The sequence below is a fragment of the Lissotriton vulgaris genome, chromosome 9, assembly GCF_964263255.1.
Source record: "Lissotriton vulgaris chromosome 9, aLisVul1.2, whole genome shotgun sequence".
NCBI classification, from domain to species: Eukaryota; Metazoa; Chordata; class Amphibia; order Caudata; family Salamandridae; genus Lissotriton; species Lissotriton vulgaris.
This window is the reverse complement of record NC_141697.1, coordinates 892,398,822-892,470,910: the sequence shown is the minus strand read 5'-3', so window position 1 is coordinate 892,470,910 and position 72,089 is coordinate 892,398,822.

Sequence of the window (72,089 nt, the reverse complement as noted above, 5' to 3'; positions counted from 1 at the left end):
TTGCCCGTTCGTTTGGGACACGTAGCTGTTTTTATTCGCAAATCGGCGGCCTGAACGCTTTTCCTAGCAACAATGGGGTGGAAGTCCTCCAAGGACATACTAGTACATGATGAGATGTTCAGTGTCGGTATGTCAACTCCCCATTCTAGCGATTTCTCTTTATCTGTTGATCGTTCCTGTGGACTAGGGCTAGGGCTAAGCGTGATTAGCCCCAGCGGATCATCATGATCTGGTGTAACAGCTTTTTTCAAATTGCCCAACGAGGATCGCTTTTCACTCGTGAGTTCAAGGGATCGACGTTTTTCCGTGAGGGCGATTTCTCGCTAAAGGACCCCAGCAGCTCTCGTGAAGAAGTCGTCCAGTGTCCCGGTTGTGTTTCCCCCAGGTATACATGTGCCACGTTTCCTCCCCTTTCCAGCGCTGCGGACCATAGCCGGGTAAAAATTACCTTTGATAGAGTACGGATGAATAGAATTGTTAAAGAGTCTTACCAGGCTGTTGGGGCTTTAGAGGGGTAGCCCAGTCCAGTCTTGTGCAGCCTTGGACGGCCGTAGACAGCCCGCCCTTTGCCTGGGCTTAGCCCAGCGCGTCCCACGCACGACCTCGCAAGGCGAGGGACCAGGCGTGGTTATATGCGCCTCCAGGCGCGCGATGAAGGATCGTCCTGGCCCAAAGTATCCTGGGAGAAGAAGTCCTCAGCGGGGCCGGCGGAACCAAGCCCGGCCGGACACCAGCTGGAAGTGCAAGGTAGGATGCGGGTGGGGGGCGGAGCAAAGCTCAGCCACGCAGACAGCAGTGGGAGATTCGCACAAGCTCAGCACAAATGCCCAGCCACAGGTGCAAAGGCCCAAACAGCATTCCCCACTGGGCTCAGCACCAGGCGTGGTTATATGCGCCTCCTGGCGCGCGATGAAGGGTCGTCCTGGCCCAAAGTATCCTGGGAGATGAAGTCCTCAGCGGGGCCGGCGGAGCCAAGCCTGGCTGGACATCAGCTTGAAGTGCAAGGTAGGATGCGGGTGGGGGGGCGGAGCAAAGCCCAGTTGCGGAGACAGCAGCGGGAGATTTGCACAAGCTCAGCACAAGCCCCAGCCACAGGTGCAAAGGTCCAAACAGCGTTCGTATATATATATACGAAAATATATACACACATATATTTATATATATATGTGTATCAGGCCCGGACTAAGCATGGGCGAATTTTGCGAATCTCGCGTTCGCGAATTTTGCGGATTTGCGAACTCGCAATCCGCAAAATCTGCGCATTCCCGCGAATTTGCGGGGGTTTTTTTTGTGTGTTCGCGCGGGTTTCTGCCAGTTCGCGAGGGTTTTGTACAATTTCGCAAACGCGAACTTACCTGTCGGGTCGCACGTTTTGCGAACTTGTTGTTTCTACGTGTTTAGCCTGTTTGGGACACTCTTCGTCATCACTGCCACTCTCTGTCACCACTGCCACTCTCTGACTACTCATGCCACCCTCTGGCCCACCCATGCCACCCTCTGTTTCATCACAGCACCCTCTGGTTGTCCAGTGTACAATATTGTGGCAAAGCAAAGCACACCTTCCCTGCCTCAAGTGACCTGAATTAATTTGGGGCTGATTAATGTGTCACAGAATATTTTTTTAGCTGGCACCTGCTTCCTTAGTGCTTCCTGATTAGTGATCTTTTGCACTTGCTAAGTGCTCTCATTGTTGCAAAATTAGTTACAACACCTGCCCTGCCCCAACTGACAATAATGAATTAGGGGCTGATTAATGTGTCACTGGATTTGAACTTCCAGCCTGGCTCCTGCTTGTCTGCCTTAGCTGTAATTCAGGACCTTTGTGTAACTATTCTGAGGGTCAGAGCAGGGTCACATAATAGTTGCAAGTAGGCAACTGAACTCTGGAGGGGCCCCTCAGAAAGCACTACAGGAAATGGCTACTAATGATGAGCTTGAACTTTTGAACCTGGTAAGTAGTTTCAGTTTTGCTAAGATCGTATTTCTGCAATTTAGCGCTTATTCGCGGGGCGCGAAGTTGAACTGGGAAGCCGCGAACTCACGCGAACAGTGCGAGCAAGCCATAAAATCCGCTGCTCGCGGATTTGCGGATTTTGCAGGAAATTTGCGAATCTCGCGGATTGCGAATTTACCGAAAATCCGCAAAATCCGCGAGCGGAACGGATTTTCCGCCCATGCTTAGCCCGGACTAGCTATAGCGGGCACCGGGCAATCCCCTGGTGCGCCGCAAGGGTTGGGGCCGGTTTTGAGCCCCTGGGGGCCGAAGTTGTTACAGGGCTGTTTTTGCAGCATAGCTGCAAAGCGGGCCTGCAACAAAATCGGCTGTAAACCGGCCCTAGCAAAGCGCTCGGCCGGGAACAGCAGGGAAAGGGACCTGAAACAACACAAATACAATGTTATAAACAAAGCAGTCAATAAATAGCTACTCTCAAATGTTCTCACTAGAATAAGTAATACATGTTGTGTATTAATTAGATCTCTTAAAATACCAGAGTATCCAACACCTTCCTCCTCCTGGGACAAATCTGTAATCATATGAAAAGGCACATGTAATCCAATAGATAACTTTTCTGCAAAATGTTTCCCCCACCAACTTGTTCACAACGTTCACATACCATAATTACTTTTGTAGTCTGCAAGAAAATGATATCCTAAATAACCAGTCTAAAATCAGGGAACCTCCCTATCACAGATAGTTTGAATCATATTCAAATGTAGTCTTTGAAGTAGAGAAGGAAGAACAATGAGCCTTAATCATGGAAAAAGTACATAATAGGAAGTTCTAGACCTGAGCTCATTTGTAGTTCCAATATATATATCAAGCCTCGGCTGAGGCGAAACGCGTCATGACGACTGGTGGGCTGCATATTCACAATAAATTGCACTGAAACTGGAAACGCGCTTATCTGGTGGCTTTATTCTCCTTTTCCGAGTTGCTTCGTATGCAGTGTTTGAACTCTGGAAACTCGAAGAAATATATATATATATATATATATATATATATATATATATATATATATATATATATATATATATATATATATATATATATATATATATATATATATATATATATATATATATATATATATATATATTCGTTTCCACTTACTCCAAAGAACACCAGGACACCGTGACAGTGGTGCATCACAGGGTTAGAGGTTGCCCTGTTTCTGTATACAGTTTTCACCCAGCACAACAAAAGTTGCGCCAATGCACTCCAGTCCAAACAAAAATCGCCAATTCAATCCAATTGTGTGTTCCAAGGGTTATTTATTTAATTCAATTCCAGCATGTTAAATCAGGTATGGAACAACAGCCCCAACGCGTTTCAGCGAAAACTCGCCTTGATCACGGGTGGGTTGTATGACAAATTGAAAACAATAAATAAAGTTTCAGTAACAGCAAATCTTGTGTGCTTTCCCATATGTGAAAATAGATAAAGGACTCAGACTAGATATATGGGGGCCATCTTGTAGTGGTGTAGGTAGTGCGAGGTGAGGTGCCGGGTTTTTAGGAACCCGGTGGTTCCAGGGGATAACACCCGAAGACCTCTGAGTTCTCCCTGTTCCGGACCACAGAAACCAAGAGTCTTCTAGGTGAAGTCAGAGACCAAGTTTTATTGGCTGCAACCAAGTAACATGTGTCCTAGAAGTACAACAGCACGGGCCGTAAGTTCTCAGGAGACTGTTCGTTTTTACAGAACCAGCCTTCTCCTTTTATATACGATATTACACTTCAGGCAAGAATTCTTGAGTTTATGATATGGTCATAGACATATTTACACAATAAAGCAAAGAGCGAAGTCATGACGGCCAACCCATATTTTAGATGTCCAGTTTGTGATAGATGACCCAGCCCAGCCCGGAATTACAATCAGATATCGATGAAACCCCAATAGAACAGGGCACCTCCTTGTCATAAAACTGGCCATAAACAAGGAACATGGACAGGTGTATGTGTGCAGAAAACATGGTCTGTAGGTGGTGAATGGTTTATGGCATGTTGTGCTTTGATGATATCTTACTCGGCGACTGGGCGAGGAGCTGCCCAAACAGGTTTGGCTGGAGGCGGTAGAGTCAGTTCGGCCAGGTCATGGGGAAGTCAGCTAAGGTGGACGTGTCCTTTCAGATCAAGCTCGACCTTAATCAATTGATTTATATGAGGGCAAGGCATAAGATGGATGCCGTTCACAAAATGGAGTCCGAGGGTTTGGAATGGAAACCATGATTTAAGGGTGTTAGCATCGCCCAATCATGACGCAAATACACAGGGATAATGTCCTAATCATTACCGGTCTGCCGATACCAAATTCGTCATGGTACGATGATATTTTGTGACACGAGTGTCGGACCTCGGTACCATATTACAGCAAGGTCCGGAATTTCAGAACCACAGACCCTCCTTTTGCCCTCATATTAGGCAATAACTCATGCTCATCTGAGTCCAAATCTGTATTGATGAATTCATGGAGATGTTGCTGTAGCATCATTCTGTTGCTCAATTCGTCCCTCGACACAGGCTTCCTTGCACATGAAGTAGCACAGAGGCCCCATATTGCAGGAGCGCACTGCACAAACAGGCAGAACATAAACAGAATGGCTAAGATCATCCCAATGAAGATCAGAGTTTTCCATCCCCAGGCAGATATCAGTTCCCAGAACCACCCGAGCAAGGACCAATCCCCTTTTTCCAAGTGAAGGGAATCCGAGATTTTGTGTAGTTTGGAGATGGCTTGGTACACCGTCGGAGCATTATCAGGGATGAAAATGCAGCAACTGGATTGGATCACTCTACATACACCACCACGGTCTGCGAGTATGACATCTAGGGCTACCCGATTTTGAAGGGTCATAAGTCGGTCCGATTGAAGCTCGGCAGTCAGGTTACTAAGGGCACCGGCCGTCTCAGTCACGGCGGATTCAACTACCCTTGTTAACTGGCGAATGTTCCTGCTGTTCACCATAGGCCCCCAAAACGGCAGAAAACCCTTTGCGAAGTCCCCAAACTCTTGACTCGCAGTGTCGTCTTGACTCACGACACCCCTAACTGTCCTTGTCCGATGGTAATCTGTCCCGGCCGTGTAGGTGGGTGGCAGCAGAAACTAGATAAAACATGTGCCCGAGAAGTCAGAGGGCAACCATGTGTATGCTTTGTCATGGCAGACGAAGTATGTACCCTTAGCCGCTAAGAATGGAGGGGAAGTTCGGGATGCGAACACATACGTTTCCGTGCATACGCTCTTCCCCAACTGTGCTTTCGGATCCCTACCAATACCTTGCAGACATAGGTGACCTCGGTGGGGAACTACCCAAACTGGGGAGGATTTCTTCGATTTCTGGCTCTCACTTACGAAATCCCATATTTGGTGATGTTCCACCTACTGTACGGGGCAAACTCATCTTTGGGAATCGTTCGATATGTGTCGATATCCCTGCTCATATTCCTTACTCCTGCCACTAGTGCCTTGTTGCTGGAACTGCTCCCTATGGGATGCGGTGGATATGGTTCTATGGCGAACAGAAACATTGTCTGGAAAGCCCACAGAGAACCATAATAACTGAATGGCAGGACGAAGTACGGGATGCCCTTATCAGTCGTGTGTGGCATAAGACCACATATCCAACAGTTCGATGTGTTCATTATAGACTGGTGCTGGTGTAGGAGCTGGATGAATGAGTTATTTACAAATTCTAGTCTTCTGGCGGACTCGTGTTCAGGCAGAGAGTGAAAGGAGTGTGTGGGAACAGTAGGAGGAGGTGTGGGCTGAGTGTTATTTACAAGGGTAACTTGGAACGCGGATAGAGTAAAGCTAATCAAGAACATCGTTATGCTGCACAACAGTAGAATACATATTATCAAGAATCTCTTTTTGGCCATCACGGTGTATATTTGCCTTTTAAAGTTCATGAGTCTAGCAGGTCTCTCTACCCTCGGGAGCTCCATCCTCTAGTTGCTGCCCGCGGTGGGAGTTTGATTCTGCCAAGAAGTGCGCTCTGTCCAGTCCGAGGTAATTCCCTCAGACCGACCAGAACCGTTGACCTAGGCATCCCCAGCTGCACTCCTCAGACTTCAACCGCGGCCCTAGCAGCTGAACCGGATGGCGGTTCGAAAATCAAAAATTAGCAAGTTCCCTGGGCGAGAGAGCTGTAAAATTAAAAATAGTTCTTAGGGGAAAGAAAGTCACATAAGTTCACTTTTATTAGTCCCTTTTTCTCGACCTCAGATTATATCGTTGCTTCCCAGGTACGGTGTGGTCTTTAAACAATGTTTCAGGTTCTGTAGTGTCCAACTGTATTGACGGTGGCACAAATCCTTGCAAAATACGATCACTCTCCTTTTCTGTACCAGTTCCTTTCAGTCGTGCATCGCTGAAGAGTGCAAAGCGAGGTACAGCTTCGGTTTCAGAGTCAGCGATTCCGTCCTGGACCCATCGGTCATATGGAAGAGGCAGAGGGACCCGCTTACAATGGGTCCCGTGGATCCAGTTCTTCTTTCCTTCCACCAGAACGGCTGATCTTGTGGAAAGAAGGACGAGGTACGGTACGGTCCACCTGGGCTGCTCGTTATTTGTGCGTTGAAAATTCCGCACCAAAACCCAGGTGCCGGGTTCAATGGAGTGACCTGGATCGTCAGAGGCTGGCGGAGAGGAACAGTGAACCTGTTGGTATAAAACACGTAATTTAGTTGTCAGTTCGTTTAAATAGTCAAGCAGTACAGGGTGCTCTATTTCACTGAGCCTCCTGGGCCTCGGTACCCCCCATATATTTGCTGGGCGCCCGAACACGATTTCGTGTGGGCTAAGTCCCAGTCTAGAATGGACAATCATTCTGGTAGATAGGAGTGCTAAAGGCAAGGCGTCAGGCCACTTAAGACCTGTGCTGGCTTGGATCTTGGCTAGTTTGAGGTTTAGGGTGCCGTTATAGCACTCTACTAGACCTGCTGATTGGGGGTGGTTTGCAGCGCGAAATTTCTGGTGGATTCCTAGACATTCGCACACTCTCTTCATCACCCGTCCCACGAATTCACTTCCATTATCACTCCAGACCATTCTAGGCATCCCAAACCTAGGGAAGAATTCCTTGACAAGGGCTTTGGCAGTTGACAAGGCAGTGTTGTCCTTGAGGGGGTACGCTTCCACCCACCTGGAGAAAGCGCAAACAACAACAAGCAGTATTTCAGATTGTTGCACCTCTCCATGTGGATGAAGTCGAGCTGCAATACCTCGAACGGGTAAGTTGGAGGCGCAAAATGACCAGCAGGGGTTGGGGTTCCCCTACCGGGATTGTACTTCAAACACACCATACAGTTCCTGACCAAATTCTCTGCGCATTTCGGGATACCACTATTCTGCCATACTGGGGCCAACAGTTTACAGATTCCTTTCGCACTGATGTGTGCCATTCCATGGGCCATTGTCACCACTACGAGTACATATGCGTCGGGTAACAGCCATCGTTGGTGCTCTGACAATTCGACCCAACAACCATTCGCATCCAATCTTCCCTTGCTTTCTCTCCATTCATTCACCTCTTCTCCGGTGGCATCAGCTTGTATGGACTTCACACTTTCAATAGTGTCCTCACACATACCCACATCAGGGATCCATCTAGCAGGACCTACAACATACATCCGACTCATTGTCTTCCTTGCAGTCTCTTTCGCAACCTCGTCGGCAAATGCATTCCCACGACCAACATCATCTTGAATCTTTCTATGTGCACTGCACTTTACAATCGCAACTTGTAGCGGCAAGGTCAGTGACTCGAGGAGCTCGTTAACTAGCTGACCATGTTGGATTTTTGCACCATGTGACGTCAGGAACCCACGTTCACGCCACAATCGTCCAAAACTATGGGCCACGCCAAAGGCGTATTGGCTATCAGTATACACATTCACTCGCTTTCCTTTTGCCAACACACATGCTCTTGTAAGTGCTATTAACTCGGCTGCTTGCGCGGAATTCTGGGGGATGCGTGCGGTCTCTACAATGGTGTGCAATGTTGTTACAGCATATGCTGCAGTCGTATCACCATTTGGCAACTTGAAGCATGAACCATCAACCCATAAATTATCATTACATTCAGGAAGGGGTGTGTCCTGCAAGTCTACTCTCCCTTTTGTCTCTTCTTCCGTCCTGAAGCAGCAATCGTGTTTTTCAACCTCATCTGTCTCTGCCGGAATAGGTAATAACGTGGCGGGGTTAAGTGTATCACACCTCTTTATGTGTATGTGGCTGGCTAACAGTGTCAGCTCATAGCTGGACAGTCGAGCACTAGTTAAATACTGTGTCTTCGTTCTGTTTAGTAAAATTTCTACTGCATGTGGGACCATAACGATCAGAGTATTATTCATGACTAACCCAGCAGACTGTCGAATACAGACAGCTGCTGCAGCAGTGGCCCTCAAGCAACTTGGTAATGCCTTAGCTACAGGATCTAGAGTCGCGGAGAAATACGCGCATGGGCGCTGTTTATCTCCAAAGTATTGTGTCAAGACTGATAATGCGCAACCTTCCTTCTCATGGACATATAATGTAAAAGGCTTACTGTAGTCGGGGTTGCCCAACACAGGAGCCGAACACAATGCTTCGCGCAACTCATGGAAACTTGTCTGACAATCTTCAGACCAAGGCATAGGATTGGGTGTGTCTTTGCAGAGTAGTGCCAGCAAAGGTTTGGCCAATAGGGAGAAATTCGGTATCCATTGTCTACAGTACGATGTAATGCCCAAGAAAGCCCGAACTTCTCTCTGTGTTGTTGGGGCACTCAATCTTGCGATTACCTGTATTCTTTCTGGGGTCAGTCTCCTTCCTTCCTTCGATAAGATGTGACCTAGGTAGGTCACTTCTTGTCGGCAAAATTGTAATTTTGGAAGGGAGACTTTATGCTTCATGTCACATAAATGACGCAACAACGACAGTGTGGCTTGCTTGCAAATTTCTTCAGTATCTGCAGCGATCAGTAGATTGTCTACATACTGAATCAGAGTCGCACCATCAGACAGAACAATTGTATCAAGTTGTGTTTTCAGAGCCTGACTGAATATGGATGGACTCTCACAGTAGCCCTGAGGAGCGCGTTTGAAGCGGAAGCTTCGTCCTCCTAAATTGAAGCCAAAAATGTCTCTGCTCTCCTCGGCGATCGGGATGCTGAAGAAGGCATTCTTCAGGTCAATCACCGAAAACCAAGTGGCTGAAGCTGGAACCATTGTCAATAAGGCAGTAATGTCGGGGACGACTGGAAACTGCGGGACAACGATCTTATTTACTTCTCTAAGATCAATCACGAATCTGTATACAGGAGGCTGTGAAGGATCAGTACGCTTTAAGACAGGCAAAATAGGACTGTTACAAATGTTGCCTGTTGTTTCCTCAATGACATCTTTCTCAATCAGATCATAAATGATCGCTAACAACGCCTTTTCACATTCGCTAGAGATCTTGTATGGGGGATACGTGGCAACCTAACATTGGCTTTCAACGTTATGACATATGGTGCTATCTCTAAACAACCTACATCATTAGAACCAGTAGCCCAAAGTATATCCGGGAGGGATGACAATTCAGTCGGAATATCTTCCTTTGACAAATACATTGGGGTAATCACTTTCTTACCAAGGGTAAGTTGTACTCCCGAAGGAGAACAGTACAAAGTCGCATATAATCTCTTTAACAAATCCAAACCTAACAAATTTTCGCCACAACCTGTTGTAAGGATGAGGGGTGCTTCTAATTCGCATGGGCCAACAGAAAGGGCCATAGGAATAGAGATCGGGTTTCTAACAGGGGCGCCAGAGAAACCTACTGAAATATTCATTTCGCCAGCCAAAGGTGTGCTAGGAAGTTTTGAGTGCATAATAGAACTTTTCTTAGCACCAGTATCCAGCAGAAATGGCTCTGACACTCCTGATGTAATCACCTCGACATAAGGTCCATTCTGATCTACTGGAACTGAAACAACTCCCTCTCTTTGTCCATGGCTGTCCTAGCGATTATTACCCTCATTCTCGTTTTCTGCGTAATAGTCATCAGCATAGTACTGAGCTGATCTAGAGGACGCATTATTTTGTTGATCAAAGCTATTCATGGAATTCTGAGGCGGGAAGGAAGTGTTATTCTGGGGGAAATTTCCACGACCCCTACCCCTAGGAGTCTGTTGAACACCTCTACCTCGTGCACCAGAAGCTCCAGAGGCAACTTTCAGACGTTGTGCCAGAGCTGGACAATTATTCTTGAAATGACCCTCTTCTTTGCAATAGGCACACTGATTCGGGCCGTATGGTAAACGCTGATGGGAAAACTCGTTTCCTTGCGCGTTTCTCGAATACTGCTGTGGTCGTTGATAATTGGGCTAACTAGGTGTGCGAGGCGGATAGGCTTGCTGGAGAAGAGCTTTGGTCTTTAAATCTTTAGTCTTTTTGCCTGCCTTATCTAGCTCGTCCTTGCGCCTATTTTCGTAGTACCGGGCTGTGGCTAAAATCTGTGCTGACGTGGAAACAGCCCAAGCACTCTCTGAATCTTTCAATTTATTGCACAGTTCGGGAAGCAAATTATGTACGAATTTGTCTACGAACAATCTTTGGCCACCTTCGGTAGCCATATCCTGACCACTATGATCGACGAAAGTCTCTTCAAATCTCGTGAAAAAGTCAGACACATTCTCATCTTTCTTCTGTTTGCACGCAGATAACTTATCCCAATTGACCCGCAAAACAGGCATTAAGGTCTTCATGTACGTGATAATTCTACCAGGAAGTTCAGCTATTAAAGGCTCAGGTTTAAAACCACCAATTTGTCTAGCATCCGTAGCAGCAATATTAGCCCAAGAGTCACCTAGTTCTTGATCATGATCTGTATGGCGGATCTTACTCCATAAAGGCTGTGGAACGACGTTCCCAAACAGCATGTCTACATCTGCTAAATTCATTATACATGAGCTGGCAGTCTGTGATAACTCCTTATAATACCCTGCGGGATTTTTACGTGGATCGGGTAATGTCTGCTTGAGTGCTAGCACTTCAGATCTTTTCCAGGGGACATGTACCCATACACGCTGGAAATGCGGTGGAACAGGTGGATGCGGATTGGCATCATCTTCCCTCCAAACTGGAGGAACCTCTCTCATGGGGTACTGTCGTGCCTTTTTCCTACCTGACAAGTCATCCTCATACAGTGATCTAGACACATTTCCCTTACTCCTATAGGATAATAAGAGGTCTATTGCTTTTTCAACATCGGCACCCACAATCATGCCTTCATAGAATTTGAAACGCATACGAAATAATTCCTGCATTTTGCGTTTGGGATCATTTGTTTCCAAATCTTCGCAAAGATATACACACATCTCTTCGAATACGTATCTCTGAGTGGGTGCATCCCATTGTCGGAAAACTTCCATAACAGACTGAACATCGTATTTAACTGTGTCAGTAACCCATTTACGTGCTAACTCATCCAGCACTATTCTCTCCTCATAATCAGGTAGTTGACTACGCAACTGTCTACGTCCTGTTTTGGGGGTCGTTTTAGGTGACCCAAAGAAAGGTGAGAACAGACCAGTGACAGTACTTGCCACTCTCTGTCAAACGGAAGGAGAAGCTTGCGGAGAGGCAGATGCGCCGGAAAAGACAGGCTGATGTAAAGAGGAAGTTGAAGCAACAGCAGAAGAAGTCGAGGCAGTGGCAGAAGTAGTATCAGGATAAATAGTTGGAGCAGTAGGCAAGGTTGTATAAGAAGTAGACGGAGTATGTAGCAAAGGCGGCGACCCTTGAGAAGGCTGCGCCGGAGAAGTAGGAACCAGCTGAAGAGGAGCTGGTGCTTGTGCAAGAGCTGCTTTTCGTGCGCCAGGGCGCGGTATAACGAAACGCTTCGGGGGTCCAGTAATACTCGATGTATATGGGGGTGGTGAATTCAATAAATGGGACATTAATGGATCTTTCTCGGATGTTCCCTTTGAATCTTGTCCTTCATGGGGCAACATCGGGTAACATTTATCTACTGCTAGTTTCTTGCTTCTGAGCATTTGTTCATTTTCCTGCTCTTCCTCATTATCCCTGTATGCGATGGCGGCTTGCACCATCGACATACCTCTTTTATTCTTCTTAGCTAATTTTATTTCTTTCTGTTTGGGTTCTTTGCGCCATAAGCGAAAAGAGTCAAACATCGCCGGCCGGGCTTTCTTCTTAAACAGTTTGACCTCGAGGTTATCTAAAACTTCTGAGTCAAAACTACCATATTGGGGCCATTTTAAGACACCATCCTTGCGGGTGTATTTTATCCATACCTCATTATATGTGACTAGCAGCCCGCCCCGACGTTGTCCGGGGTCAATGAGGCTTCAGGGCCAACCGCCCGCCTAGGCCCCCGCCCGCCCCGACATTGTCCGTGTCCCGGAGCCAACTCCCGCCCCGACATTTTACGTGTCCCTTTGCCTTACCTGAGCCGCCGCTCCTCCCCGCGCTCCTGACTTCACCGCCGCTCCTCGCCGCTCGTCACCGCTCCTCCCCGCCTGTCTGCTGCTCCTCTCCCCTCCCCGCCTTCCGCCGCTCCTCCCCGCGCTCATGTCCACCGCTCCTCCTCGTCATCACGCACGTTGCGGCCAGTTCTACGTCGCAGCCAGCGCTACGTCGGGGCCAGCGCTACTTCCAGGGGACTACTTTAAATTTTTAAATTTACGTTTAATTTTTATTTTATATAGCCTATGTCCATCTGCACACCTTGACATTTTTAACGATGTATCGGGTGTGTGGATTGGCGCTGTGGTTCCCGAGTTTACCTGGCTCAAAGGTTTGTGTTCTCTCTTTATAATAGTAAGTATAGAAGTATAGATATAGATATAGATATAGATATAGATATAGATATAGATAGGTGGCTGGTAGTGGCAGAGGTTCCAAATAGAAAAATGTGACCTGTTTAATAAATGTATTTATTTTTTGAAGGCTCTTGAAGTGTGTTTCCTCGTTTTAATAATGTGTCTGTTTATTTTTTTCAATTTTCTGGCCAATCCCTTGCACTGTTAAATTGATTAATTCGAGGCTCTTGAAGGGTTTTTCCTTGTTGTATGTTTGGTATGCCTTTAAGAAATTGTCGTTCCGTTTTGTTAATTGTCTCTGCAAGCCCTTGCACTGTTGAATTGATTTTGTTCTGGCTCTGTAAGGCTGTTTCGTTGGTCTTCGCTTTAATAAACTGTCTGTGTTTTTTTTGTGAATTGTGTGCAAGCTCTTTGTGTAGTCTAAACTTTCCTAATCCTTTTTATTTAATTCGGTGTGCAAGTCTTGGCCCTGCTCGTGTGAATATGCATAGTTGTGTTTTTATTTTAATTGCTAAGTATTCTTTTCAGAGTGGTGGTTCGTCAGGTTATTTTTCACCCGATCGCGTTTCACTTTCCGAATCGTTTCCTCTCTTCTGTGTGCAAGTCCTGGCCCTGCTCGTGTGAATTTTCGCAGTTGTTTGTTTATATTTATTTCGTAAGTATTATTTTCTTCGTTGAGGATAGTATGCAGATTTCGCCCAAGTTCGCGTTTGTCCGTGAATAAAATGCGCCTTCGTTTGTTCCTGTTTAGTGTTTACCCCCCTGTGACGTCGTTGTCCAATGGTTGAAGACTTGTGATGTGTTTTTGCAGAAGTCGTGTGTTTATTCCTTTTTTAGCGTTGCCATTGGTGTTCTGTCCGTTTAACCCCACCCCATGTGTGACGTCTTTTGCATGTCAATGGAAGACAGTCATCAATCAATCAATCAATCTGGAGTTTGTTAAAGCGCGACTACTCACTCGTAAGGGTCTCAAGGCGCTAGGGGTGGGGGGGGTGGGGGGGTGCAGGTCCCATTCCATCAAGGAGGGGGTCTGTCGAAGAGCCAGGTTTTGAGGTTTCTTGCGAAGATGGGGAGCGATGTTGTCTGTCTGAGTTGGAGCGGAAGGGCGTTCCATGCTTTGGCCGCGAGGAAGGAGAAGGAGCGGCCTCCCGATCTGGTCTTTCTAGTGTGGGGGACCACGGCGTAGGAAAGCTGGGCTGATCGCAGGGTCCTTTGGGGTGCGTGGAATTTGAGTCACGCCGCTGTTGAATGTTGTCTGGGTAACTCCTTGCAATTTGTGTATATTTCTTATTGTTATAGTGCGCACGTCGTGAGTTTTCGCACACCTCGTGAGTTTTAAGGCCATTTCTGCTGTATGTTTTTTGTTTAGAAATGTGCGTCCTAAATTCTATTTCCGCTTTTTTTTTTTTAAAGTGCGTCCTAAATTACGTTTCCGCTCTATTTCTGCATATTAAGCGCATTTCCTCTCTATCTGGGAATATGTATCTGTGTTGTTCTTTACCTTGGACGCTGTTTGTTATTAGCATTTGGCATTGCTTTGTAAACGGCCACATTTGTTCTTTGACACGACCACGGCTATGTTCTTACACTCGACCACGCCCCCAAGGGACTACTTTTCCACTTTTAGCGTTTTTGCTTTTTTAAATGTATATTGTTTTTCATCTATAGCCTATGTCCTTCTGCTACATCCCCTCTTTCAAATGGTGTATTGTGTGTAGTGATTGGTGCATTACTTTTGTAGTTTACCTGGCTCAAAGGTTTGTGTTCTCTCTTTATAATAGTAGTATAGATAGGGCCTACTCCGTGCTTGATATATAATTCATATGTTGGAGTTCCAATTGGAGGAACCGGACACGAATCCTCTAATCGGGAGTCCTTACTACAACCAAGACAAAACAAGTTTCCAAGTCTGCTAAGACCAGGCATCTTTGCTCACTAGTCTAGCTTCAAACTTCAAGGGATTATCTAACTAAGATATTTTCATGAATACATGAATCCCTCGGTTTTGGCGCTTGCAAGTTCCAAACAAAGTGTACCTCAAGGATACCAAAGACTAAGAACCAAACTAAGGACTAGGAGACGCTCCACTTATACTTAACTGAAGTATTGAAGATCGGTGACGTCACTTAGAAGACTCGTCTATCGTTTCGCTCTACCAAGGATCACTGGTCCAAAACAGGGCGATAGTCAGAGCAGCAGTCCTTCGTAGCCGTCGGGACGCGGGGAACCTCGCAGCAAAGACCTTCGGAACCACGTCGACATACAGGGGTCGCTGAAGTGGCTGGCCGTCCTCTGGAATTTTCACATGAAGCTCCTCACGAACATCTGGCTTGGACCGTCCCCGCTTGATACCGCCCCGAGTTGGGCGCCAACTGAGGTGCCGGGTTTTTAGGAACCCGGTGGTGCCAGGGGATAACACCCGAAGACCTCTGAGTTCTCCCTGTTCCGGACCACAGAAACCAAGAGTCTTCTGGGTGAAGTCAGAGACCAAGTTTTATTGGCTGCAACCAAGTAACATGTGTCCTAGAAGTACGACAGCACGGGCCGTAAGTTCTCAGGAGACTGTTCGTTTTTACAGAACCAGCCTTCTCCTTTTATATACGATATTACACTTCAGGCAAGAATTCTTGAGTTTATGATATGGTCATAGACATATTTACACAATAAAGCAAAGAGCGAAGTCATGACGGCCAACCCATATTTTAGATGTCCAGTTTGTGATAGATGACCCAGCCCAGCCCGGAATTACAATCAGATATCGATGAAACCCCAATAGAACAGGGCACCTCCTTGTCATAAAACTGGCCATAAACAAGGAACATGGACAGGTGTATGTGTGCAGAAAACATGGTCTGTAGGTGGTGAATGGTTTATGGCATGTTGTGCTTTGATGATATCTTACTCGGCCACTGGGCGAGGAGCTGCCCAAACAGGTTTGGCTGGAGGCGGTAGAGTCAGTTCGGCCAGGTCATGGGGAAGTCAGCTAAGGTGGACGTGTCCTTTCAGATCAAGCTCGACCTTAATCAATTGACTTATATGAGGGCAAGGCATAAGATGGATGCCGTTCACAAAATGGAGCCCGAGGGTTTGGAACGGAAACCATGATTTAAGGGTGTTAGCATCGCCCAATCATGACGCAAATGCACAGGGATAATGTCCTAATCATTACCGGTCTGCCGATACCAAATTCGTCATGGTACGATGATATTTTGTGACACGAGTGTCGGACCTCGGTACCATATTACAGCAAGGTCCGGAATTTCAGAACCACAGAGGTTATTATAGATTAACAGTTACTGATCAATTCTAGCTGGCGAATCATATATTGCCCTCCAAAATAACAGGATGTCACATAATAGGAAGTTCTAGACCTGAGCTCATTTATAGTTCCAATATATATATATATATATATATATATATATATATATATCTATATATATATATATATATATATATCCAGGAATAACACGGCAGCATGTGGTTAACCTCACCACCATGTTCCGTATTTAATGACTCAGCAAAGGAAAGGAAATGTTTAGTGTATCCAAGTGAAAAATACCATAGAGAACAGTAGAAAATGTGAATACTGTAACGCGTGGTTAAGAATCACCACGGCGCTCCGCTTCATAATTTGTCCCAAAACAAAGGGCACCAGCTATTGCATACGGCAGCGAGTGGTTTGAATGACACCACAGCGCTCCGCATTGTTTTCCCACCAGTGTGTAAAGAACGGAAAATACGGCAGCGCGTGGTTAGCAAAGACATCACCGCACTCCGCTTCCTCCAGAAACACCAATCCTGAAATAAGGATAACGTGTGGGTAAACCCTCACCACCACGCTCCTCTCAGTTACTCCAAGAACGTTGGAAACAAAATGATAGCCATGAACACGGTAGCGCGTGGCGGAATACTCACTGAGCTCCGCTCAGAAGATGACTCCCATCTCACATCGACAAGAAGTCGGAACCTCACCAGAACCAGCAGGACGAAGCTCACAGAGTGCAGACTGCACTCGACAACAAACAGGAAACAGGAATCAAAATTACGCGCGTCATCTTCAGCACGACTTCCCCTAAAGTACCTCCTCCGAGGAAGGCATCATGGGATTTGTAGTTCTTTTTTCAACTAGGCAGGCGCGGCTAAATCCAACTCCTGACATTTTCATTGTAAAGGCATGCATGATAAAGGAATATGCATGTTAAAGGCATGTGTGGAAAAGGCATATGCGGGGTAACGGACGCATTGTAAAGGCCTGCGTGGTAATGGCATGCGTGGTTCCATCATACATCTAGTCTATTCAATAGTAGCATTTTTAGAGAGTCTCATAATGTTATTGATGCACCAAGTGCTTCAGGGTGGTTGAGTATGAGCTTCTTAGTTAGTTGTGCATGGTGGGTAGCACAAGGGTTTACAATAGTGGCACATGTGGGAAGAGTTTGCGTGTTGCACATGAGGTTCGAAGCAGTGTTCCAAATGTGTGATTGCAATCTTGACATATTGCATAGACCTGGTGGGAAGTAGAGAGCTGTGAGGCGGAAAGAGTTTACTTATACCTACCAGCTTGCAGTAATAAACTACTCAGTTTATTTTGAATGGTTGACAGGTGTAGGATAATAGAGAATTCTGAGTGGGAAGCATTTCAGTGCTGTGCAGGTGGATCGCAGGGATTGTCTTTTAGTGTTTGGGCAAACCTGTTACTTAGCCTAAGCATGGAATGAAGCAGAAAAATGTGAGAGGGGCAGTCATGGACGCAAATAGTACCATACCTGCCATCTTTAGGATTGGGTTATGAGTTATCCTGTTGGTTGTTTTTGACTGACAGGGTGTGTGTGCATTTGCAACCTGGTGTAATTGGGCAGTGTTGGATGTCCTTCCTGATTTGTAGAGGGCAAATAAAGGAAGAATTTGAATGAGGATGTTCTGCACAAGCTTTAAAGGAGCGCTCCAAATATGCTGCGCAGAACACAAAATCAATACACAAAAAACACAACAAAGCAGATATGCCACTTTTCACATGCACATCCATCCCTTCTGTCCGTCGGAAACTAATTATCCCAGATGTAAGTAACTGTAGTGCTCTCCAGGCATAAAGCCTCCCTCTGCTCATAGGGGGCCAAATCAACTCCCAAGATGGAAAATCCCTCTTGAGGTTTAACAATGAGCTACACACATGCCGAGGCACAAAAAGAAGTCCATTCCAGTGCAATTGTCTTTAGCCACTCAAGTAAGCAAGAAGTCCATAAAGTAGTCTTGGTGTTTCTTCCTATATCCTTTATTCCAAATCAAGTATAATATTCATATCATCCGAAACAGGCAGCCGACACGTGTTTCGTCCGAATGGACTTTCTCAAGGCTAAACAAGATTGTAGACCAAAATCTAAATTAGAGTTCTTTGTCCATGTAGCAAACGTGTTCCACCTGCGTTGAAGGTGTGACACCTGTGGACTACAGAGTCGGAAGTATCCTCTCACACTCCACTTCCGTATACAGTTGTTAGTCTTGATAAACCTTATAGCAGAAGCAGTCTCGTTGCGCGGGTTCAATTCCGAAGTAAATGAAAAACAGAACAGCTGGGTAGGCATAAGTTGGGGAAATCAGAAAGATGGATTCAGCTGTGATCCCATTCAACATTATTGGCAAAGACAACTATTGTTTAACATGGATGCAGCTTTTTTCTTGCAGGTGTATCACTTGCTTCCAAATAGACAGCGAGGGATTCTTTAATGAGGCATTCGGTTTTATAAATTCTTTCTTTTTACAAAAACAAGGATAAGGGTGGTGTCCCGTGATAAACCTCAGGAACCTGAGCATTATTCTGTCATACAACTGTTACATAATGAAAAGTATCTTCCTACTAAGACGTATCTCGTTACAGGATGATGGGTTGACATACCCTCAAGAGCGGACATCTTTCGAGCACAATCTGTGAGAACCACAGCTACTAGCTCAGCTTATATGGAATGGAGAGCAAAGGGAACTCACATGCCTCACATCAGGCCAAACAGAAGAACAAAGGGTTAAAATCTAGAGGCCTACTAATTAAAAAAAAATCTCCTGTACACAAAAGCCTTTCAAAGATGTGTTGAGTTGAACGAAAATGCCATATGTTAATGCAGGTTGGACGCATTCATGTTTCCTTTCTTGTCAGACCTTTGTCTGGCACAGTGCTGTGATACAGGGATTCCATTGTACCACACCGCAAAATGCAAACCCACAATGTTTGCAGTGAAGGCTGCCTTCTACATTCTTCCCTGGTGTTTGATTAGGATTAGTTTATGGATTTCGATTTCTGAAGCCTTTGTCTCAGGTTCATGATTCCCTCTCGGATTCTGATGTGTTGTTTTCCCTTGACATTGTGAAGAGCTTAGGGGGCCAGAACCGACTTAGTAGCAAGAGCTGCGTTAGAAAAACAAAATGCCTGCCACTTTGGGCTACATGGCTGCCAAGGAGGGAGAGTGAGTGTAAAGCGTGTCTTTTGACCCTTTAAAGGAGGGTCCCCAGGAGTGGTTTTCCCAAATAAAGTCTCATTTCTTCCTTCTTACTTTCTTACTTTCTTTCTCCTTTCCCTTTTTCTTTTCTTCTTTCTATTTTTCTTTTTGTTTCTGACAACCTTCTTCCCCTCCTGTTTGCGTGTTTCTTTTCATCTTACGTTCCTTCTCTGCATTCTTCTAAACTCCTTTCTTTTGCGCTCCCACTCTATTTGTCTTGCACAATTTCCTTGCGATTTTGATCATTCCTCTTTTTCTCTACAACCATGTTTGGTACTTTTGTGGCTTCACACCACAATGGTGTCATTGCGTCTTTTTTCTGTTATTTATGTGTGCCTTCCTCTGCCTTGATTGCAGAGAGTTACAGTTTAAAGTTAAGAACAGCTATAAAAGTCCATGACGCCTCCCTATCAAGCTGGTATATTGGGTTCTTCACTACACCCTTGCCTAGGGCTCTGCTCTTAGAGCAGGATGGGCTGCCATGGCTCAACCATGATTTCACAGCCCACTCTAGTTGTAGCCTTCTAAAGCGCAGGGCCGATTTCCACACTTGCCAGGGATGGCTTTGGTTTCCAGTCCGGCCCTGGCTGTTTGGATCATGGTGATGGAGTTTCCAAAGCTTCAGGCTTACAAAAGGCATTCCAGACCTAAGTGGATGCCTGATTTACCGGTTCTGCAAACAAGAGGTGGATACTTGAAATGGTTGTCTTTTATGAAGAAAGAAGGTTACAGGTTACAACACATCATCATGGAATGTGTAGTTTGGCCCTTTCGAACAATGTTCTCTTTGTGTTGCTGCCTCGGTAATGCGGTAACCGGCAGGAGACCTTCCAGTGACCTGTTGCTAATTACTACAGCAAAGAGAAAAAAATTGTACCATAGGTTGAAATAGAAGAGAGGTTTTAATTTTATCACCAAAGTGAGATTAACCCACCTGAATTTTGGATAGTACTTAAAATTAACCATACCTGATACCAGTATTAGCTATGTGTGTGAGATTAATTATGATCCACTCCACAATGGCTAATATGGACTTCTTATCCAATTTTGTCAGAAAATCTTCATCACCTACTCGAAGCTTATATTGACAGATCCACTCTGCTTGTGCAAATACGCTCCTTTTTGCTTCTTTGTTGCAATGCCTTCCAGGCTGCTAACTCTAGTCAAGCTCCTGAACCATCCACCTTCCAAAGTGGTAAAACACTGTTACCATTTTTCCCATGTCGGGGCGGATTTGCAAACACTTGCGGCACTTTTGCGCCACTGTTGCTTTACTTTTTGTGACTCAGCAGCGGCATAAACAATGCACCACGTTCCGGCTCATTTACAAAGTGACTCATCTAGGGAGATGCGTCATATTGTAAAGTCCTTCCCCACATTATACCTGCATCACGAATAATGTATGCAGAATGGGCGTTCCCATGCAGGAAAGCCTCGCAGAAGTGACGCAGAGAAACCTACAAGATTCCATTGCGCTACTTCTAGGACGCCACTGCGTCAAAACCATAGGCCTGCTTGGAGTAGGCGTAAATAGTAAATCAGTGTATTGAGTATAGGCTTCCCACACGCATTGCTGGAGTTATCATGCTTGCTACACAACTCCAGCAATGCGTGACTTTTGCACCGTCAAAAGCGTCAACATCTCTGATGCATCTGTCAATCCTTGCACCGTGGTGCGCTGTATTGTAAATACGACGCATCCATGGTGGCCTAAGGGTTTCTTTGCCCAGCACAAGGAAACTGACGCATCTCCGCTCTAACGTAGAGATGCGTCAGTTTCTTGTAAATAAGATCAGACGCTTCCATGGTGGCGCAGGGATTTCTTTGCCCAGCGCAAGGAATATGACACATCTCTGCTCTAATGCAGAGATGCGTCAGTTTCTTGTAAATAAGAAATGCCATTATCTATAGTCCAGTAGGACAGCTGTTGTTTTAAACTAACATTACTTGACATGTTTGTAACCCATTAGACTGAGCAAATGCCAAGATGGATTCCGTATGTGGCTACATTTGTCCATAAGAACAGCTGTTCAAGAATGAATTAACAGGATATTTTCCAGAAAACCTATTGTTGGGTAGAGATGCTACTTGAGAGGTGTAATGTATTTCAACATATCAACTGGATGGTAGCAGGCTGAGAACCACATTCTATCAGACTGAATTCTGCCTAGCCACAATTGAGGAATAAACTAATTTCTACAACAACAGTGGATGGCTTTGGTGTTTTACAATAAAAAATATGTACACCTGGTTAAATGATCTGTGATGTTAGGAATCTCCTTCTAGTCCATTTACAAGAGTGGGCAATTATTGAAAAATAGATACATGGTCTTGGATGCTCAAAATGGTTTATTGGTGTAGCTAGCATGAATAAGATCCTTCAAGCAAAGCACTGAGTATACTTCTTGCATTATGCTTCTACAACATGTCTCAGACAAGGAAAGTGATATTGTCTATTACAAAGTCTAGAGTTGTATCTGTTTGTTAACGTTTATTCTGTTGACTAAGTGCATACGGTACTTGCTTTCTGAATTTCACAGATAACACAAGTTTATTAATGACATGTATGATGGTTGTTAGTTATTAGCTCTTTGTTCAAACGTCTCCTTTTGACAACCGGTCAAGTTCAGTCTGGCAGCAAGATATAGTGTTCTGGGTTGTTACACCTCACTTTGTTTGGTTTGTCCTATGCTTTTTGGCCTTTAGCACTTCAGTTGTTCGTGGATTAGGTGTCAAGACTGACGTAAGAGAGAGTATCTGGATTTCCACCACATCCAAACTGAGTTGTCACGGCAAAATTACCCGTCTTGCCACCACAAACTCTACACTCCACCTGGAAAACCAGGGAAGAGGTTATGAGTTTTGTCAGTAGAGGAAGCAATCTATGAAAGAAGGGTGACAATAAATGAATTGAACATTATATATGTAAGATGCATGTCCGTGTTTCTTTAGTATTTGATGTATGAGGACAGTTGCCTAAACACGTGTAATAGCCACTTTATACCAGTCATTGTCTTATCAAGTTTCTTTTACTGCTTGGCATGATGAGTCCTCAGATTTATTTTCTTGACTCCAAAGCAAGAAGTGAAACGCTGTACTCCTTTTAACTAAAGAAACTCACTAACACTTATGTCTATTCAGTGAAAAGTGGAAAATATACGGTGATATACACAGTAACATTGTTATTGGGACAACAACTGATAGTCCTCAGGTTTCTACAGATTGGCTTGTCTTGTGTGCTGGAGAGCAAACACTGCTCGAGACAGGATGTATGACGTTAGAATGCATACATTGACAACGCGTACCTTTACAACGCGTTCGTAACAACGAAAGTTGTTACCACGCATTGCGCTGGGGGGCGCAAAATTGATTAATTTAATTTACTATTCCAACACCAGTCCCCATGGATAGTAGGGAAGGTGTTGGGATAGTAAATTAAATCATTTACGATCCTTGAGCACCCCCCAGTGCAATGCGTGGTAACAACTTTCGTTGTTACGCCCGCGTTGTAAAGGTATTCCGTGGTAATGCTTGCGTTCTAAACGCTGCATACCCTTGAGACAACATCTCCTAGCCTTCAAAAACGTACTCATTGTAAACGTTGTTGGAAAGCAATGTGATGTTTCCGGATGTGGGGGCATACAAGCAATAACCTCTTTAAAATGATCGCCGTTTTAGCAGCAGGAAACTGCCGCTAAAACGGCAATAATGGGCGTGCTAATATGTGTTATAGAATTCAAATAGAAGCCCAGGTTAGATGTGCAGGGTAATATGCCCCGTGCTCTGCATGCACTTCAGTAAAACACTAGACTGCTTTCTGCAGTGTGAGTGATTTTCTCCATCTAAGATGGCCTCTGAGTCATTTGTCTCTAGTAGTATGGTGGCACAAACTCTACGTTGTGGCATTTGTCATCATGAGCTGTGCCTCTACCCAACTACCGGTGGCAAGGATTCCACAATGTCACTTTGGCTGTTTGAATACCTGCAGCTCCTGCCAATATCTGTGGTGACCAATTAAGAAGCATACCAATAATGTTCCATAAAACAGAAGAACCTAGCTTATCCCCCTCCCAACTGTATGTCTAATTTTACATACCCCCAATGTGCAACTCTCGTTCTCTTTCCTCGTCCTATACCCTTTTATTTGGCATCCTCCTTGGTTAATCTGAGTAACTGAAATGATCAGGTTCAGGTGATTACAATGTACAACTGGAGATGCTTTGGATATTACACCCCGACAGTCTTTTAGTCCGAGATGCTTTTGGTTCTCAGATTCAACTTGATCACCGATCATTCCGGTCTCTGATTCCTTAGTTAATTTCTCTTTCTATGATGGAAGACAAATGGGTTAAGTTTGAAACATTTTGATATTGAAGAGAAGGGGTCCATGTTGAATCTTGGATATCTTGTTTATCTCTCAGTAGAAAAATAGGTGGTGATAAAAAACTTAGGCCATAGAGTTCTTCTAACTTCTGAACATACCGTAGGAGAACTTGGCCTAAGTAACAGTTGAACCTTTGACTGTAGTTATGGGACATCTCAAAGGCATTTGAGCAGGGGAACCTTGGAGGACTCACAGAAAATAGCACTTTTTACAGTGTTAGTGATGAAAGACTCATGGCTTATATATTCCCAGTGAGAACAGAAGCTGGACTCTTTTGTCTCAACTGATACATGAATTCTCTTTTACCATGCTGTGCCTACTACAGAGGTATAAGGCATGAAGCCACCGGATTTAATGATCTTGCTTTAATTGTAGCTCACAGGTATATCTGTTGATTGGAAAAATTCCGGGGAGCCTGATATCAGGAAATTGGTAAGCACATTAAATATGTAGGCGGAATGTGAAGGCCACGTACTTTGGATAGAGGTAAAAAGAGGTATATACCCACCTGAATTCATTTCATACAAGCCTGGGATGTAAGTGTAGTGGCTTGTCCCATGCTATATGGCGATGGCCATGTAGTACATACACACGAAGATAAAGGTTGTTGCTAGCTACATTTTACAGTTGTATAGCATACACTCATGCATTGTAATGGCTGGAAAGCTCTGTAAGCATACCTAGATTGGTGCTGGCTCACCCCCTTATGGTTCAGCATATTATTTACTAGTGCTAGTCAATTATTATGCTCTATAAGCTACCATAGTTCAATGATTTGTAGTTGAAGCACTGTTGAATTTTGCAATTGGGTCAATGGGTAGCACAAACATTGAAACTCGTGATTATAGTTTGAGAACAAGATTTGCAAGCAGAGGCCTCCGTGATCCAATGATTTGTTGATTATGTTGCTCTATACATTGCTGTAATGGCAAAGTACCTTGATGAGACATGTTGGAGTGCACATTTCAATATCATACATGTAATGCAACAGTTAATATAAACCAGTGGTCTTCAGACTTCTTAATGCTGCCCCCCGTGTAAAGAAAACCAATCTCCGGGACCTCCCTAGAATTTTTCACTATTACTCTAATAATTGCCAATGATTAAGTATGTCTAAACATATTTAACAAATGCAGTTAAATTCTGTTACCCCTTTTAAAAATGTAATTCAATACACAATTGCCAAACACTGTGCTGGTCAGCCATGCCCTACTACAGTGTAAAAGTAACCACAGTGTGATTATCAGCAATGGGGGTTGGGGGCAGGAGGATTGAGGAATATTATTGTAAGTCTCATCCCCTTTGACACCTACTCCCAGCCAGGATATAAATGACAAAAGATGTTAAGGATGGCCCACTGCAGATTGGCTTACTGCTGCTCATATTTTTACGCTTCAAACAAGGCATTGTTGATCCAGCGAAAGGCCAGGGATAGACACACCACAGTCAACAAAAATTTCAAATGGGCCCATATACACATTCGAGTTTCCTGGCTGTTTCACTGGGGGTCAAGTTTTGTTATTCACTTTGATCTTGATTAGTTAACTCATGGTAGACTCAAAATCATTACTGAGAATTTTTATTCAATGTCAAACTAATCTTCACAGATCAACATTCTTCCTTTGGTCGATGGACCATTAGTTGAGCAGTTGATGGTGATATTAACAATTAACTAACTAACTTACAGATTTTAGTGAAAGAACCCCAGACTCTAGGTAAGATTCAATGAATTTTCTCTAAATCTCAGTCATAAGTAAACGCTCATCAGTACAAATTCACAGTGTAAACTCCATCACTTTTATGGTAGAGAAAATTCTGTTATCAATACATTCAATTCACAGAATCATTCAACAAATAAATGCATTAAGAGGGGATAGATGAAGAGGCAAAAGGCATAATAATCATTCATTTTGAAAGATATGCAAATTTAAAGACAGAATAATAGTTACCCAAGATGATTATGTTAAACTCAGCCCCTGGCCAAAGGACAGGTGGAGGTCCCCTGATTAAGAATCAGGCGACAAAGACTATAGGATAGGTTCAGGACAGGGCAACACTTACTAAACTTCTCTACAGACTGGACGCACCAGGGCACAACCCTGTCTTACACTCTCTCCCTCCTCGATATTCTTCCGGAACCTTCAATCTAATCAGGTTGTCACTCAGGTATGAATCTTCCCAATCTGCTTTCTCCTTCCTCACCAGAAGTAGTTCTCGCCTCTCTCTTGCACTCGGGCTTGCCTCGCCTCGCCTACATGCATGACGACTATTTACATTTTAAGTCACTATAGTAATAGTCTTCATTTCTGCATGTCCCACCCTCAAAAGTTACAAATCTTGATGAATTACTGACTGTAATTGGGCAGGGACCGGGTGTTGTCATAACCTCATGCTGACATGTTTAACTTCGTAATAAACTTTTGTCTAACAAACCCATCTCCTTTAGCTCATTTAATATTCTGTTTCCTTTCCTTTCTCATATATTTAATGTTACAAATCAAAACATATTTCTTTTTATTTTTTTAATTTTATTTCTTTATTAGATAGAGACCACAGGTACAAAAATAACCAAACAATCGATTATAGTGGGTTATACAATGCAGGATCGGATAATAGAGATTACAGATATATACAAGATGTTTGAGACTAGAGGACAACTTATGCTACTGAAAAATAAACCGTTCCCTTATATCATTCATTGCTTGCATTGACAAGATCAAGTCAAAATACCAGCGTCAAGTCACCTACATTAAATCCTACTGAGTCACAAGCAAATATATGAATGATCAATTTATATTAAATTGTCCTTAGATGATAATAAAGGAAAAAGAAAAAACAGAAAACAAAAAGAAGAACAAACGCCATGTAGGTACACTATATAGCTTAACCTCACAATCTTATATGTCCATATATACCCTAACAGCGCCCCAAATTGCCTGCCCCAGTGCCTTTTTCCGCCTCCCCTTCAAAATATACAGATTGTATTCCATATTATACATAAAGAGAAAGCGAGTTCTCCACACATCAAATGAAGGGGCATTAGTTTGTAGCCACGCTGAGGCAATGCACATCCTTAGCACTGCTGATGCAATGAATATCAAATAACAAACTTCATTACCGTGATCTGTACGCAATCCACCTGTATCTATACCCAACAAAATCTGACTTGTTGAGAGTTGTATAGGAACACCCAGAATCTCGGATAGAAACCCGTGTATATGTCTGAACAATTCTAATAATTTCGTGCAAGTACCAAAGATATGCACTACATCAGCGTGTAAAGTATTACATCTAAAACACTTTCCATCTGGGTCTCCCCCCCACTTTGCAATTTTATCAGACTACGATAAAGATAAAACAAAGTCTTATAATGTTGTGTCTTCAAGTTGGCCGACATAAATAACCGGCCAGCCAGTTCAATCGAGAGCTCCAACGGTATTTCAGGGTTCCTTAATCTTTCTTCCCATTTTATTCGGTGTGATTCCAAATCATTGGGCATTGCCTCTATAATTATTTTATACAGTGCCCCGATGCGTGCGCGTTTTTTATTTGCCTCAATAAGAGGATTAGCCACGTTCACTATGTTCAATTTAGTAAGATATTCACGCAGCTGCAGATACTTATTTCAATACAGTTCCACAGTCGAGAAGAGGTCTCACACAGTGGTTGCCCTTGGCCCTTGGCAGCCTGTTAGTGACACGGTTTGCGGGTCACATCACTATTACACTACGCATGTCTAGCTCGCCTCCATTATCGTCGCCATCTTTTTTTTTTGTATGCCACATAAGGCCCAAACGTACACTATTAATAAAGGAATCATAAACAGATGTTACTTTCTCAAATATGTGATTTTCACTGTTTACCACCCACTTCTACTCTATTCCATGTTATTTTCTCTTTCTTTATGCGAAAACATTTGCAGCAACAGCTCTCTTTGAATTCAAGCAAGCATAGGCCAGGCATACGGTGCCTCACGACCTAATGTTAGTAATTCCTGGGCTTTCGTGATAGTTTTTCCCTCTCAAATGGGTTAGTCAAGTTCTTGTCTATGTCATTCTGGTTTGCACATGCATAAAAGCAATTTCCAGTTTAAAACGGGTTTTAGTTGCATTGCATTTTATTCTCCATTAATTAAGCATGCATTAAGCTTTTTTCCCCATATGTAAATGTTGTGCGCATGTTAATTTAGTTTTCTATACTATTTTTACCGATTAGTACTATTAATGGGAGATTGCTCTGAGCAAGTTTCGCTTTCTTGAATCCTTGCTCCATCACTCTCATCAGCCTGATGTTTCTTTTGACCAAAGCCTAGTGCCCCAGTATCACTTAAAGCCACCTCCCCCCCAGTGGGGTTAGCCCCCCAGTTAGGATATCTCTCCTAAAACAATAAAAACTATGTTTAAGAAAAAGTGAAAGCTCCTTAATCATAGTCGAGACAAAGGGCCTGATTACGATCTTGGCAAATGGGATGCTCAGTCGCAAACGTGACTAACATCCCGTCCGCCAAATTACAAGTTCCATTGGATATAATGGAATTTTTATTTGGTGGACGGGATATCCGTCACATGATGGAGTAACCCTGTGCTCCAAGATCCTAAACAGGCCCAGAGTGTTCAGTTTCTCTCCTTAAGAGAGAAAGATGCTTTGATGTTAAAAGGTGCTGTTCACTGCCAACTCTGACTACCTTGCAGTATCGCAATGAATTCAAAGGTTGTGGAAAGTTGGATCATGCCATACTCGATGTCGCTAGTGACTTCCTCTCTCAATGACTATCCATAAATGATTGCCTGTCCCTGCCGCATGGGGCTCAGCCATTCCCTGGTGCCAGATTGCAGCTTACTTCTGCTTCCAAGCAGTTCCTGCGCCCTCTTGCTCTGCATCTCTCCGGAAGATGAGGCTGGACCCATGCTACACCCCTGACTCTGAATCAAGAGTTGGGAATCGAGGTTTCCACCAATGTTTGGCAGATGGTCTGGTTCGGCTCACCTCTGACCCAGCCTATCAACTACCAAATCTGACTTTTTAATCTCAGCTCGCCCAATTTATGGGATCTAGGGGTGAAAATGTTTTCTGCTATGCCCCAGTTGAACACATTTTTAAGAGTGTCAAAGACATTCAACATTGTCAGTGCTCGCAAAAAAAATGTTAGTTTATGGCAAAGTAAAGCTTGTAATTCTCCAGTCTCCCTCTTTAAAAGAAATAAATTCCAATGCTCCCAAAGTGCAGAATTTGTGTCGAAATTCTTAGCATATGAAAATCCTACAACATCAAAGAGTGTGGTGGTGAAATGTACAATAAAAGTTATGACCCTTTAGTACAGGGGTATCCATCGTAGATCCAGGACACTCAAGTCCATGGCAGCACAAAAGATGTATTTGCATACAATTATAAATTGAATTAGTTTACCAAGGGGTTAAATGGATACAATTGCGTGACCTCCACCTCTTTTTGGACCTACACAGGACATCCCTGCTTTAGACATTCCTGCTTTAGAAGAGGGACCATCCTTTATCTGCAGGAAGGCCCCCCTTCCTGCACATAAACAATCTTTAAATGACACTTTATAACTGCAATGTGTACTGCTTAACACAGCACACACAGAAGTCACAAAACAGCATTTAAAAGAAATGTTGTTTATGTACAGGAAGGTCCCCCTTCCTTCACATAAACAATTATTGGCTTTTGCTGTTTTTATATGTGCAGCACAATGCACAACACGCAAAAACAGCAAAAACGAGAAGTAACATTTCTCCTCGTTGCTCCAGGGTAAGACCAGGTTTTCCCTGGTCCTAATTCTGGCACTGCTTGTTATTTACGCATCCCTTGTAAATAGGAGGCAGCTTCAGAATCAATGGGTGTTGCGGTGGAACGCTCACCGCAACACCCACTGCCCTCCCTTTTCACGCTAAGTGTAGCGTGAAAGGGGACCTTGTTTACAAGGCAGCATTAAGCCACGTTAAGTGGCTTAAATAAGGCGAGGCCCTGAAAGTGACGTTGTGATGGTGATAGGGGCTTGTTGCGGTGGAACGCTCACCGCAACACCCACTGCCCTCCCTTTTCACGCTAAGTGTAGCGTGAAAGGGGACCTTGTTTACAAGGCAGCATTAAGCCACGTTAAGTGGCTTAAATAAGGCGAGGCCCTGAAAGTGACGTTGTGATGGTGATAGGGGCTTGTCAAATGCCCCACAATGTTTTGTTTCATAATTGTTTAATAATTCCAAAATTATTTGTCACTTGAAGCGGTGCTGCTCAGTTGAACTGAGAAAATTGTGTGGTGGTATAACAAAATTTGCTGGTGTTACTAGTCCGACTGGTTGCAAGAATAGTGAGGATCATCAAGAGGTCACTTAATACTACTCTAACACTCAGTTGTAGCACCATATCGTCCGAACATTGTGTTAGGTCAAAGTAAGTAGATAAGGACTTAAGAATAGTAAGTCTACACTTATCTCTGCATGCTTACCTTGTTGATATGGTAGTGCTCGATATAGTGAATGTAATATTTTTGTATACTGGTCCATTTACCAAAATATAGTTATATAGAAACTCCAAAGACTGGAAATGTCCCCATTGTGTACTGGTTTCTCAAATCCGCCCAGGACTCTTCTTTAAATAACTCTTTCACATGAGCTTATATAGAAATGGCAGGTTCCCAAAGCTCATGAGCCTCGGATCAAGCCACTTAGAGCTTATAGCATCATCCGTGTCTTGGTTCCATAACCTTTTAATAATGTTCCATGTTGATATTTCACCACAATAACAATTACAATCGTTTTGTGAGGCACCTGATTACAGCAGAGCAGCAGTTCTTAACCTGGGATCCATGGAGTCTGGGCATCCACAATGGCTACTTGGTGGATCTGCAATTGTTTAGAAAATTACATAATGAGAGCAAATTATTAAAGTATAAATAGTTAAAAAAAAAAGCAAATGTTAAAACACTCTGCAATAGTGAAAGAATTTGAAATTGAATTCCAAAAATGTAGTTGGTATCTTTATTTTGATTTGTGGGAGCAGTACAACAAATGGAATCGAATATGTTACGATTGTTGGCCTCAGTGGAAGCACTGCTAGGTGCTGACAATAGGAGAACATGCATTAGGAGCATAAATGACAAAGTAATATGGTACAATCTGATATTTTTAATACTTCATTTTACATCCAATTGAGTTGATAATTGTGTTGTGTGTTGTATTTTAAATTGCATCTTTTATACTCCCTGCGCGCTGCCTCTCGGTCTCCCTGTGCCCCGTTCCACCGCGGCTTACCAGTGCCGATTGCTGTGGAGGGCCAGGTCGGGCGCCATCTTTGGTGAGTCCCGGTCCCCGGCTGGTGTCGAGTTAGCGGTCCAGCTCGGGGAGGGGCTTGGGCCTCAAATAGGATCAGAAGTTGCGGGCCTTCGCGAATAATCAGGGTGGTGGCAGCACCTTGAGAGTTTGTTTTGGGAAAGGCGAGCAGACTGCGAGAATTTCTCTTCTGCTTACTTACTCCGCGCTGCACTGTGTTCACTGATATTTTTAATACTTCATTTTACATCCAATTGAGTTGATAATTGTGTTGTGTGTTGTATTTTAAATTGCATCTTTTATACTCCCTGCGCGCTGCCTCCCGGTCTCCCTGTGCCCCGTTCCACCGCGGCTTACCAGTGCCGATTGCTGTGGAGGGCCAGGTCGGGCGCCATCTTTGGTGAGTCCCGGTCCCCGGCTGGTGTCGAGTTAGCGGTCCAGCTCGGGGAGGGGCTTGGGCCTCAAATAGGATCAGAAGTTGCGGGCCTTCGCGAATAATCAGGGTGGTGGCAGCACCTTGAGAGTTTATTTTGGGAAAGGCGAGCAGACTGCGAGAATTTCTCTTCTGCTTACTTACTCCGCGCTGCACTGTGTTCACTGATATTTTTAATACTTCATTTTACATCCAATTGAGTTGATAATTGTGTTGTGTGTTGTATTTTAAATTGCATCTTTTATACTCCCTGCGCGCTGCCTCCCGGTCTCCCTGTGCCCCGTTCCACCGCGGCTTACCAGTGCCGATTGCTGTGGAGGGCCAGGTCGGGCGCCATCTTTGGTGAGTCCCGGTCCCCGGCGGGTGTCGAGTTAGCGGTCCAGCTCGGGGAGGGGCTTGGGCCTCAAATAGCGATGCCTCATCGGACGCGCAGCGGACGCGCGCAGCGGACGCGCCGTCTGCGTGCCGAAGGAGCGCCAAAGGAGGGCCCGTCTGTGCCCGTCCGTGCCTCGGACGGGGCCAGGGCCTGCCACTCTGCCCGGCGACCTTCGGGGATGGCCAGCTCTGAGAAACCCAAGTACTCTCGCCACGATCTTATGAGACTTGCTCCCCCAGCGAAGGATTGCCTTGTTTACGTGCAGACCCAGACTGCGTTCTGGTTAAGTGCCCCAGTTGTGGTTTTCTCCCCCAACCTTCCTTACCCCCACGTTCAGTCAGCAACGCCGGTGCTACAACCATCAGTGCGGGACTGATTAATGCTAGATCCGTGGTGAGACATCCCGCTGATGTCTTTGAACTACTGGTGGATGGCCAGTTGGATGTGCTGTTCGTCACGGAGACGTGGATGACCAGCATGTCTGCTCCTAGCGTGGAACTTGCTGTCCCCAGAGGTTTTAAGATTGCTAGGGTAGACAGACCCCTGGGTAGAGGGGGTGGATTAGCCGTTATTTTCAGGGATGGGTGGCGCTTCGCTTCTGAGCCACCGATTGCGGGTGCTGGTGGCGAGGTTCTTCACTTTTCTATAATAATTTCCCCCCATTTTACCTTAGGTGGTTCCTTGATCTACAGGCCCCCGGGCCAGGCTAATCACTTTCTTGACTCTCTAGAAGAATATATAGTGCCACGGGCCTTAAGCTTCCCAAAGTTTCTTTTGGTCGGCGACCTAAATATTCATGTGGATGCTCCTGATTCACCTGAAGCCCGCAGGCTTGGTGAAATTCTTGACCTGGCACAGCTCAAGCAATGGGTGACTGCTCCGACACATGCGGGAGGTCATCTGCTTGACCTGGTTTGCTCCAACTTCCCCATCCAGTCCGCGATCGTTGAAAAAACAACCTGGTCTGACCACGATCTGGTCAGGTTCGCGTGGGAAATGGCGGAATCTGGTCTCACACCCCCCATATGTCACACCCAAAAGATCAACTTGCCCGCGTTCAGACAGGCCCTGTCCAGAGGCCGGCCAAAATCTACGATGCTTCTGGATGAGGCGGTCTGCGAGTTCAATGAGTGGGTGCGGCAGGCGGCTTCTGCTTCCACGAAACACACCACTATGTCTAGATCACGACGCTCTCCCTCCCAACCCTGGTTCTCCCCTGAGTTGAGGGTGATGAAACTTGGCTGCAAAAAACTAGAACGAGCGTGGAGATGTGGTTATAGCTCTGAGGCTAAAGCCGCTCTACGTCTAGCCCAAAAAGACTATTATGCAGCCATCAAGGTAGCTAAAGGGAACTATTATGCAGGGCGTATCGCGAAAGCAGATAACAATAGCAGAGAGATTTTCGCTATTGTTAAGAGCTTTGTTTCCCCTGTTGCTGATGCTGTTACTCTCCCGTCCTCTGCACAATGGTGCGAGGATCTGTCCACCTTTTTTATCAGCAAAATAGCGAGGATCCAGCAGGACCTACTAGCGGCTCTGCCCGCTGACTGCTTAGCGGCCGACATGTGTCCCACACTATGTCCTTGTTCTGGACAACAGCTTACGAACTTTGTGCAAGTTGCTGAGTGTGCTGTTCTGCCTCTCCTCCAGTCCCTGAAATCTGGCTCTCCCGCCGATCCGTGTCCAGCCCGAGTGCTTTCGGAGGTGGCGGAAACGGTCTGCACCGAGATCACGCAGATAGTGAATCTCTCCCTGGCCTCAGGCGAGGTGCCTCTAGGTTGGAAACGAGCCAAACTTCTGCCGCTTCTGAAAAAACCGGGACTGGACGCTACGGTCCCGGGGAACTACCGTCCCATATCCCTTTTGCCAGCACTCACGAAAATCTGTGAGAAGGTGGTTCTTCAACAATTGGAGAACTTTGTAGAAACCTCCAATGCCCTCCACCCTGCCCAATCGGGCTTCAGGGCTGCCTATAGCACTGAGACTGCGCTGGTGGAGATGACTGAGGCGATCCGGGACTGTCTAGACGGAGGCGGCAGAGCGGTCCTAATTTTATTGGACCTCTCTGCCGCGTTCGATACCGTCCCCCATGAGCTTCTCCTCGCCAGGCTGTCTGCTATTGGTATCGGGGGAGTTGTTCTGACCTGGTTGTCCTCTTTCCTTTCCGACAGGTCTCAGCAGGTTTGGATGCCTCCCCACGCTTCTGAGCCTAAACCACTTCTCACGGGAGTCCCTCAGGGATCCACTCTTAGTCCCTTACTGTTCAATGTTTACATCACCCCCTGGTTTATCTAGCGGAACAGTATGGGGCTAAGATCATAGGGTATGCAGATGATACCCAACTGCTGTTTACCTGGCCAGACGACAATCTGGATACGTCGGCAGTTCATTTGTGTTTGTCCTCTGTATTTCGCTGGCTAACCCAGGCCCAGCTGAAATGCAACGAGGACAAATCCGAAGTGCTTTTTTATGGTTCCTTTCCCCCCTCGTTCAAAAACACACTGTGGCCCCCCAACATTCCCAGCCCGAAAGAGATGGGGAGACCTGCGAAAAACCTTGGCATCTGGTTTGCAGAGGACCTCAGATTCGAGGACCATATTAAAAAGCTGACAGGCACCTGCTTTGCCACGTTGAGAATGCTCCGCAAATTTTTCCCTTTGCTCCCAAGGGATGCCAAGGAGACGGTTGCTCGGGCTCTCATATTGGCAAGGCTGGATTACGCGAATGCACTGTTCAGTGGCATTCCGGCCTACCTGGTGAAACGCCTGCAAATTATTCAGAATGCGGCTGTCTGCCTTCTATTTAACATCCCCAGATGGAAGAGCGTACGCGCTGAGATGCGCACTCTTCATTGGCTTCCTGTCACGCAGCGCATTCTGTTTAAATCTCTGGTGCTCGCGTTCAGAGCAATCCATGATCAAGGCCCCCTGTATCTGAGAAAAAGATTCACTTGCTATGCCCCCGCACGTACCCTCAGATCATCCACTCTGTTCAAACTGTCTCTCCCCCGTTTTAAACGAGCTAGGCTCGGCGGCCAATCGATCTCCGTGATCGTGGCTCGTGCCTGGAACGCTCTCCCTCTCCACCTGCGTTCTATGCAAACTGTGGCTCTATTCAAGAAAAACCTCAAAACACATTTATTCAAGAGTGTAATTTAAGATGCCTTCCTGCTGTTTTGCTTTCTGCCTCTCCCATACTCGCGCCAGGATACTCTCAAGTAACGGAGCGCGTTACAAAATGGTTTATACATACATATACATACAATCTAGCCTATCGCTTCATCTTTTAGAAATAAAGCAACATTTAGAAATTAACCAATTATCCAATCTTACCAGTGGAGTTTCGAATTTTGCATATTTTTTATTTGTGTATTAAATAAAATATTAAATTAATTTGTGTGTTTGTGTTATATGTACTTGTTTCAGTATTTTTGTGGATTGTCCCATCAGATTAGGTCAACCGAAATTAAAAGGTTCAGAACTGCTAGAAGACTATTTACCTCGAAAAGGCAGTTCCACTCTTAGGGGCATATTACCAACAAGTAGCGATATTTATCACTAAATAGGCTTAGCGACGATTTTGTTTATCGCTGAGCATCGCCGAAATTCATCGCTGAGATAACGCGCTATTAGCAATGTTTATCTCAAAGCGATAAATTTTCCGGCGATAGCGGCGAAATGCGTGAATATCGCTGAGAATACAGTGATATTCACGCATTAGCGACGAAATGCTCTTAGCAATGTTATCCACCTCCCATTGGATAACATGGCTAAGAACTGGTCTGGGCAGGTGTTAGTATTTGGAGATATTCGCCCTTAGTGCGAATATTTCTATCGCTACGCTTGCCTTGCTAATAGGCAATAGCGATGTTAGCAACTGTTTTCAGTCGCTAACAGTTTGGGTACGCCCACTTTGCATGTCATTAGCGATAAATATCGCTAACATGCAAAGCGGGCCCCAAACCGCTCGCTATCACCTAAAAGCTGTCGCTAACTGCTGTTAGCGACAGCTTGCTAATAGGGCGATAGAATTATCGCCGCTAAAGCGGCAAAAATTCCCTATCGCCACCCTTGATAATATGCCCCTTAGTCCCTTGTAACCTGCAAAAATCCTTGTTTGTGCATTGGTCGGAATTACAGGTTGGTATTTTTTGTTGTGTTTTTTTTTACTACATCCGGTAATTACCGATAGCTTTAAATATCTCACCTTTCATTAAATGTCATCAGTTCAAATGGTATTTACCATTCAATGCGGATCTTGGTGCAGTAAGCACCAACATCTCGATGTTATTCCAAAGAACCTTATAACAGATGCTATTTATGGCACCCGATAATAACGTGTCCCAGGGAACCTTTGTTTCTTTTGTGCAATAGAACGCATCTGGATTCTAACAAACACGCAATCGGGGCCTTAGATTTTCTCTCGAACATTCTGTTATATTGCATTATACAAACTGCCTGCAAAGTATTCTTATTTTGACATGTAGGAGCCGCGGCATGAAAACCCAGGTCAAGATTTCCTAGCTGTGTTAACTTGGCACATGAGATACATTTCATCCAAACTGCAAACCAAATATTTAGATAATACATTTGATTGGAGCACCCGTAATCCAGCTAGAGGGACACAAAAGGTACCAGTATGCATGGCTCACCGCACATGCATACCATAAGTGCATACCGAAGGGGCTTACCGGCCATAATCTGCTTTGGCACAGTCAGGGAAACGTTTAATCATAGTGGTGAGAACAGCTCTAAAGCTGTCTAAAGCCACTACCAGCAGGTAGCTGGCAGAGGACGGTGTGGAATGAACCGGGTGACTTCAGTCCTAATTCAGGTTGGCAAGGGGACACCGCACACAATAAGCGTTGGCCACGCAAATCAGTTTGGCTTTTGTGAAAAATAAAGGTTTTTTTTACAAAGCCTTAGTAAGGCATAGCACATTTACAGAAAGGGCAGCAATACTGCAAGCTTCCATTCCTCGGGGAAGAGGTAAAGGAGGGGAAGCAGACCTGGAGGCCTCTGCCCTGCACAACAGAAACAGCAAAGGAAACTGACCCTTAAGAAAGTCATCTTCCTTTAGACACAGAACACGCTAGACAAACAAAACATGAAACTTGACTGCAACAGGGCAAGGTTCCCACAGACGCATAACAGGAATGGCATGTCAACAAGAGAGTTCACTTTCCTCAGACACTGGACCCATGCATCAGGTCAGCAGCAGTACAAGCTTCCCACAGACAAAGACCAGGTGCAGAATCTCAGCAATAGTGTCAGCTTCCTTCTGACACAAAACACGTACAACAAGACCTCAGCAGTGCGAGCTTCATACAGACACAGACCAGGTACAGCATATAAGCAGGTGTGTCAGCTTCCCTCAGCCCAGAACAGGTGCAGCAGGTCAGCAGCAGTACAAGCTTCTTACAGACACAGATCAAATATAGGGGTATATGTACAAGACCCTATTGTCACAGGAACATCACTTTTTAGGACTTTCCTGTTGCGATAGGGGATTCGCCTTATTTACAAGGCAGTGTTAAGCCACTTAATGTGGCTTCACGCTGCCTGGTAAATAAGGCCTCCTTTCACGCTATGCTTAGCATGAAAGGGGACGGCAATATGTGGTGCTGTTGGCGTTCTACCGCAAAACCCATCGATTCTGATGCTGCCCCCTATTTACAAGGAAGGCGTAAATAAAATAGAAGGCAGCACCAGAACTAAGTCCAGGGAAAACCTGGTCTTACCGTTGTGCAATGAGGAGAAATGTTATATTTCTCCTTGTTTTTGCTGTTTTCATGTGTGCTGCGTTGTGCAGCACACATAAAAACAGCAAAAGGCCAATGATTGTTCATTTACAGGAAGGTCCCCCTTCCTGCACATAAACAATCATTTTTCTGAAATGCCGTTTTGCAACTTCTCTGTGTGCTGCCTTAAGCAGCACACATAGAAGTTGCAGAGTGGCATTTAAAAAGTGTTTATGTGCAGGAAGGGGGCCCTTCCTGCACATAAACAATCTTCTCCTAAACGCAGACACCCTTGCACTATTGTGCAAGGGTGCCTGCGTTCGCACTAGGCTGCTACACTTAGCGCTAGCGCAGGGGGAAAAGCAGGGCCACACCATATTCTTGTAAATATGGTGCAGCCCTGCATTTCAGAAGTCGCGGAGCATGTTATTAAGGCAAGGAGGCTAACAACACGCGTATCCACTTCTTTATATATGTGCCCCACAGTATCTAAAGAACTGTGTCAGCTTCTCACAGACCCCAAACACGTACAGCAGAAGTGTGGGCTTCTCACTGAAACAGGCCTGGCACAGCATGTCAAAAACAGTGTCCATTTTGCTCAGACACAGAACATGTATATTGCAGTACTGCAGATGTGCGAGCTGCAAACAGACACAGACCAAGTACAGCATGCCAGTAAGAGTCAGCTTCTCTCAGACAAGATGTGACAGACACTGACCAGGCAAGGCATATCAGCAAGAGTGTCAGCTTCCCTCAGACATAAGATGTGCAGCAGTACAGCAGCATTGGAAGCTTCACACAGACACTGACCAAGCAAAGCATGTCAGCTTCCCTCAGACATAAGATGTGCAGTAGCACAGCAGCAGTGCAAACTTCACATACACACTGACCAGGCAAAGCATATCAGCAAGAGTGTCAGCTTTCCTCAGACATAAGATGTGCAGCAGTACAGCAGCATTGGAAGCTTCACACAGACACTGACCAAGCAAAGCATGTCAGCTTCCCTCAGACATAAGATGTGCAGTAGCACAGCAGCAGTGCAAGCTTCACATACACACTGACCAGGCAAAGCATATCAGCAAGAGTGTCAGCTTCCCTCAGACATAAGATGTGCAGCAGTACAGCAGCATTGGAAGCTTCACACAGACACTGACCAAGCAAAGCATGTCAGCTTCCCTCAGACATAAAATGTGCAGTAGCACAGCAGCAGTGCAAGCTTCACACATACACCCACCAGGCAAAGCATGTCGACAAGAGTGTCAGCTTCCCTCAGACATAAGATGTGCAGCAGTACAGCAGCATTGGAAGCTTCACACAGACACTGACCAAGCAAAGCATGTCAGCTTCCCTCAGACATAAAATGTGCAGTAGCACAGCAGCAGTGCAAGCTTCACATACACACTGACCAGGCAAAGCATATCAGCAAGAGTGTCAGCTTCCCTCAGACATAAGATGTGCAGCAGTACAGCAGCATTGGAAGCTTCACACAGACACTGACCAAGCAAAGCATGTCAGCTTCCCTCAGACATAAGATGTGCAGTAGCACAGCAGCAGTGCAAGCTTCACATACACACTGACCAGGCAAAGCATATCAGCAAGAGTGTCAGCTTCCCTCAGACATAAGATGTGCAGCAGTACAGCAGCATTGGAAGCTTCACACAGACACTGACCAAGCAAAGCATGTCAGCTTCCCTCAGACATAAGATGTGCAGTAGCACAGCAGCAGTGCAAGCTTCACATACACACTGACCAGGCAAAGCATATCAGCAAGAGTGTCAGCTTCCCTCAGACATAAGATGTGCAGTAGCACAGCAGCAGTGCAAGCTTCACACATACACCCACCAGGCAAAGCATGTCGACAAGAGTGTCAGTTTCCCTCAGACATAAGGTGCAGCAGTACAGCAGCAGTGCAAGCTTCACACAGACACCCACCAGGCAAAGCATGTCGACAAGAGTGTCAGTTTCCCTCAGACCTCATATGTGCAGCAGGGCAGCAGTAGTGCAAGCTTCACACAGACACTGACCAAGCAAAGCATGTCAGCTTCCCTCAGACATAAGATGTGCAGTAGGACACTAGCAGTGCAAGCTTCACACAGACACTGACCAGGCAAAGCATGTCAGCAAGAATGTCAGCTACCCTCAGACATAAGATGTGCAGTAGGACACTAGCAGTGCAAGCTTCACACAGACACTGACCAGGCAAAGCATGTCAGCAAGAATGTCAGCTACCCTCAGACATAAGATGTGCAGCAGGGCAGCAACCGTGCAAGCTTCACACAGACACTGACCATGTCAGCAAGAGTGTCAGCTTCCCATAGGCACAGAACAGGTGCAACTGGTCAGCAACAGTGCAAGCTTTTAACAGACACAGCCAAGGTGCAGCTTATCAGCAAGAGTCATCTTCCCTCAGATGCAGAACACGTGCAGCAGGACAGCAGTAATGCAAGCTTCACACAGACACTGACTAGGCAGAGCATGTCAGTAAGAGTGACAGCTTCCTTTAGGTGCAGAACACATCCAGCAAGCCTTTAGCAGTGCAAATGTACCTCTGCGAAAGAGCAAGTACTCCACGATGGGAACAAAGCAAGTGTCTTTTCCTTAGAGAACGAGTACAGTTTATGCAGCCCTATGGTATGTTGAATACAACAGTTATCCAGGGGGGGAGGCCGCACACTGCCTCTCATCCCAGCACAGTTCACCCCATTGCATCCTGGTACATGCAGTACGCCTACTCTCAAAGTTGCTGTAGTCTTTCACCAAAGTTGGTGCAGGTAGTGCTGTTATCTCTAGACACGTGTTTCTGGGTTTAGCCCCTCATCAGTAGAGAGCAGAGAGTAGTAAGGAGCAGAACAAAAGTCATCAGGGGTTGCTGAAATGGTGCCCAAGTCTTCACAGGCCACAGTAACTCTCCACAGGCACACAGGGGCATCCCAGGAGAGCTCGTCAGCTTGTTTGCTCAAGGGAGCCTTTTGAACACAGGGGGGGGAGGGAGCACACTGCCTCTCATCCCAGAACAGTCCACCCCATTGCATCCTGGTAAATGCAGTACGCTTACTTTCAAAGTGGCTGTAGTCTTTCACCAAAGTTGGTGCAGGTAGTGCTGTTAGACACGTGTTAATGGTTTACTGTAAATGCATGTTCCTGTTATATTTGACTACTTAAAGCATAATGTGATTCACTCCTTAGGAGTGTTTAGCGTAGTGCACTTGGAGGCTATGACCTTAAGCCTAGCGTATTTACACTTTTGAAAAGGGAGTGGGCTCTTCAGGTGCACACCAAATTTACCAAGAGTAATATTATTGTTTGAATTCGCAGTATCATTTGTTAAATTGAGTGCACATCAGCTGTTATAGTTCACTTTTAGAAAGTTGGCATTTTCTTACTATATCCATTTTGTGCCTTCCGCCTGTCTGTGAATACACGTCTGGCGTGGGTGACAGCTGGGTTTCGTGCATTTCCTCCAAACAGTCGCCCTCATGTATTGGGTCTTGAGTTAGGGCAGGAAGGGCAGGGACTCTGTGCATGTCAAAGGCCTCACTCTCAAGTTTCCCCACTTCAAAGGCACAACTTGGTATAAGTACTGGACCTCAAACACCACCACTGGAACTGAGGGCATTCTGCTAGGAAGAAGGACTGATGTGCTTACGAAAGGACTGTCACTCTGCTGGACTCTGCTGAACTTTTTGGACTCATGCTCTGCCACTCTTGCCCTACTGCCTCCTGGCATCTCCTGGGACTGCATCTCTACATTCCCAGAACAAAGTGACTCCAAGGGCTTGCTCGCTTGCCTCCTGATCTAAGCATCGCTGGCTGCACGGTCTGAGGACCATGCATCAGCTTCATTGGAAGAAGCCCCCACAATCTCAATTTGCACAGATTGGACCCAACGCATTACATACATCCAGAGGGATCGACGCATCGCCTCTTCTGCTTCAGGCATGGGTCCCGTCGACGGCGCAACAAGGAACTTTTTCAGCAGGACAAGGTTGGCCCCTGTATACTGATCTGCACTCTATTTCTTTCTTTATTTCAGCTCTGAAGAGCCATAAAAGTACACAATAACACAGTACATTTAAAAAGGAAATAAATAGAAATAATAGAATAAAAAACATGATAGGAACATACAATTCGCAGGAGTAAAGAAAAAGAACATTTTTAGCACCCAACATTCCTGAGTGAAATGGAGAAAAAAAGGTTATAAAAACCCTCTGTAAATACATGGTTAAGATCACAAAGTTTGCACTCAATAAAAGGAAACACACAAAAATACTTCCTCATTCTACTAGCATCACAAATGGGCAACCAATGACAATAGCCTAAAATAAGCTCTCAGCCAAACCCTCTGTGCTATCAGGGCAACTAAAGTAATAATCTGAATTTGATTTCCCGTTCATCACTAGGCTTTACTAGTGAACTAAAGTGCACAGAGATAGTAAGCGTTTCACCAATATAGTTTTAGTATTGGACAGGTCACAGCTCTAAAAGATGTTTGCCCCAACAACCTTTTGTCTAATATACCACGTTGAGCGTAAAAAGTCAGAAACTGAATATACAGCACCGGGCCTAACATCTGACTTATACATTCTTAAAGCTAAATGTCGGCTCTCTAAGTAGAGAAGCCGGCAAAGAGGAATGATCCAACATTTGCGCTGTTTACCATAAGCAGAACAAAAGTATAAAACTTGTTCTTCATTGTCACCCCATAGGGCATAAATTATTGTTGAGCATGGCAGTGTTTTTATTCCATGTACTAGTAAAGGCAGCCATTGGGAGTGTTCCTAGTCTGAACTTAATAAACAGAGAACTCACCAAAGGGACAATCACATAATCCATAAAATCTTCAAAGCGAATATCATACTTGGTTGATAAATAAAGGTCAGTCAAACTACCCGCTGGGGCAAGGAAAATTCTATTGGAAAAAACAATGTTCCAATGACATGATTTAACTATTTCCCAGGCGTTCTAGGGCATGGGGGAAGGATTCTGACAATATTCAGAAAGGCCAAATATGGACAGCCAATATTTAATATGGGATACTCAGGGGATCGTAAGTGGCAGGCGATTTTCAACTATCTCCCTGACATAGTATCTATACGGGGCTAGTTCCTCGTTTATCCAGAGTCTGGTCCAGTATAAGATGGGTTTCAAGCAGACTATGTCTGAGAGGGATCTGAGGTTTAAATCAAACCTCAGAGGAAGTGACGGAGTGATTTTTAGTAGTCTCAGAAGCAATCTAATAAAAGTGTTTTTACCAATATCTAACTGTTACAGTACCCCCACAGGTCAGCTCCGCATAGCACTGCCCCTCAGGCTTAAGCCTTATAAATTTCTATTGCTGGGGAAATTGGATGAGAAGTTGCCTTTTTGACAAATCTTAATATTAGCCCAGTTCTGTGTTTGAGAATTAATGCACTCTTTTCGATTTGGTCTAACCATTTGTAAAATTTGCTCAATCTACCACCCAGATAATCAAATTCGTTAACCTTTAACCCTCCAGTGCCAGGTTTCTCTTTCCTTTTTTATGATGACTAAATACCATGAACTTTGCTTTATTACAATATTGGGGTCGATTAGGATGGCGGACGGAAACGTGTTCCGTCCGCCATGGTCGCGGTAAAAATACTCCCGACAGCTCCGCAGATAATCCGCGGTAGAGATTAGGTTATAACTGACAGCAAACACCGACCGCGGCAGACGGATCACATCAAACACCGACCGCGGAGGACGGATAACATGAAAGACCGCCACAGGCGGATGGTACTACATAAATTCCCTCCGCTGCGGAAGCAACCACCGCGGAAACGGGGCCAACCGCCGTACGACCTGCGGAGGGTCCGGCCGCACGATTAGGATAACCCCGCAACCCCAACGGAACTCACCAGCTCCCACAACCGCCGCGGAATGATCGGAAAACGGAGCATGACTGCAGAAGGATGAAACAAACATCACCCCTGCCGTCAAACCGATTCTAAAATGGCGGACGGAAGTAAATACAGAACACACAAAACAGGACACCCACCCACCTGAAACACCCATCACCACCAACTACACGCCCCAAGGCCCCCCAACACAAACAAGAGCACCCAAGTCACCACACCCACAGAACACCTGACTGCCAACAACCATTGGGACACAAGAACCACACAGAGTATAAAAGGAATCCCTCCCATTACCACAATCCTTTGCATCATAGCACACCTGGAAGAAAGAGGCAGAATACCACAAACTGCAGAGACACACACACACACACACATAGAACCTGCAACCCAACACACCCACCACACAAACCTCCACAACACCATCCCTACATACCACACACCTGCATACCCCACCCCACCCCACACCACCCACACCTTGCACAACACACACCATGGCACCCAAGAAAAACCCCAGGTTCAAAGACACTGAGTTGAAGGTAATGGTGGATGAAATCATCCGTGTGGAACCACATCTATTGGGCAACCTAGTCAGCAGACCACCTTGGTATCCAAAACCAACATGTGGAACAGGATAGTGAGCAGAGTGAATGCTTCAGGGACCGTGCCACGCACCAAACACGAGATCCAGAGGCGGTGGCACGACCTCAAGGCAGGGTGAAAGGCATCTGGGCGAAAAACCACCGGCGGGCACACCACACTGGCGGCGGCACTCCCCCGGAGCCCATACCATTTACAGAATGGGAGGAGAAGGTGCTGGGCATACTGCACCCTGAGAGCCTTGAAGGAATAGAAGAGGGACTTGAGGCTGGTAAGTATAAACCAATGTCCACTATCACACAGCACTACAACTCCCAACAGGCCCCCATGTTCACAGGGAGGGTGGGGGAGTGTGGGGGGGTAGGTCCAGCACTACAACTCCCAACAGGCCCACATGCTCACAGGGAGGGTGGTGGAGTGTGGGGGGTAGGTCCAGCACTACAACTCCCAACAGGCCCCCATGTTCACAGGGAGGGTGGTGGAGTGTGGGGGAGGGTGGGGGGGGGTTGTCCAGCACTACAACTCCCAACAGGCCCCCATGTTCACAGGGAGGGTGGTGGAGTGTGGGGGAGTGTGGGGGGTCGGTCCAGCACTACAACTCTCAACAGGCCCCCATGTTCACAGGGAGGGTGGTGGAGTGTGGGGGAGGGTGGGGGGGGGGGTTGTCCAGCACTACAACTCCCAAAAGGCCCCCATGTTCACAGGGATGGTGGGGGAGTGTGTGGGGGGGTAGGTACAGCACTACAACTCCCAACAGGCCCCCATGTTCACAGGGAGGGTGGGGGGGCTGTGGGGGGGGTAGGTCCAGCACTACAACTCCCAACAGGCCCCCATGTTCACAGGGAGGGTGGTGGAGTGTGGGGGAGTGTGGGGGGTAGGTACAGCACTACAACTCCCAACAGGCCCCCTTGTACACAGGGAGGGTGGTGGAGTGTGGGAGAGGGTAGGGGGGGGGGGGCTGGGTCCAGCACTACAACTCCCAACAGGCCCCCATGTTCACAGGGAGGGTGGGGGAGTGTGGGGGGGGGGGGTAGGTCCAGCACTACAACTCCCAACAGGCCCCTATGTTCACAGGGAATGTGGTGGAGTGTGGGGGAGTGTGGGGGGTAGGTCCAGCACTACAACTCCCAACAGGCCCCCTTGTACACAGGGAGGGTGGTGGAGTGTGGGGGAGTGTGGGGGGGTAGGTCCAGCACTACAACTCCCAACAGGCCCCCATGTTCACAGGGAGGGTGATGGAGTGTGGGGAGTGTGGGGGGTAGGTCCAGCACTACAACTCCCATGAGGTCCCCTTTTTCACATGGAGGGTGGTGGAGTGTGGGGGAGTGTGGGGGGTTGGTCCAGCACTACAACTCCCAACAGGCCCCCATGTTCACAGGGAGAGTGGTGGAGTGTGGGGGAGTGTGGGGGTAGGTCCAGCACTACAACTCCCAACAGGCCCCCTTGTACACAGGGAGGGTGGTGGAGTGTGGGGGAGGATGGGGGGTTGGTCCAGCACTATAGCTCCCAACAGGCCCCCATTTTCACAGGGAGGGTGGGGGAGTGTGGGGGAGTTGTCCAGCACTACAACTCCCAACAGGCCCCCATGTCCCATCCCACAGCAAGATGGAGTCCGCCTACCATGTGCTGACCACTGCATCTCCCTCTTCAAACTCATATGTAGGTAGCCTTCTTCACAGGGGCACCATCCAATAGCAGGACAGGCCCACACATATCCAAGTATTGTCTCCCCACCTCCCCACCATCATAATGCCCAGTACTGTGTAACACACCTATTTGATGACACCAACAACCATGTCCTAATGCCCTACAAAATAGAAATGTTACAACAAAAAACCTGTCATGTCCACAGCATTGATTTCCATATTCTTGTCCCTCAGGTGACTGTGAACTGACAGGAGAAACCAGCAGCCGCCAGCACCAGTCTCCCACCTCAAAGCATGGACTCTCAGGTGAAGATCCGGTGGACACCTCGGGTGCGGAGGACGATGCCGGCCTAACTATACTCCCAGGGCCATCAGGCTCACAGGATAACCCTGCCTCCACCGCCATCAACACTGGACCAACAGCAACTACTGCCACTGTGACCTGTGCAGCTACCACCACCACCACCACCACCACCACTCCTGCCACTGTTATCCTGCCTGACCCATCGGACGATGATGGACCATCAACATCACAAGCTAGCAGGGAGAGTGGACGGGTGAGGACACAGGTGACGGCCCAGGTCACAAACAGGAGTGCAGCTGCAAGGCGAGGCCGTGAACAACACCCAGCCCATTCTGGGACAGAGACACTGGATGCCATTGCCAGAGTGGAAGCCTCCTACGAGCGGTCGCAGGCACAGGCCGATCGTGCCCACCAAGACTCCATAGACACCTGCCAGCTGTTGCGGTCGGTAGACACCCGTTTGGGACAAATAGTTGACATCATGGGGCAGCAAACAGCTCTTTGGAGGGAGTGGGTATCCCGCACCACACCACCTCCCCCTCCCCCAAGTGGCCAGCGGGATAGGGCACCAACCCCACCTCCCCCTCCCCCAAGTGGCCAGCGGGATACGGCACCAACACCACCACCCCCTCCCCCAAGTGGCCAGCGGGACATGCCACCAACACCAACACCACCATCACCTGAGGCCACTGACAGGGAGGTTGCCCCAGAACAACCTGCCCCCACAGCTGGCACCGCTCCGGCTCCAAGACGGAGGGGCCGTCCGAGGCTGGATCCAGCTCACAGCAGTGGCAATGCACCAACCACCCGCTCTAAGAGGGGCCGCCACGGACTTCACCCTTCCTTGAGCCTGGCATTCACTCTGCGAACTATCCTGCACCACAATGCCAAGCATTGGCACACGTCTGTTGGACTAAGTGTACATTACACAATGTGGTGTCCCCACTGTGTTTTCATCTGATAAGACCTTCAACTCTCATTTCCCCACCAACACCTTTTTGTAAATATGCACTAACAGTAATCCACACCCTGTAAATAAAAACTACGTAAACACTCAATGCTGTATGACCTCCATGTTTCATTCAAAGGTTCGTCTTAGTACTTGTCATTACCAGGTGCAGGTATCAATGTACTTGACAATCATGTCTCTGTGGGAGTGACCTAGGGATAATGAGAGAACAACAAGCACAGGTCAGGAAACTGATTCACAACCATCAAACCACAACATACAGCAACATCCCACAAACCACACTCATCTCAAATTAAGCGGATCACAGGACACACATCAGGGAGCATTGTACGTACACCATCTCCCACACCCATTTGCAAACAGAACATACCAAAACAGGCACCATCCACACATCACATCCACACATCACCAGCTAACATACATCACGCTTTGAACACCAGCACAAGAGGTAGTTACTCACATTTAACTAAAGTAGCGAGCAATGAGCTGACGCCTCTGGTCCACACCTTCTTCCTCCCCACTATCCTCATCACTGGACATAGGTGGTATGGGAGGCGGAGCAACCTGTTGGTCTGCAGGGTCCATGATCAGTGCAATGTTGTTGCGTAAGGCCAGGTTGTGGAGCATGCAGCAGGCAACCACGATTTTGCATACTTTTCCGGGTGAGTATGGCAGGGCCCCTCCGGTTTTATTAAGGCAGCGAAACCTAGACTTCAGCAGTCCAAACGTACGTTCCACCACCCTACGTGTCCTCCCATGGGCATCATTGTAGCGCATTTCTCCCGGGGTAGTTGGATTCCGTAGGAGGCTCAGCAGCCATAGTCGGTTTGGGTACGCAGAGTCGCCTAGGTGGGGGGATGACAGACACATACCAGGATCATTACCAGGATTGGTGGTAATAGCATGTCACACATACAACACAGTAGTCATCACAGCACACTCACCTACAAGCCAAGCATGTTCTTGACGCAAATTAGCCATCAGTTGGGGGACAATGCTGCTCCGCAGGATGTGGGAGTCATGTGAGGACCCTGGAAACCTTGAAACCTTGCACACACATGGGAGATGATGTTGTCAGCCAGGCACACCACTTGCACATTAATAGAGTGGTAGTGCTTCCTAGGAGTTTAAGACCCTGTCTGGAATGTGACCATTTTCCTCTTTTGCTGACTTCAGCTGACTCCCATTCAAGAGTCCTTTCTCACCCTATGCTAACCTCGCCCATCGGAACCGCTGTATCCAACAATAGGCGCGTAATCTGAGATGGGTGGATATCTGTAATGTGCAGCACATCCAGGAAGACATTTATACAAGAATGAGTGAAGTCCTGGTGGCATTAGTGAGTTATGACTGGCCATCCTCTCAGATTTTGGCAGCACATAATTTGTTTACTAGCCTGAAATCGTTTTTTGAAAAAGTGATTTAGGCCTGTAGGAAACCTCCTAAAACACAGACTGGATTGATTACCAATGTAAAGTATGCCGATTGGGAAAATCTAGCCTATTGAAAGCCTTAAAAAGTAATATAAGGTCTGACATTTCTACAACAAGAAAGACCTATGCTGCGGTTATTAAATTGAGCAAGGCCAGGTGGGAATCTGGGATTTGGAAGACATGCTAGAAGCTGCTAGAGCTAAGAATAGCAGACTGTTTTGACACTTAGTGACTCAGACAGGATCTAGAGATTATTGCCCGCCTGAATGTTATTTTTCTGCAGGGGAATGGGTTGACCATTTTAATACCCTCTATGCTGAGCCTGATCTTCCTGATATCTTCCACGATCCTTCAATGTTTCCTCTGGGAAAGGGTGGGGACCTTGCTACCTTTACACTGGAGGAAACTCTTAGTGTGCTTTCTGTACTGAAGCTGGGAAAAGCCTCTGGTCTTCATAGGATTCCTGTTGATTTGCTTAAATCTGAACCCTTAGTATGGGGCTTTTATATCAACGCTTTGTCTAACGCAATTGTGACTGGTGCTCCCCTACTGGATTCCAGGAGAGAGGCTGAAATTATACCTATTTTTAAGAAGGGAGACAGGCAAGACCCAGGAACTACCGTCTCATAATTTCATTGATAATGCACAAAATATTTACATCAAACATTTACTGATTAAGCTTTGGGATTGGATATGTTCAAATAATGCACAGTCTCACTTCCAGGCCGGTTTCAAGTATGGCATTAGTTCAGTGGACCAGGTTCTCCGCTTTCTGACAATTAAGTGGAAGTCAGTTGACTTTGATCAGAGGTCGCTATTTGTGGCTTTTGTCGACCTACTGGAGGCATTTGATCTTGTCCCCAGGAAAAAATTAAAGGAGGTCTTTGGGATAATTGACGTTCCGCTGAATTTAATGTCTTTAAGTGAACAACTTTATTCAGGGAATTTCGCTAGGGTAAGATGGAGTCCTGGCGGTTACACAACCACTAATATTCCTGTTTAGCGTGGTGTTCACCAAGGGTGTGTTCTGGCCCCTACATTGCTTTTACTATTTATTGATGAGTGTATTTCTTACCTAACAGACTGTCAAAATGATTCCCCTATAATGCTCTGGATCAAAGTGCCATGCCTGCTGTTAGCAGACAATGCTCTCCTTCTCTCTAAAACCTTGCCTGTATTGAACACCCTTTTGGGGAGGTTCAATTCATTTTGCAAGGACTATGGATTGGAACTATGGGGGTCATTAGGATGGCGGATGGAAGGACATCCGCCGGCATGAAGTAGGCGGAAAATGCCTTTTTGTCAGTCCGCCAGCCGCGGTCTGTCCGTCCGCCACATTAGGATGGGAATCCCTGTCAAAAGTACGTACGCCGCGGAAGATCAAGCACCGCCGCGGAAATACACCAGACCCCGCGGCGGACGTAACCAACCAGAGACACCGCCGTACGGAATGACGTCTCCGACCGTCCACGTAATTACGATAGCGGATAAGACACAGCAAATCGCAGCGGAAAAACCACCAGCCTGAACACGGCGGATTCACCACAGTGGAGAGCCAAAACATTGCAGAGATACCCACCACAGGCAGATCTCCGTCATGGACCCAGCTCTGAACGCATTTCTGATCCTCTTCGTGCTCCACCACCAACAAGTCATGGACCGTCGCCGACGCCGCCGCAGGTACGCAAACACAACAATCAATGCCGGAAGGGGAGTACCTGCCAGGGACGTGACGTGGGGAGGGGGGAGGTGCATGTTGGGTAAACAGCATTTACAATACCACCAATATATCAACAAAGCAAATAGACAACCAGGAATGACACACAGAAACCACTACACACGATTAGATTGTTTTATTGCACATATTACTAAATAACTCCTAGAGTAGGCAGGAGCATGGGCACTGGATACAACAGAAAAGGTACATCTGAGGTCGCACATGAGAGGGCACAGTGCAGTATCATTACAGCAACAGGGCAGTGTTCATAACAGAGCAGGTACATCAGAGGCAGCACATGAGAGGGGCATAGTGCATCAACAGTCCATGGCAAGGCACAGAGCAGGTACAACTGAGGCAGCACATGAGAGGGCACAATGCAGCATCCTAACAGCAACAGGGCAGTGTCCATAACAGAGCAGGTACATCAGAGGCAGCACATGAGAGGGGCTAAGTGCATCAACAGTCCATGGCACACAGCAGGGACATCAGAGGCAGCACATGAGAGGGGTTAAGTGCATCAACAGTCCATGGCACACAGCAGGGACATCAGTGGCAGCAATGAGAGGGGCCAAGTGCATCAACAGTCCATGGCAAGGCACAGAGCAGGTACATCGGAGGCAGCACATGAGAGGGGCTAAGTGCATCAACAGTCCATGGCACACAGCAGGGACATCAGAGGCAGCACATGAGAGGGCACAATGCAGCATCCTAACAGCAACAGGGCAGTGTCCATAACAGAGCAGGTACATCAGAGGCAGCACATGAGAGGGGTTAAGTGCATCAACAGTCCATGGCACAGAGCAGGTACATCTGAGGCAGCACATGAGAGGGGCTAAGTGCATCTACAGTCCACGGCACAGAGCAGGTACATCTGAGGCAGCACATGAGAGGGGCACAGAGCATCAACAGTCCATGGCAAGGCATAGAGCAGGTACATCAGAGGCAGCACATGAGAGGGGCTAAGTGCATCAACAGTCCATGGCACACAGCAGGTACATCTGAGGCAGCACATGAGAGGGGCACAGAGCATCAACAGTCCATGGCAAGGCACAGAGCAGGGGATTTGTGGAAAATAATACACCCAGGCAACACATAAACTCTGGCAAAGTTCAGGAAGCAAATTAAAGATAATAAATAATAAGGCACTAAGATAGCACAGAAATTTCAATTTAATAAATTATATAAAAGTGTCACGAAATAATTCATTGACATACTGATTAAAAAACAATAAAGGGATTTCTTTCATTGAGTATATAGCAAATGCATATTGTTTGTTTATACAATCAAATAGTAAAATAGAGAGATGGTTTCCGTCTGCACGTTTCGACACGTTGAAAGTGTCTTCTTCAGGACACTACCATCTTGTTACTGAAAATAAATAAACAATATATTTTAAAAGTGTGTCTCTGTGCTAGGCAGTGCACAAATGTCAAAACATTTTACTTGAACACAATAAGCCAGTGGTTTGATAAGATATCATGATATACCGCATTACATCAGTTCATTATATGTTGTTTATCATAAGGAAACAATTGGCAAAACATGATCCAGATAAAAACAGACATTTATCTTTTAATCACATAACAACATAATTAGAAACAAGGGAATCATAAAGGCTCAAGGAAAAGATGAGAATAGTGCAGAGATGCTTAGTAAAGAGAAACAAAACTGATATGCATGCTTTACAAAGAGAAGATTGATGTTTCTCCAGTCGATGATTTAAGTGTCTATCTATTGAGATAGTCAGGAGTTCGTTTTGGTTTATTTAGCTGTACTATAGGCAACTATCCTGAGCGGGCTATAGGGTAGTGCAGATGGTTAATGATTAGATAGAGAAAAAGTCCTCGTGTATTATTTAGTCAGGCAAAGTATGAAATGTAAGTGTTTATTATGTCTCATATTTGCAAAAGGTTGTAAAATTTCTTTATCTATTTATACCCATTAAAAGGATAACCAAGAGGGCCAGCTGTTACAAATCAATACCACAGTTATTTTTAACAGGATGGAGTAATACGTTAGCTACGACTAGTACTTCTAGGGTTGCCTAGGTTGGTAAGTGTCTGTCATCCATAGCTAATGGATGGAAATAACGCTAGCAGAAATGCGTATGTAACTATTGTAACTTATTTATACGAGATGAATCGATAAGGATGGCTTTTACATTTCATTCAATGATGTTACTGGGCTTTCCTATTGTGAAAATTATAGTATATATGTTACAGATAGGTCACTATTTCGGAACAGATACCTGCAGTTTGACTAGTCCGTGATGTGACGCAGCCATGGCTCCTTCGATAGCAAATATATATATGGCTTTGTTTGAATCTAAGCATATCTATAATGAAATGGCCCCATTCTTTGAGTCTGTTTCCCATTGGTACCGCTATATTGATGACATTTTCTTTGTCTGGACCAATGGGGAACAGACCCTACAAGAATTTTTAATCTGGCTTAATCTTGCTGACACCAATCTTCGCTTTACCGCCCATATCAACTCATCGCAAGTTGAGTTTTTGGATATTTACATCAAACATAACTCTAACATGCTAGAGGTGGATCTATACACCAAGCCGACGGCGAGAAATACTCTCCTCCATTTTACCAGCTACCACCCGAGGAACCAGAAAGACAGCATTCCGTTCTCCCAGTTCCTTAGGGTCAGACGAAATTGCACTAACTTAAAAGACTATGATACTCAATCAGTTGCAATGAAAAAGAAATTCCTTGAACGGGGCTATCCCCATCGCCTCGTCAGAGAGGCATACAAGAGAGCCCGGTTTACGATTGGGATGCTCTATTGAAATCCCCAAAAGAAAAGCAGGAACCAAAGTTGGTATGCATAACCAAGCATTCAACATTAGATGATACTGTTAGACAAATTATCAATGCCAATTGGCATCTTTTAAATGTAGACCCAACACAAAAAAAGCTGGAAAAGCCTATGTTTGCACACCGCCACAATAAGAACTTAAAGATCTGATAGTTCGATCACGTTATACTGGACCAAACAATAACCCCCCATTCATACGGAAATCAATTGATGGAACCAATCACGTAATAGGCACCTCTCGATGTGGTTCATGCCAATCTTGTGACGGCATTCTCACAGGAGAATCATTTGTCTTTAATCAATTCAAGATTTCAGCCAAAGAACTATGGACGTGTAATACACGCAACATAGTATATTTGATTGTATGCCCACATAATTTGGGCTATGTAGGAGAGACTTCACGAACAATGAAAACGCGACTCACAGAACACAGGTCTGCCATTAAAACACATAAACACACAGCCCCACTGGTTAGCCATTTTCTTGAATTTAAACACTCACCTTTGGACATTAAATGGCGAATATTGGAGAAGATCCATACTCCAAACAATAACGGAGGCAACAAAATCAGGAAGAAAAAGGAAGTATTCTGGATTTTTTCCTTAGGTACTTTCACCCAGGGACCAAATAACGAATTACCTTGGGAGAACGCCATCATATAGAGCTGTATTCAACGGACATACTGCATAATAGCCCAGCCCCGCATTGACACCCACTCTTCATGAATAGTCAAATTCTTTATATATCCCCTGCACCGTCCCCTCCCTTCCCCCTGGCTCTCACTCCAGTGGTCCTGTCCTAATGAGACACGAGAACAACATGGGCCACACTAAAACGTATCAACTGTCTGCAATAATGGCTCCCCTGTGTGTTAATGAACCAGTTAATGTGTTATGGCAGTTTCATTCATCACGTAAACTGTTCTGGCCATGCATTACTGCCTGAGATACATCACCATACTGCCTTCACCCACTATGAATAATCGAAGTGTACATCTTTAAGAGGCGTATCCGTTACACCCTGCTACCTATCACAATGGAAGTATAAAAACGAATCAGTAAGGCCGTATCAGATTCGACTTTCTCCTTGAGGTAGCAGACGCCAGCTCACGCTGCTCCGGTCGGCCACGTGGTTCAAAATACAGGTAATGGCTATTTAATTAGTCTCCCCCTGCTAAATTGCAGACACTCGTGGCACGTACCCGCAGCACTACCCCATTCCTATCATGTTTTTATCTTTAGATAACCAACATTTTAACTCTTCCCATTCCGACTGTGCTAAGAGCCGTATCAGACTCGACTTTCTCCTTGAGGTAGCAGACGCCAGCTCACGCTGCTCCGGTCGGCCACGCATTTCAAAATACAGGTAATGGCTGTTTCATTAGTCTCCCCCTGCTAAATTGCAGACACTCGTAACATGTACCCGCAGCACCACCCCATTCCTGTTATGTTCTTATCTTTAGATAACCGGCATTTTAACTCTTCCCATTCCGACTGGAATTCTGCGGATCCTCGCATCATTAATCGATCAGTGCTCTACCGACACCATAGCCGTGACATACACACCGTTCAGGTAAAGGGATTTTTTCCCCCTCTGTGCGTCTATACTAATTTGGAAGCGCTCACTCCTTTTTAAAGCCAGGACGTTTTTCCCATATCAGTCAAGACATATTTAACCTCTCCATAGAATCTGCTAATGCCTATATAATATTAGTATTTACCAACAGTTCTCGAATCACGGCCCACCACTTACGGTAATTGGGAATATGTAAACGAATCGGCTTGACTGCACCGTATCTGAATGATTTTTTGAGGTATCAATCGTCAAACTACGTCGTTTCGAGTCACAACACAGCTCTTAACACAGGTAAGAGCCGTCCCCTTCCGTTTATTAAACAACATTGTAGGACCTTGATAAACACATTTGCGACACTACTTAATATTCGTTCTGCCTATACCTTTAGATAGCGGTTAATCAGACTCTTCCTTTAACGCCAGGTTATTCTGCTCTGGTTAACGAGGCAGTCTTCAACATAGCCAACAGCCGCTCATATTTTCCTTTAATCAGCATCATTGTAGATACTCGTAACACTAGCCTGTATTACTGTTCAATAGCTACTTTGTCTTTATCCTTAGATAGCTGGTAAACTGACCCCTTCTATTATGCCTTGATTACTATGAATCTGAACATCTTCAATTTATCTCTGCTCAATCAATAGCAGAGCTGCGTTAATCATATTGCCAGGTAAAGAAGGTTCTCTGTTGATACGTTCATGCCAATAAGAACGCCATCACTCATTCCGCAGCTAGAACATTAGGGGAAACAACCTTTACAACGCAACTTTTAGACCGCACTACCATTACAAGAAAACTTTTACAATGCAACATCCATTACAACGCATGCATTTACAACGCAACCATTACAACGCATGACACTACAACGCACACCACTACAACGCATGCCATTACAACGCAGTCATTACAACGCATACCATTACAACACATAGTACACTAACACTATCCAACACTTACACTACTGTTGCACCCCCTGGAGTTAGAATAGTAATTTTTACCCCTACACTATCCAACACTTACCCTTGTGTTGCACCCCCTGGAGTTAGAATAGTAATTTTAACCCCTACACTATCCAACACTTACCCTACTGTTGCACATCCTGGAGTTAGAATAGTAATTTTTACCCCTACACTATCCAATACTTACCTTACATGTAATGTAATGTTATGCGTTGTAATGGTATGCGTTGTAAATGTAGTATGCGTTGTAGCGGAATTCGTTGAAAAGGTAGTTTCAAAGAATTCATTGTAATGGCATGCGTTGTAATGGTATGCGTTGTAATGGATTTTGTGGTGTAAAAATTGCGTTGTAAAGGTAGGCGTTGTAAAAGTATGCGTTGTAACGTCATACATCCGAACATTAGGACTCATCCATATGACATTCTTGGGGTAACTAATCTGATAATGCATGCTTTTATTTCTCCAGCATTTGAAGGCGTTTTTTTAATGCTCATTTGACCCACTACGGGCACGCTGACGTCACCTCTCAACACAAGGAGTTTTACATCACGGACTAGTCAAACTGCAGGTATCTGTTCCGAAATAGTGACCTATCTGTAACATATATACTATAATTTTCACAATAGGAAAGCCCAGTAACATCATTGAATGAAATGTAAAAGCCATCCTTATCGATTCATCTCGTATAAATAAGTTACAATAGTTACATACGCATTTCTGCTAGCGTTATTTCCATCCATTAGCTATGGATGACAGACACTTACCAACCTAGGCAACCCTAGAAGTACTAGTCGGAGCTAACGTATTACTCCATCTTGTTAAAAATAACTGTGGATTTGATTTGTAACAGCTGGCCCTTTTGGTTATCCTTTTAATGGGTATAAATAGATAAAGAAATTTTACAACCTTTGCAGATATGAGACATGATAAACACTGACATTTCATACTTTGCCTGACTAAATAATACACAAGGACTTTTTCTCTATCTGATCATTAACCATCTGCGCTACCCTATAGCCCGCTCAGGATGGTTGCCTATAGTACAGCTAAATAAACCAAAACGAACTCCTGACTATATCAATAGATAGACACTTAAATCATCGACTGGAGAAACATCAATCTTCTCTTTGTAAAGCATGCATACCAGTTTTGTTTCTCTTTACTAAGCATCTCTGCACTATTCTCATCTTTTCCTTGAGCCTTTATGATTCCCTTGTTTCCAATTATGTTGTTATGTGATTAAAAGATAAATGTCTGTTTTTATCTGGATCATGTTTTGCCAATTGTTTCCTTATGATAAACAACATATAATGAACTGATGTAAGTCGGTATATCATGATATCTTTTCAAACCACTGACTTATTGTGTTCAATTAAAATGTGTTGACGTTTGTGCACTGCCTACCACAGAGACACACTTTTAAAATATATTGTTTATTTATTTTCAGTAACAAGATGGTAGTGTCCTGAGGGAGACACTTTCAACGTGTTGAAATGCGTAGACGGAAACCATCTCTCTATTTTACTATTTGATTGTATAAACAAACAATATGCATTTGCTATATACTCAATGAAAGAAATCCCTTAATTGTTTTTAATCAGTAAGTCAATGAATTATTTCGTGACACTTTTATATAATTTATTAAATTGCAATTTCTGTGCTATCTTAGTGCCTTAGTATTTATTATCATTAATTTGCTACCTGAACGTTGCCAGTGTTTATGTGTTGCCTGGGTGTTTTATTTTCAACAAATCAATTGCCCTGACCCAGGAACTTTATCCTTATCAGGGGGTCCTTGTTTTTCACATAAAGGCACAGAGCAGGTACATCAGAGGCAGAACATGAGAGGGGCACAGAGCATCAACAGTCCATGGCAAAGAACAGGTACATCTGAGGCAGTACAAGGACGTGTGTCAAGCGGCCCGTCCCATGGACCTAAATAATGCAAGGGTGTTTAAAATGGACTATCTACACACCAAGTAAAATGACATGCGAGTGATGTGAACTACACCTCACAGCACTGAATCTGGTGAAGTGCTCGACCTAGTAGCCTCAGACACAGTGGCAGTGTCTGATACCGGATTGGGAGACACAGCCATAGCTCTAGTGACTGACACATGAGCCATAGACCCAGACACACTGCCAGCACCAGAAACAGGAGTGTGGGACACAGCCACAGCTCTAGTGACTGACACATGAGCCATAGACCCAGACAAACTGCCAGCACCAGAAACAGGAGTGTGGGACACAGCCACAGCTCTAGTGACTGACACATGAGCCATAGACCCAGACACACTGCCAGCACCAGAAACAGGAGTGTGGGACACAGCCACAGCTCTAGTGACTGACACATGAGACATAGACCCAGACACACTGCCAGCACCAGAAACAGGAGTGTGGGACACAGCCACAGATGTAGTGACTGACACATGAGCCATAGACCCAGACACACTGCCAGGACATGACCGTGCACAGTGACCAACAAATACCATGCCAGCATCTGAGACATAAGAGTGGCGGACACACACATTGGTAGTACCTGAAACAGGAGAGGGCACAACTGACACAGTGCTACTACATGAGGCATGACAGCGAACAACAGACACAGTGCCACTATCTGACACATGAGAGTGAACTGCAGGTGACCCACTAGGACCACTGAAATGGTGAGCCACAGGGCTGTATGGGCCAGGAGGCAGGGTGGCTCTTGGAGCTTGGGACAGCTGTACTTGAGCGACATTGTTGTGGGCAGGTGTCACAGGTGTGTGACTCCGTTTCTTTGGGATATGGAAGGGCACCCTGGACATGACTGGACTGGTAAGTGGTGTGGCCTCATCATGAACATCACTCATCAAAGGTGGATCATGTGCTGGTGTGGGTCTGCTCTCTGGAGACGTGCTGGATCCTGCTTGATGTTTGCTGTGGCCCTGCCTTCTGCCCTCTGCATCATGTGTAATGGGGGATGCAACAACAGTGCACTCCTTCCTCTGCTTCTGCGGGGTGTGGATGGGAGTAGAGGTATGGGGGGACTCCACCGCTGGACACATGTGTTTTACGTTCCTTCTCCAACATCAGCCTCAGGGCATCCAGGGGTGATGTATGCCTGTCCTTGATGGTGCTCGTGTCCATGGGAGAACCCTTGTCCCTGGGAGGTGCCTTGCCTGTAGGATGTGTCCTGTCTCTGGAATGTGCCTGAACCGTGGGCGGTGCCCTGTCCCTGGGAGTTGGCTTGTCCTTAGTAGTGTCCCGGTCCATTGTAGTGTCCCTTTCATTTGCAGTGTCCTTGTCCTTTGCAGTGCCCCTGGCCTTGGGAGGTGCCCTTTCCTTTGCAGTGTCCTTGTCCTTTGCAGTGTCCCTGGCCTTGGGAGGTGCCATTACCTTTGCAGTGTCCTTGTCCTTGGGAGTGTTCCTGGCCTTGGGAGGTGCGCTTTCCTTTGCAGTGTCCTTGTCCTTTGGAGTTTCCCTGGCCTTGGGAGGTGCCCTTTCCTTTGCATGGTCCTTGTCCTTGGGAGTGTCCCTGGCCTTGGAAGGTGCCCTTTCCTTTGCAGTGTCCTTGTCCTTGGGAGTGTCCCTGGCCTTGGGAGGTGCCCTTTCCTTTGCATGGTCCTTGTCCTTTGGAGTGTCCCTGGCCTTGGGAGGTGCTCTTTCCTTTGCAGTGTCCTTGTCCTTGGGAGTGTCCCTGGCCTTGGGAGGTGCCCTTTCCTTTGCATGGTCCTTGTCCTTGGGAGTGTCCCTGGCCTTGGAAGGTGCCCTTTCCTTTGCCGTTTCTTTGTACTTGGGAGTGTCCCTGGCCTTGGAAGGTGCCCTTTCCTTTGCAGTGTCCTTGTCCTTGGGAGTGTCCCTGGCCTTGGGAGGTGCCCTTGCTCTGGGAGTACCTTTAGAGGGGGATGCCTGTGTTACATGTGAATCCCTGTCACCCAACACCCCTTGATCATCCTGCGTGTCAACTCCAGGGTAGCTGATGTCGTGGTCTGTGAAAGATTTCCCTGTCCTAGGGGATGGTGTCTGTGCCCTCCGTGCCCTGCCTTGCTCCCTGTGGCTGCTTCTAGTGCAATATCCAGAAAATGAGCCCTGCTCAGAAATGTCACTCTCCGCTGACACATCAATTGGTGTGGATGGGGGAACTGAAGTAGAAGCTTGTCTCTGCGAATTTTGAATGGCTGCAGACACTGTGCTGGTTAACTACTGAGCTGTTCTATGTAGACCAGCAACTTCGCCATACATCCCCTCCATGAATGCTACCACCTGCCCCAACTTCCTATCGTGGTCTAGGAATGCATTGATCATGTTGGTCTGCCCTACACATTTTGGGTCACAGGGGCAGGGGCAGCGGTACCTGCACCGAAGGCCACTCTGCTCCCCTTACTCTGGCGAGCACCAGCAGTACTTGTTGCAGTTGTTGGCAGTGTTGGCCCTGTGTGCTGTGTACCGACTGAAGGTGTAGATTGCCCACTCCCTGTGTCTACCAACAGTGCTGACTCACCAACACCGTCTCAAGATGAGGACGATGGTGTCTCCACATGTGAGTCCTCAGGGACAGTCCTGTCCCCCTCTCCGGGGCTGCTCTCTTCAGTCTCAGTCTGCATGTGTGTGTTTCCGGATTCTGATGCATTGCCACCACTGAGCTTTGTCGTTTGTGGGTCAGTGCCCTGGGCCAAAGCTGAAAGAGAGAAAATAGGTATACGTAAGTGCCACACTCAGGTACTGAAAATTGTAAAAACAAAACACCTTGACTTCTGACCAACATGTAGCCCCCATCCTGCACAAGAACCACCCCTACCATGCATCTTCATGTCAAAGAACCGGGGGTGCCTGTGAAACATGTACTTCTAACTAGCAGGGCAAGTGCAACACAGGACCTCAAGGGCCTGTCCTGGGACCCTGCACTACAATGCAACTGGTATGTCCACCTGGCTGGCATGGATGCCAAAACACACTCCGATAATGGCACCAACATGCTTTTGCAGCACAACATACACACCACTGATGTCACTACTGCGTCTGGCATCAATACATGCATGCACTCACAAGTCACAAACACATTCAGTCTGCTTACCGCTAGTTTGCTGCTGATCCCCTCTCAACCGGGCGGACAGGTCAGGATGGGTCACTGCAAAGATACGGAGCATCAGAGGGGTCATGGTGCCTCGTGTAAGCCGGGATGTACGTGGAATCTGCCCCAGTGTCATCTCCGCCCCATTCTTGCTGAGCCTGGAGATGTCGTCCCAGCGCTTGTGGCAGTGTGTATGTCGCCTATTGCACACCCCCACTGCCCCTACATCACGGGCTATGGTCCTCCACACGGTCTTGCGAAGGTGCAGCTTGACCTACCATGATGGGAGACAAAATGGGAAAGTCAGTGGACATATGGACAGCCACACAGATAGGAGCAACAAGTATCCTGCAGCAGCCATGCACAGTACAGCACATGTGAAGGTCCCACAGCACACCGCCAAGATTGCAGAAGCCAGGAGTCAGTGACCACCTCATGCACACCAACATGTCCCCCACTGCACTTACCACCTGTCCGGGGGCACCGTATAGCCGGTCATAGTGGCGGAGCACACCGTCAACAAGGACATCGAGCTCCACTGCAGTGAAGGGACGAGACCGGATCTCTCGCACTCTCGACATGGCAGGGTCCCTGACTGTGGCACAACAGCAGCAGTTGGAGGATTGGACAGCAGCAGCAGGTCGAGGTGTTGGTTGTAGGCAGCAGTTGGCGGACTGGTCAGCAGCAGCAGTTAGAGGTGATGGGTGCAGGCAGCAGTTGGCAGACTGGTCAGCAGCAGCAGGTAGCGGTGATGGTTGCAGGCAGCAGTTGGCGGACTGGTCAGCAGCAGCAGGTAGAGGTGATGGATGCAGGCAGCAGTTGGCGGACTGGTCAGCAGAAGCAGGTAGAGGTGATGGTTGCAGGCAGCAGTTGTCGGACTGGTCAGCAGCAGCAGGTAGAGGTGATGGTTGCAGGCAGCAGTTGGCGGACTGGTCAGCAGCAGCAGGTAGAGGTGATGGGTGCAGGAAGCAGTGGCTGGAAGCAGTGGATGTGTGCTGCAGAGATTCACACATATATAGGGCCCTGACCTGATATCAGTGGCACACGTCTGCAGCAATTGGTTTTCCCGGGCTGCCTCTTTCAAAAAGAGTAAGCATGGGCGAATTTTGCGAATCTGCCGTTCGCAAATTTGCGTATTCACGAATTCGCAATCCGCAAAATCCGCGAACTCTCGCGAATTTGCAGATTTTTTTTGTGTTCGCATGGGTTTCTGCCAGTTGGCGAGGGTTTTGTACCAGTTCGCAATTGCGAACTTACTTGTCGGCTCGCAACGGTCGCGACTATGTTGTTTCTATGTCTGGTTCGCCAAAATATTTTGTTATTGTTCTTTTGAAATGTTTGATTTGGTTGACAAATATCATCCATGTTTTCTGGTCTTTCTTTCTTTCATGTTGTACATCAGATCCCCCCAGGGGCAAGAGGGCATTGGAGGAGTCTGCTGCTGCTGCTAAACAAGGCCAGGATCGGTCAGGCAAGGGCTCCTTTGCTGGCCCCAGTAAGTTTTAATTTTAATATAGAGTACCTATTTTTTCCTAGCGTTCCTCATTCGATTTTTTCTAAATCGTCTTTGATCTTCTTGTAGACTGTATCTAAATTCTTATCCTGCCTCGACTATGACTCCCTGTGGTATTACTAGATTATTCTTATTAGTCTGTCTGTGTAGCTAACTAAGATTGCACATTTGGCAAAAGGTGTAAAACGAAACTCCCATTCTAGTCAGCAATAGCACTGAGTGCAGTCCTCTGGGATTGTCCTTAATGTCTTTTCAAGTCTTCTAAATGTTTATGCTTTGACAATTACCAACAATAAAAAGGTGAATGACCACCAAGAAAGAATAAGATACTACTTTACTTTTGGTTTGGATAGGAGGACAATCCATACTACTACTGTTGCAGGGACAAATCTGCACAAACAGAACTATGGACACTAAATACTGCATTGTTTATCAATTATAATAGGCGCAGGTAGACTTTCCACATACCTCAGTGATATCAGACTTTGAAGAATCCCCCAATCTCCTTACTGACTAGATAGTGTGGCAGAGTCATTTAGCTCCCGAATTCATTGATGATTGATCCCCAATGATGATTATCCAACGCAGGACAAGAGTACGGAGTCAGAGTCCAGAAGTGTCAGAGGCACAGACTCATGCTTGCAAATTGCAAAACCTTTTGCTCATTCACTCATGACCAAAAACCACAGAGTCTATTTAAGTTTTAAAGCTTTATTAAAAGTAAAAATATTTATTAAAATCAAGCTTGTCATAAAACATAAACGGTTGATTAAAAATGGAAAAGTGCTTATAGTGATTTATTTCACACATTTATTGTGGGCGAGCTGAGCCCTCACCTGGTTTGAACTTTCATTTTACTTTTTGGTGCTGAATCGTTGGTCCCTCTGTCCTAGTGGTGATGATGATTTTTTGTTCTTAGAAGTGAAGCTTCTGTCTGTTATGAGAAAAATGGTGCGTGTTAAAAAGCAAGCATTCATCAGTTGTGCCAAAAAGTGCAGCAAGACAACACCCTTCCCTGGAAAAAGGGACATTTTTACTTTAGAGTAGACAGTCACAAATTATTAGATTGGTTTCTGTATTCACATTTCTTCATTCCTAGACAAAATACTAGTGAGTGGTGTATGTCTATGACATCTAACATTCTTAAATTTACTTTGTAGGTGGAACATCTGGGGCTGGGCCCAGCGCGGAGGTGGAGGAGGAAAGCTCTGGGGAGGAGGCGGTGCAAGTGCCGGACCAAACTGCTGTGCGGGTTGCCACGGTAGTGGCGGGCAGTGGTAAGCTCTTATATTCCTTACTTATTGAGATTGCAGACTGCATAGTGTGCTCCCCGTGACAAAACATAAGGTTTGTCCAGATGAGAGACATGAAGAAGAATGATTGACATATAGTTTGAATGGATGGATGCCTGGATCATGGTACTATCTGACTCTTAGATAGCATATGTATATCTAGAGAGAGAAGACGGTCACTGGATGAACTAAGTGTTACTTTGAAGAGCATGTAACACCGCACCGGCACGTCCGTCCCAGTGTAGGAAAGGCAAGGAAAAGAAGTTGTAATTTTGTCCGAATACTACCATGAATAGTAGCAGTACTTTGTATTGCAAGCACAGCATATATCCGGCTACTACGATGGCCACTCACTACCTCTGTTAATAAGTTTAGTAGAACTCGGTCATTCATGTGTGAATGTATCACTGTTCACTCAATAAAAAGCAAAGCACCTAAAGCCATCCGATATGTAAGCAAATGCATACCATGTGCAGTGATAGATAATCAAATTATTTATCTTCTTCATTTTCCTTTTCTAGTATTCATTGGCACTGTAGGGTGAAAGTTAAATTAATTAAGCAGTATCCCTTGTAACAGAGTATTCTCAGTGCCACCCATAATAGAAAAGTAAGAGCATCACCACCTGCATGTACTGGACTGGTACAGTAACGCAAGTCTGTCTCACTCATCATGGCGGGCGTCTGTTTTTCTCGGGTGCAAGTTGACTGCGCTGGCATTATGCCGGCTTGCAGAAGTTAACGTACCAATTTTGCTAAACAAGAGAGAAGAAGAAGAATAAGACTGGTGTACTGTCATAGTCGACTCTAATGGAGTGAGTCCATAGTGCTCGTAGAATTGATTCCTTAAACTCCCACTAATGTTAGAGCAAGGATGAAGAAGTGGGAGGTTAGATAGATACTTGCCACAATAGTTATGTACTGCGCCTGCAAGTTGCTAGTTCTACTGTGACACAACTTTCTGCTGAATCATTTTGTGTTAATCCTAAAGAGCATTGGTTACAGACTATGTCTTTTTCTTTCTTCATATAGATGCTCCTTCCAAACCAACAAGGAAGGAGCTGGCTAGACGGGCCCGGCAACGGAGGCTGGAGGCCACTGTCACCGAATATCGGCGGCTGGTGGCCCAGGAGGAGGACATGCAGAGTACATCTACAACATCTACGGTGACACCTGCATCCTACTCCGCGATCCCTGGGTCAGCCAGTCAGCGCAGCAGGTCTCCAGCGGTACGGAGCCGGGGTACCGCAGCCACCCGCCACCGCCGAGCAGCAAAGAAATCAACTGCCCCCCACAGTAGTTACAAAAAAAGGATGCACCGCCTTTCCCTGAGGGTCTCCTACCTCGAGCAGGAGCTCCTCAACACCAAAACCCTGCTCGAGACCCTCCGCAAGGAGCATGCCGACCTGGCCCGGAAAGTCAACAGCAGCAGCCAGCAGTAGGAGGAGACTGTTCCTTGCCCGTTTTTTAAAGACTTCTGGGGGGGTGGGAATTGGGAGTTGGGTTTTTTGGACTTTTCACTGACATTCGTTGGGGTTAGGGAGTGGGGGTGGGTTGGGTCTTGCGGGAGATTATTTTTGTTAGGGATATAAATATACTTTAAACTTTATCTTAGCATACGTGTTTTTTTTAGTGCTTTTGAGGCTGGTGTGTGGGAGTTTAACAGTAAGTTTGTTTTCCTGAAACTTAAGTGGCATCTTGATTTAAGTTGTGTAATTAATAGCCGAAATGTTTTCAAAACTAAGTGCCTCTCACAGAGTAACTAAATTCAATAGTCCTAGGGCTTTACTAGTACTAGCGTCAGTCTCTCGTCTCTCCTAATACTCCATTATACTTCCTCCCCCCCAAACGCTTATCTTACCTGTAATTTGTGTTTGGAAATAGGGCTAGGCACAGGGCTGGCTACACGGCAAATGGCGATTAAGGTTGGCAATCCTGGGCGGATGAAATGTCATCATTGCGGTGGTACTAGTGGTGTTACACAGTGGCAGTTGCAGCATCTGAAAAAAAAGAAAATGAAACCTTGTTTGTCCTTACCGTAGCATTAGAACGGTACAATAGAGAATATAGCAGGTGACAGTACACTAGAACAGTGCCACAATGTAGCCTAACAAATGGTAAAGTATTGAAAGTATAACTAGTACTTGCGTTGAATTTCTTTGACATTGGCTACTACTACAAGAAATAGTAACGAAGGTGAAGGACACAGCAGCGTAATAGTTTGCCACGCCTAGGAGGAGGATGTTCTTGATGACCAATCAAGTTGATGGTGCACATGAAAATCTGCTTTCATTTGCCAATAGTGACTGAGTGTCAAGCTGAGTAAGAATAGAATATATCCTCGGATTCCTTCACCAGCCTGTTGCTATGACCTTATCCTCCCCAGCAAGTGTGTGGAATTATTGCTGTCATTTAGTCACACATCAATCAAAACCACACAGCCCGGGGGAAGAGGGTTAGGGTTTGGAAAATGGATGGGAATGAGGGATTTTGGGAAAGTTTTGTTGAGAGAAGAAAAAAAAAACACAGCATGGACAAACAATATTTGAAGATAAAGAAATCTTTGGGTACAAAGCTAACCATAAATCTTTTAAGTGACATAAAGGAAGTGCATGCACTACTGCATGCATGGTTACTGAAAAGTAAGTAGTACTTTCGACAACCGTGAATGAAAGAATGAGACAGTACAGGGCTGCAGTACTAATTATGCGTTTTCACTTGCCTATCTGCACTCAGAGAAACACTTCTTACATTAAATTAGGTTTAAAAAATAGCACAAGTAAAACCTATAGAATGGCTGTAGGGATGAATTTAGAAGCAGAGATCAAAGAAATGCAGAGTCACACTCATAGAAGTTCACAGCAATAACATTACTTAAAAGATAATTAGAAAAGAACGGATACTGTATCTGTATGTTGTTGTAGTTGTCCTGTTGAATTTGGTAAGTTGCATGAATCAAACCATTCCTCTCATTAGCGGGACTCCTCCATTCCAGCTGACGCTCCGTCCATCAATGTTGGTGACCAGAAGACACCCTGTCCACTGCCTGCCTGGCGGATGCTGAATTGCGGCTCGCTAATGTGAAGCCTGACTTCATCCTTTTTTTCCCATTGCACAGACTGAAACCCGGCCTGTAAGTATTGATGGAAAAACAGGAAGTGATATTAGAACACCACTGACAAATAAATATAAGGTATGTACGCTGTGTAGTGCAAAAAGTCACACTTTGAGTTTCCGAATAGACAGTACAATATTTTTGAAAGTGCGAACTCTGTCTATAGCGTAGATGTAAACATTACTATTCCCGCTCCAGAGAGTGCAACAGTAGGGAAAGCGTTGGATAGCGTAGGGGTTAAAATTACTATTCCCACTCCAGAAAGTGCAACAGTAGGTAAGGCGTTGGATAGCGTAGAGGTAGAAATTACTATTCCCACTCCAGAGAGTGCAACAGTAGGGAAAGCGTTGGATAGCGTAGGGGTAAAAATTACTATTCCCACTCCAGAGAGTGCAACAGTAGGGAAAGCGTTAGATAGTGTAAAGGGAAAAAATTATTATTCCAACTCCAGAGAGTGCAACAGTAGAGAAAGGGTTGGATAGCGTAGGGGTAAAACTTACTATTCCCACTCTAGAGAGTGCAACAGTAGGGAAAGCGTTGGATAGCGTAGGGGTAAAAATTACTATTCCCACTCCAGAGAGTGCAACAGTAGGGAAAGTGTTCGATAGCGTAGGGATAAAAATTACTATTCCCACTCCTAAGAGTGCAACAGTAGGGAAAGCGTTGGATAGCGTAGGGGTTAAAATTACTATTCCCACTCCAGAAAGTGCAACAGTAGGTAAGGCGTTGGATAGCGTAGAGGTAAAAATTACTATTCCCACTCCAGAGAGTGCAACAGTAGGGAAAGCGTTGGATAGCGTAGGGGTTAAAATTACTATTCCCACACCAGAAAGTGCAACAGTAGGTAAGGCGTTGGATAGCGTAGAGGTAAAAATTACTATTCCCACTCCAGAGAGTGCAACAGTAGGGAAAGCGTTGGATAGCGTAGGGGTAAAAATTACTATTCCCACTCCAGAGAGTGCAACAGTAGGGAAAGCGTTGGATAGCGTAGGGGTAAAAATTACTATTCCCACTGCAGAGAGTGCAACAGTAGGGAAAGGGTTGGATAGCGTAGGGGTAAAACTTACTATTCCCACTCCACAGAGTACAACAGTAGGGAAAGCGGTGGATAGCGTAGAGGTAAAAATTACTATTCCCACTCCAGAGAGTGCAACAGTAAGGAAAGCGTTGGATAGCGTAGGGGTAAAAATTACTATTCCCACTCCAGAGAGTGCAACAGTAGGGAAAGCGTTGGATAGTGTATGGGTAAAAAGTACTATTCCCACTCCAGAGAGTGCAACAGTAGGGAAAGTGTTGGATAGCGTAGGGGTAAAACTTACTATTCCCACTCCAGAGAGTTCAACAGTAGATAAGGCGTTGGATAGCGTAGAGGTAAAAATTACTATTCCCACTCCAGAAAGTGCAACAGTAGGTAAGGCGTTGGATAGCGTAGAGGTAAAAATTACTATTCCCACTCCAGAGAGTGCAACAGTAGGCAAAGCGTTGGATAGCATAGGGGTAAAAATTACTATTCCCACTCCAGAGAGTGTAACAGTAGGGAAAGCGTTAGATAGCGTAAAGGGAAAAAATTACTATTCCAACTCCAGAGAGTGCAACAGTAGGGAAAGGGTTGGATAGCGTAGGGGTAAAACTTACTATTCTCACTCCAGAGAGGGCAACAGTAGGGAAAGCGTTGGATAGCGTAGGGGTAAAAATTACTATTCCCACTCCAGAGAGTGCAACAGTAGGGAAAGTGTTCGATAGCGTACGGATAAAAATTACTATTCCCACTCCTAAGAGTGCAACAGTAGGGAAAGCGTTGGATAGCGTAGGGGTTAAAATTACTATTCCCACTCCAGAAAGTGCAACAGTAGGTAAGGCGTTGGATAGCGTAGAGGTAAAAATTACAATTCCCACTCCAGAGAGTGCAACAGTAGGGAAAGCGTTGGATAGAGTAGGGGTTAAAATTACTATTCCCACACCAGAAAGTGCAACAGTAGGTAAAGCGTTGGATAGCTTAGAGGTAAAAATTACTATTCCCACTCCAGAGAGTGCAACAGTAGGGAAAGGGTTGGATAGCGTAGGGGTAAAACTTACTATTCCCACTCCAGAGAGTACAACAGTAGGGAAAGCGGTGGATAGCGTAGAGGTAAAAATTACTATTCCCACTCCAGAGAGTGCAACAGTAAGGAAAGCGTTGGATAGCGTAGGGGTAAAAATTACTATTCCCACTCCAGAGAGTGCAACAGTAGGGAAAGTGTTGGATAGCATAGGGGTAAAAATTCCTATTCCCACTCCAAAGAGTGCAACAGTAGGGAAAGCGTTGGATAGCGTAGGGCAGTGGTTCCCAAACTTTTGACTCCTGAGGACCCCCATTGAGTCACCACTGGAAGCCGGGGACCTCCAAGCAATTTGTGTGAGTTAAATTTGAAACATTAAAACAGTAATTCGAAAAAAAATACACACGTGTGCACACAAAAAAATGCTTAAAGTACTAAGGATTTTGGTGCCAGATGTACGACCATTTCATTTAGCGCCTCGCAATTGGCGACACATTGCGAGTGGCAAATTGCGAGTCGCTATATCAAATGTAGAACAGTGCGTTTAACACTGTTTGGGATTCCCAATGGGGTCGCAAATTGCGAGGTTCATTAATATTAATGAGCCTCTCGCAATTTGTGAGCCAATTGGGAATGCCAGCCCTCCCAGCGATGGTGGACTGCTGGGCTCTGCAGGCCACCATGTCTCGGACTGCTTTTAAATAAAGCAGTTTAAAAAAAATGCAGCCTGTTTACCATGCATTTAAAAAAAAAGAAAATTAAACGTTTTTGTTTCATTTTCTAAGGGCAGGCAGAGGTCCCTGGGACCACTGCCTGGCAATAAAAAATAATTTTGCATGCATTTGCAAAGGGGAAGGGGTCCCCTGGGGACCCCTTCCCATTTGCGAATGCATTACCATCTTCTTGAAGTAGGTGGTAGTTGTGACTGTTTTGCGACCGCAAAACATTTGTACATGGTTTTGAGACTCGCTATTTGGAAGGGAATGCCCCTTCCAAATAGCAAGTTGCAAAACCTATTTAGAGAGTCGCAAACAAATTGCGACTCGCGAAATAGGCTATGTACATGGCCCAATAGGTTTTTGCATGCGCAAACGGGTTCGCAAACCCGTTCGCGCATATAAAAACAGATCGTGCATCTGGCCCTTAGTATTTTATATTGCAGTAATAGCCCCTCTGTCACATGTATTTCATTTGTTTTGTAGCATCTCTCATACCATTGTAGGATGTCAGAGCTCTTTACATCACACACATATAGAGACATTGAATCATACATGTAAATCAGTGTGTATATAAAATGTTTAAAAAGTGCTTGGTCTGGAAAAGCACAAACTAAGGATTCAGAGCATAACACAGTGGCTAGCATTGACTTTAACATTAAGAATGTATTTCCACCCAAATATATATTTTTAGCAGTATCAGGATAATGAATGACTGGGACAAAATATAAGTTACTAACTGGTACCATGCAGTTTGCAAGCAGCTCTTTGATGACAGTTCATAGGTCCCTCTGCTAGATTACGATTGTCACCTATGAAGTGCACAGTAATAAAGGAATCTCTGTGACAAAAGCAGTAACCACGAACCTAGGCACATAAAATGCTGCTTTTTAAGATGCATGTTACACGTTCTTTGCAGTAGGCACATTCACCCTCTATGCTACATTAGTTAAATCAAAGCTGCCACTGAACAAACCTCTCCTCGCTCTCCAGCAGGTACATTCATCACTGGCATTCTCTTGACACTTTTATTGTTGCTGGAAAGCTCCTAATTATACAAGAAATGTTTCTGTGCATTTAAAACTGTTGCCTAGGGACCCCCTGGGAATGTGTCACGGACCCCTGGGGGTCCTCGGACCACAGTTTGGGAAACACTGGCGTAGGGGTTAAAATTACTATTCCCACTCCAGAGAGCGCAACAGTAGGTAAGGCGTTGGATAGCGTAGAGGTAAAAATTACTATTCCCACTCCAGAGAGTGCAACAGTAGGGAAAGCGTTGGATAGCGTAGGGGTTAAAATTACTATTCCCACTCCAGAAAGTGCAACAGTAGGTAAGGCGTTGGATAGCGTAGAGGTAAAAATTACTATTCCCACTCCAGAGAGTGCAACAGTAGGGAAAGCGTTGGATAGCGTAGGGGTAAAAATTACTATTCCCACTCCAGAGAGTGCAACAGTAGGGAAAGCGTTGGATAGCGTAGGGGTAAAAATTACTATTCCCACTCCAGAGAGTGCAACAGTAGGGAAAGCGTTGGATAGCGTAGGGGTAAAAATTACTATTCCCACTCCAGAGAGTGCAACAGTAGGGAAAGTGTTGGATAGCGTAGGGGTAAAAATTACTATTCCCACTCCAAAGAGTGCAACAGTAGGGAAAGTAGATACTTCATATATTATTTAAAAATATATATATATTAATAGCTATCAAAAAATTAAGTAAAAGTAATTACCAATTTAATATAATATAAAAATTAATTAATTACAAATACTAATTTAATTTAATCATTACAATTAGTTATCTAGTAATACTAACTAATTACAAATTAACAATTAATTAATTAGTAATTAAAAACTTACTTAACAATTAAAATCTAATAAATACCCCCAAAAATTAACATATGTAATTAGTTATAATTAAATTACTTCCCACCCTATTCCCCTATAAACCCACAACCCACGACAGAAAATAAATTAGTAAAATTAACATAATTATCAATTAATCAATTTAATAAAATTAAATCTCAATGAAAATGTAATCAATTACCAAATAAAACTTATTTATCAATTAATTATAAATAAATAACACTACATAAATTAACATATTCAATGAATTATAATTAAATTACTTCCCACCCTACTCCCCTATAAACCCACAACCCGCTACAGAAATTAAATTAGTTAAATTAACATAATTATCAATTAATCAATTAAATAAAATTAATTGGCAATTAAAATGTAATTAATTACAAAATAAAAATTAATTACCAATTAATTATAAACAAATACCAATAAATACATTTACATATTTAATTAATTATAATTAAATTACTTCCCACCCTACTCCCCTATAAACCCATAACCCGCTACAGAAATTAAATTAGTTAAATTAACATAATTACCAATTAATCAATTAAATAAAATTAATTGGCAATTAAAATGTATTTAATTACAAAATAAAAATTAATTAACAATTAATTATAAACAAATACCAATAAATAAATTTACATATTTAATTAATTATAATTAAATTACTTCCCACCCTATTCCCCTATAAACCCACAACCCACTACAGAATTAAATTACGCAAAATGTAAATACCATTAAATTCATTAATTAAATTACATTATAACATAAATAAACACTTTTAACACATAAAATACACTATAAAAAAATCGATATTATTAAATGTTCGATTTTTTTATTAACCTATATTATGTACTTTGATATTTTAACTATCTATATTTTAAAATTCGATATTACATTACTTACCTTCTAAACGATATTCTGTACAGCCTATATTTTGTACTCGATATTATGTCCATTCGATATTTTGTAGTCGATATTTTGTCTGTTTACCGTCTAGAGGTATAGGCACGGCGCGAGCCGAGAATACACATATTTCTCCTCAGTACATGGTTCGTTCTCCAGATTGGATTA